This window comes from Medicago truncatula, chromosome 2 (assembly GCF_003473485.1).
Source record: "Medicago truncatula cultivar Jemalong A17 chromosome 2, MtrunA17r5.0-ANR, whole genome shotgun sequence".
NCBI classification, from domain to species: Eukaryota; Viridiplantae; Streptophyta; class Magnoliopsida; order Fabales; family Fabaceae; genus Medicago; species Medicago truncatula.
In genome coordinates this window covers 7287641-7358648 of record NC_053043.1, presented here as the reverse complement: position 1 = coordinate 7358648, position 71008 = coordinate 7287641, and the positions used below count along the sequence as shown (strand labels likewise).

The following is a 71008-nucleotide window of genomic DNA, read 5'->3' as shown; positions in this document are numbered from 1 at the left end:
GCAATTCCAACAGAATCAGAAACACAAAAGCAGACTCAAGTACAAAAACACATTCAAAGCATTACGGTAAAGCTACGTGCCTATTGCACAACTTCATGTATTAATACTTTCCCATTGCTCCACAGTCCATATTCATTATAATTTTCGCCGGAATAAAATACATTATGATTGTCATACACATCTTTTGTTGTTACGTTTCATGTCAATAATATGTGAAACAGGAGGCATATATTTTATCAAATTTTGAAGAAAAAGACAGAATCAGAACAAGCTACGTAGCATCACCAACAACATATTGGTACAGTTGATAAAATTCACTCATAGTAGCTGGTAGCTGGAGATCTATATATAATTTATGATTGATATATTATAGAAAGCAATATCACTTACAACAGTCAACGGGCATCTCCGCCATTGTGAGGCAGTCATAATATGCACTGCCGATAGCGATGCCAGAAATAAATAGCATAGCTTTTGCAGCAGCCTGATTTGCAGCAGCAATAACCGATTGAGGCGGAGTGAGCAAGCTCTGATAATCGCCCAATACCTGGAGACTTGAAACTAAATCATTACGACATTTTCCAGGAAACCTTTTCTCCTTCCACTGATCTGTAGGATCGCCGTCTTTTTCATCAATGGTTGTCTGTTCTTCCTCCTCATCCTCCTCAATAAAATTGGCAACAACAAGAGGTATGATACACAACAGCATGCATAATCGGGTTTCGAGATGGGGCATTGGGCCCTCAATAGGATCTCTTTCCTACAAATATAGTTAATATTAAATAAGTAAGCCATTGATGCAATCCTCTTAGCAACAAAGTGAATCGTAATGGAAAGGAATACTGGAAGTAATTTATTTTGTATTAACCCTAAATGGGGCTTTGGTAATCCATAGTTCGCCTGAATACCGACGGTAATTGATAGACTATATATTTAAAACAAAAACTTCACGAGAAAACACAAAGTTGAAGAAAAATAGTTTTACCCTCTGAACAAGCCGTAGACTTGCAAACCAAAGACCTAAAAAAGTGTCATACCAAGAGGTGCCATTTATTGCTCGGAGGGTCTTTATCAAACCTAAACAACAACAAAAAATGCATATCAGAAAAACCTAAATTAAAGTTAAAAGGACAAATCTAGCATTTCAGCTGGATTCCAATTTCCGTAGGTATTCTCAGTCTTACCACTAATTTCTTCAACAGCACTTGTTGCACTAACTTGATAGCCGTCCATGGTGTCCTCCAGCACCAGATCAAGAGGAATCCAAAGAGCAGAATGACTTGCACCATGACATAGTGACGCAGAAGAAGAAAGATATTCAAAAGCCATGACTTTACGGAACTTTTGCTGTGAATGTGTTTTGCATTCTTTAGACAGTACCATACAAGCATCTGAAGTCAAATGCAGAAGTGCCTCGGGACTTAGAGTCTTTGACTTTCTCAATGCTAAAGAATTTGTGCTTAGCAGCTGCAACCTTTGAACAAAACTTAGCCAATGTGCAGGCCTGATAAAATGGAAATGAAAATGGAAAATTGTGAATTATCATATGCTAAGTTCAATAGATAGGAAATTCTAGAATGAACGTGGAGGATAAATATAAAGATAACAAATACGTACAAATTTCGGCGAGCCAAGCAAAGAATCCTTGAAGATACTTTATCCTGCAAAAACTTCCCAATCATCTCAACAGCAATTAGCGTATTTATACTACGCAAATTCTCAATTTGTTCAGTATAATTGTTGCGTCCATCCAATTCCATTTCTTGATATAGCATAGCCCATCTAGACTTTTTTTCCTGTGTGAATTCTAGCAAACCTTCATCGTCCAACGATGCATCAAGCAACTGCCAGACAATTGAAAAAATAAATTCAACCACCACAATGCCAGGCTCACTTTGTGACATGCCAAATATTTTGGAAAGGTGGAGAACAGCATCTATAGATTTCATGTCCCTGTCCATTGCATAACCAAAAGAGTTAACAAGGAACCAAAGCGCGTCACTAAGATAAAATCACTTAATATTATCAATAGATCATGTTTGTCTCAATTAATCACTAAAAGAAATTGCAAAATCAACATTGAACAATAGAAGAGAGAAAAATCTCATACCAAAAACTTTTCATCTGCAATGTAATCTCAAATAAAAAATATCACAAAATACAGACATAAAAAAAGGGTGTCAGGTGTCGTACTATCCTCAAAATTATAAACTTCATTTAGCAATCGCATTCAGTCATAGAAAAATGCATTGAAGATGACCATGTGTCATTTGGATTGACTTATTTGACATAAACACTTGTGAGACTATTTGGATTAGCTTTTGGAAACAACTTATGATATGTCCATAAGTTGTTTTCATCTTATATCCATAAGCTCTCCCACATAGCTTATGAAAACAGTTTGACTTCATTTTTTCTTTTCTTATAAAAATAGCTTATACATAAACACTTAATTAAATTATTTATCCAAACAAGGCCAAAGTCATGACCATCAATTACAAAACAGATTTCAACAATCAATCATAAATGTAGTAAAAAAAAACATCACAGATTTTCAAAGAACATCATATAATTGAGATGCAAAAAAGTATTTATTTTTATAAATTACATAAATTTAACCTTACTTTTGATAATCTGGCCTGCTAATCTGCGATTTAAGTTCGAAAGTATGTTTTTTGACAAGTTCCAAATACAACCTATAAGCTGCAGGTTGAGCATGTCTACAAGGAATAACCCTGCAAAAAAAACAAAAAACAAATATATCAGCATAAAGTTAATAATCACAATATTTAAAAAATATGTAAATTAAACAAACCTGACAGAAAGAAGAGCAAGAAGAAGCATAGGAGGAACAATATTAAGGATCAATGCCTTCTCAAGAAACTTCCAAATAATAGGAACATTGTTGTCCCAACAAATGTAAGAAACCAAAAACTCAGCAAGTTCTGAAGAGGGTACAGATTTTCCTGATGAGTTCAAATTGGAATACATTTCAAGGGCCCAAGCCAAAGGATCACTACCCTTTTCTTGTGCTTCCTTTGTAACCTCTTCCATTGACCTACGCATAGAAATCTCCATGGTAAGGTTGTAGCAGAGGATCCAACTCTCCTTCAAAATCTTACCTGCAACAAGAACAAGAAGAACAATAACATGTGTTTGTGTTTGTAACTCTCACATGTATCTCTGTCACCACTTTGCCCTTGGTTTTGTGTGAATGAATGCAGGATTTATGTTATGTACTAGGATTTTGTTATTTAAGTCAAACACTTCAGGGGTATTTTTGGGATTTCATTCTGGTTATCGGTTTTTTTTACTTAATTAATCGGCCATCGGTTTTTCACAGAAGAATCGAGATTCTCTCCTTATCGGGTTTTTCTTTATCGTAAATTGAGTCAGATATTTATTTGCGAAATAGAGAGGATTTTGATCATCAACAAAAGTAAAAATGATGGCCGCGCTCGATAATCAGTATACGCTCTCATTAGACGACAATTGTTAAGTTACAATATTTCGCACAAATAACAAAATTACACAAAAAAAAAAAAAATACCATCAATTTTATCAAAATAATCTTATTAATTATTAGTGTGTTCTATTTATTATTTTGTTAACCCGCCATAATTAGAAAGTGTATTTCTAATCGCCGTGAGTTAAGCTCAGTTGGTAGGGATATTGCATATTATATGCAGGGGCCGAGTTCGAATCCCGGACACTCCACTTCTCTACAATTAAATTGTGTGAGCTCTATTATTATACCTAAAGAAATGATATTTATATAACAATTTTGCAACAACTTTTTGACAACTCTTTCTCATACTTCTTACTCTCTCTCTTTCTTTTTCTGTTTATATTATTTTGACCGGTAAGAAGAGAGGAAGTAAAGAGGAGAGTTATAACTTATAACATGAAATGAAAGTGATACACATAAATTTACTTTGTTTTTTTAAAAACAAGCATATGAATTGAATTGATGAACTCACACTTGATGGAGAATATTGTGTGCAAGTGTGAGTTATAGGACCAATAAACTTATTGTCTTAAGAGTGTGGCGTCTCATTCACTTGTGTGGTTTATGTTGGACATCTTTGTCTAAATTCGAACTTGAAACTTCCCAGTTGTGTTTGAATTTTAGATGATACTTTTTCTCGTTACTGTTATAAAGAAATATTCTGTGTTTAGATTCATTAAATAACTGATGTGTTCGATTTATAATGTATTCAAGATACATCATTTATATTCAATAAATCTAAAAAGAAAATATTTGCTTATAATAATGATTGAATGGAGTATTTGTCCTTTTTTATACAAAAGTATTTATCCATTTATCTACTGATAATAGTTTTTTTTTTTTACATAAACATAACTTGTACATTATACTACGGTCCTCCTAAGTGAATATTTCTTTGAATGTGATAAGTCTAGGCTAATGTTTCTTTAGAAAACGTGGTTTGCGATACTACAAGATCAGCTTATCAGGTGAGAATTACGCTCATTTATAAACACATATTCAAATATTTTTTATTTGATATGGAACTCTTTAATACTAATGTTGTATTGATTAAACTTTTAAATGAACTGGGTTTAACTTTTTCAATTATTATACGAGTCTATGTTTTCTATTCTTTAAGGGAAAATACATGTCTCTTTGTTTTTTCTGGAAGGAATTATACCTATACTTATCTACAGAAAAAATAGATTTTTTTCCTTCTAAATATTAAATTGAAAAATGGAAAAATATTAACGACTTTAGAAAAGGAAAAACAAAGAGAAAATTAAGGTAATAATTGTAAAGAAAATTGTTTGATACATTGAATGTTAAAAGAAATAATGATAGAGAAAATTTAGAATAAATTGTATTGTATAACAAGTATGAGTTAGAAGTTTACATTGCTTATAATCCAAAAGATCACTACCCTTTTTTTGTGCTTTCTATGTGACCTCTTACATTGACCTACGCATAGAAATATTCATGGTAAGGTTACAACAACAGAGAGGATTTGCTCAAATTATTTGTACATTAATTTTAAACCTTATTTTCTCTTTATCTCTCTTCCTATCATATCAATAATGTGTCACATTTATCATTTTACTCTCCTTTGTTTCTTTCTCTCTCTAGTGGTAGAATGATTTTGGATGTTGAACAATTGTTTTTCTAAAAAATGATAAATTTATTTGGCATTATGTGCAAAAAAGTTGTAAAGATATTTTGGATTGTAAAATTGACCGATAACTATTTGTAGGTTTGAAACTGCATCAATTGCCTCTCGATTGTGTGTCAAGTAAAAGCCAGGATTCATAGCTTCTTAAATTTATGGTAAAACATGACATTAGAACACGATTTTATGATTATCGTAGTTTTTAAACGTGGATCCAAACACATGCTAAGTTAATCACCGTCTTAGGCATCATTTTCCTAAAAATCATGGGATCATATATTAGATCTACTTCCTTGCCAAGCAATAGTTCCTTTTTTAGGAAATAAAACTATACACATGCTCCTTGCTAGTGGATTCATTTTAATGCAACAATACAAATATGAGGAGAATTTGGGTAGGATAAATTAGTCTTTTGACTTTTTCGTGACATATGGCCATGTTTTCATTTTTTATTTTTTTTTAGGAGATATGGCCATATTTTCATGTATATGTTGAAATCGAAGAGATAAGGTAACGTATAACTAGAATCCGTAATCTCAATACTTTAGACTTCAAGTCAAAGCAAAAATTTGTCGTATTTACTACTCGAGTTATCATCTATAATTACAACTTTATGGAAAATTAAGATTAAATTTTCTTAAATAAAGGTTATGAGTTTGATTAGCTATTGCAAGCTACTACTGTACTCATTTTTTAAACCTATTAATTAAATATAAATCGATGATGACGAGGACAACAGGAGCACGGCGGGTCCATTATTAATTTGTCAATGTTTTGGTTTGATTAGCTTATGCAACTGCTAATATCTAACTTAAATTTTGTGTAAAAAAAAATCTATTTTTTTTTTACTAAAAAAGAAATCTAATTAAATAAGTGTTAGTTTTAAAAGAACTTAATCTTACTAACAATGTCTTAGAATATAAGTTAATGAGTCAGAAATAAAAGTTTCATCTTAAAAGTTATGTAAAAAATGATAATTTATAAACTTTTAAAAAACACCTACACAACTTCTAACCTCAATAACACCTGGTAAGACAGTAAAGGAACTCTTTTAGCTTAACTAGAAATTATGAATTCGAATCCAGCTCTATGAATGCAGCAACACTAAATCTCGAGAGAATTTTAACATCTATTTCGAGGTCTTGTCCGATTTAAATAATGAATCTTTATAGTTTCACAATAAAAATTACACAATCTCTAATATAAAATTTATATTTTTAATTCATTAATACGCATTTAGAGAATTAGAGCACTTATTAACTTTTTTTTTTTTTTTAATAAAGAGGTTTTACATTTAGAACATTGATTTTGGTGTTGTGTAGTTGGCTTGGTATGACACTTTTTTAGTGCAACATTTCATGCTAGCATAATTATGGGTCAAAATGTGCGAGTGTTCGGAGGGACTAGACCTTATTAATGATAGGATATTCACTCAAACTGTTCTAATAATATTAGATCACATATTTGCAATGGAGGAAATAGTAAATACTCCCTTCGTCTCTTCATGTAAGCCCTCTTTGTTTTTTTCACATTTGTTAAGAAAAATTGTCAGTGTAATTAATATGTTTGTTTTGTGTGAATATATTATCAAATTGCCCTTTGTTTGTATGTGTATTAAATTTGACTATTAATATTTCAAGATAAGTTAGTAGTATTAATTAGGGGTATGTTTAAGAAAATAATAATAAATGCATCTAGTAATTTGAAAAGGGATTTACATTTAGAGATAAAAATAAAATCAAATTGGTGCTTAGATATATGGACGTAGAGAGTAAAATAGATAGTAGTGATACTTATAACACAACACTCAATGGTCTTTTTCTCTAGGTTTTCTCTTGTATTTTCTTTAGAGTAAATACGCAATTACCCCATGAAATTATAAGTTTCGTCAATTACCCCTCTGAAATTAACAAAACTTCAATTAACCCCTAAAATTTCACAATGTTAATCAATTTACCCCCTTCGTCAAATTTTTCTGTTAGTCAACATGACGTTTTTTCAAATATCACCCTGAAGTTTTGGACTTATGTGCAAAATGTCATCTGTACTTGAAAATTTATATTTTTTTTTTCTTATCATTAAAAGTGACTGCATTATCACTAAACTGTGGGTGTACTTTGCTATGCTGACTATCATATCATTATGCTCTAATACGCGGTTAATGTTTGATCGTTTTATGGAACATATATGGTCAAAACTTAGTTAATATGCTTCATAGTTCAGTGATAATGCAGTCACTTTTAAGAATAAGAAAAAAATATATAAATTTTCAAGTCCAGGGGGAATTTCGCACATAAGTGCAAAACTTCAGGGGGAATATTTGCAAAACGTCATGTTGACTAACAAAAAAATTTGACGGAGGGGTTAAATTGATTAACGTTGTGCAATTCCATTGGGGTAATTGACGAAACTTACAATTTTAGGAGGTTAATTGCCTATTTACTCATTTTCTTTATTAAGAAGGTGATGTTTGGTCAATTTTTTATTTGAAATCACTTATCTTTTCTCTCTCTCTCCGACTCTTTATTTTAAACTAAATAAATTATTTTCACATAGATCTCGGTGATTTTGTCAAGTACGACGTTGTTTGATTTTTCGACTTGTTGTGGTGTTCATTTGATTTTTGTTTAAAGATCAATTATTCAATATCAATGATTCAGACGTCAATGTTACAAATCCCGAGACAGATATTTTGACCGATCACTTTAATTTTATCATATTATTTATGAAAAATATTAACGAGTATCTCCAGAACATTTTTTAAACATATTGCAATTAATTTAAATGTCGTAATATAATCTATCAATTTATGATAAATTCTTGATCTCATTGCCACTTAACTCCTAAACTCCCTACCGTAGCTATGAAGTCATGCTTATCTCTCAAAAATATTGTGTTGTTAAATTGACTAAACCAACATTTTATTGATTTTTTAACTCCAATTCTATATTAATTAAATATTTCCTTTCTATTAGTATTTTTATTAAGGTTGAAATTTTCTTTGATAGAGGTCTCCAAACAAAAAGTGGTTAAGTTAGGTAGAGATGATGACTTGGTGGATGTATTTTCCCCACCATACAAGTGGGTCCAAAACATCAAGTGGTTGGCTTTGGGCAAAGATGAATGCGAAAGGTACCCTTTTCATCCCCCACTCTTCCATTGAGATAAAATAAAGCAAGTTAGAAAACTCATCAATATTCTACTTATGATCATTTGTAAGTTGAAAATATACTCTCTCATTTAATATGTTCTTCCCCGTTTCATTTTTCTCCTATTTTTTTAGCTTATGAAGGGGACATGTTAGTAGGTGAGGACTAGTGCCTTGATCAGTTAGCTGCGGCTTCATGGACCTTTATGGGACCACAAAGTCATGTGGTTCAAAACCTATCCAAACAAACTTTCTTAAAAGGCAAAAGCTGATTGTGTTTGTGTTTGTGTTTGTTGTTAAGTACATGCTATGACTTATGAAGAAAAGAATTTTGTCTCGTTACAAAATTAGTCCATTAGATAATGAAGGTGGATAGAGTTGATTTTAATTTAACTGCTTTTAGGTCATGTTAATCACGTTCAATTCGTCCTCATGAGCTTAACTCAGTTGATAGGGACAATACATAATTAGTATATACAAGGTTTGGAGTTCAAACCTCACCACCATCAAAAAATCACGTTCAATTCACTCTAACTTGTTTTAGTAAATTTTAATTTCTTGATTAACTTTCATTCTTCCTCCCCCTTATACACTTCTTGAAGTTATTTTGAACGTGGGACAATGAGAAAAGTTATTTTGTCTGACATCAATTTTTTTTTTTATCTCTTTTAATCAAATTAACACTTATTATGTGTATTTTTCTACGTTGTATCAAAAGTTGTTACATTTTGGTTGTTTAAATATTACTCTTTTTATATATAGGAGGTCTAGAGCTTAATCTTCGTTTAACAAATCCTTCTCTCCTAATAAATAAAATATTTATATTCTCAATCAATCATAATTATATCTAAAAGAATACAAATTATTGGTTGTGATTTGTTGATAGTGTGAAACTTTTTACACAAACAATGTATAAAAATTAAACTCTAAATTAATCATGAACAATGTTATTAAAATATCAAATTTCAATTCATGTCTATCCCTCTATAAATAAAAATGTTTATTAATAGATTAACGAGGGTTGAGTCTAATGAAAGAGGCAATGTTTCACAATGTGATGAACTAAAATTTGAATTTCGATGTCTAGAAGTCCTAACTCAACTGACAAAATGCCGAAATTGCAAGGTCGGATGTCGTGGCCCGGGTTCGAACCCGGGACCTCACAGTTGTGTGTAAATTTAATTTTAATGGATTACCACTTCATCTAAGACAAAAAAAAAAAATCGAATTTCGGTTAAAAGACACATCTACATTTGACTAATGTTCGACACGTTTGAATTGAATTTTCTCAATTAGCTGATGTCATATTCTCCGAGGTTAAAATATGGTTTTCATGGAATGTCATCTCAGGTGAAGTATCATATATAATTAAGTAAATGGGCAATTACCCTCCTGAAATTGGAAGTTTCGTCAATTATCCTCTGACATTAACAAAACTTCAATTACCGTCGTGAAATTGTACAACGTTAATCAATTTACCCCCTCCGTGAAATTCTTTTGTTAGTCAACATGACGTTTTACAAATATCTCCCTAAAGTTTTGCACTTATGTTCAAAATGCCCCCCAAACTTGAAAATTTATATATTTTTTTTTTATTATCCTTAATTCGAAAAATATTAAAGGCAAACAATTAACAGTTAACTTTAATACTTTAAACTCTATAATATTACAATCCAATATTACAATTAATATTTGGATCCTTTATTACAACATTCTACATTGTTCAAGCCTAAGCAGCAAGTTTCAAACTTGTGTTTTTGATGAGTAGACTGCTATGGATATTAACTCAGTAATGTCTCATAAAAAATCTATGATTGAAGAAGAAGATGGTTCACAAAGCACTAATGGACTAAGCAATGATTCAGCTTCAGCTTCTGCAATTACAAATTCTCCTACTCTATGCAGAAAAGGGCATGTTTATAACAACACAAGTTATGAACTTGAAGAAGAGTCTTTGATTAATTTCAAACGCAATGATGAATATTACAAGAACCTCATGCAAGGTAGTGAATCAATAGAAAAATCAAATGAAAAATCAGTAGGTGTTTTATCTGGCCTGGATATTGGTTTGGGAGAGAATTATAGTTGCTATAATCGATCTTATAAGGTGGAAATAAGTCAGGCCGTCCGACAGAGCCTATAACCTAGTTTATTTAAAGTTTAATTCGGTCCAGTTCGTTTAATAAAAAATTCATGCTCAAACTTTTATAAAACATATTTACTTAAATAGGTCAGACTAAGGTACCGTTTGGTCAGGCTTTTTTTCGGTCTAAAAGCTACTTTAAAACAAAGTTAAAATAAAGCTCTTTAAGAAAAAGGCTAAAGCTGTTTGGTTTCTTTATTTTTTTTTTAGTTCTAAAGTTATTTTTGAGTTAAAAGCTGTTTGGCAAAATATTGTACAAAACTTTGAATTTATTATTTTTTTGTGGTGTCCGGGATTCGAACCCAGGACCATGCATATATTTTTTTCTTTTCCAATTATACTATATAACAAATTTTGTTATAAGAATACCATAATTTTGGTGTAATTTAAAAAGATAAAAATTTATATTATATAATATTATATTTGTTACATTGTTGGTGTCATTGAAAAAGATATGTTTAGTTTTTTTAATAAGAAAAAGATATGCATAGTTTGTTACAATATAAATGTGTAATATATATATATATATATAAGTTTTTTTTTTTTACGCATCTATACTTGTACTTTTAATTAAAATCAAAATTTTATAAAAATAATTATTCGCATTACACAACATTAAAAAATTTATGCACATTTACGTAACAAAAAACATACATACGGACATAAAATATCACTTTAAACGCTAATGTGTGTGTGTATATTTGTGAGGTTGAAGAAAGGGAATAAAAATATTTGGTGTCATTCAATGACAGCATGAATAAAAATATTTGCGAGGTTGTGATAATTAAACGATATTGAAATTAAATATATAAGTGATAAAAAAGATAATAAAATTCCTTCAAAAATATATTATAAAATTAAATGGACCCTTCTCTAAAAAAAATAATTAAATGGACCCTCCTTCAAAAAAAAAATATATGGACCGGTTCAAAAAAATAAAATAAAATTAAATGGAAGAAAAAAAACAAATTGAAATATAATATTAAAAAATAAAAGAATATGTTGCCCGTGTGAGTTGAAGAGAGGTGTTTGTGAAATAAATTGCAGAGAAGTAGTTTTTTGAAGTAGCATTCAACAACTTTTGGTTAAAGCTCATTCCATTCAATTTTACGCATTCTAAAAAAGGTATTTTTTTTCGAAGGTACTTTATTGATATTGTGTTTGGCCTAGCTTCTCCTTAAAAATGTAGAAAAGCTGGAAAAAAAAAAGCCCGGCCAATAGGTACCTAAGACTTACAAAAAAAAGCCTATTAAACCCGTCATGCCGGCCTATTAAACTTTTTATATATAATATATCTTACATTATTGGTATTGCTGAAGTTATTTTTCTTCATAAACTCAAACCTTCATATGATTTGGTTTTTTAGTAGCAGGTATATTGATGTGATTAGAAATTCATAATATTTCGATATTTAGCAGCAGGCCTGTTAGTGTGTTTTATGTCTTCAGAAGTTTTGACCTATTTAGTGGTAGGTTTATAGGTCTTGCTAGATCTTAGTGTAAAATAGAATTTTAAATAGGTTTTCAGGCTTCACGAGACCTTTAAAAAGGTCAGGTCAAGCCACGAAAATAAACTTATAACAGGTAATATGACAGATTCATATCTATAATTTTTTATGCCGATCAAACTTAAACCTTATAAAATTCAACTCGACCTAACCTATTTCCACCTCTATTTGAGGGGGAAAAGATATTCGGGATGTGCAATAAAGAAACGGGCACGGACCATAATTTAATTTTCACAATTCCTAGTCCTCATTTTATTAAGAGGAACATAAAATAAATAGGTTATTATAAATCTTTGATTTTTTTTAAACTCCCTATGGACCTTATAGATGATTTCCGCAGGATGGTGCCTGACCATACAACAAAATCAAGACGGTAAAGGCCAAGCAAACATAATTGAGTTGCCCCTTCAATTTTTTTTTTTTTTTTTGAGTTGATGTAGATTGTGTTGTGTGCACTCACAATCAATTATGACGTATGTAGTCCGTCATATTTGGATCGTCTAATTAAAATTAAATGGTTTGAATTTCAAGTTTGTTATTTAAAAATTTAGACTATTGGATTGTTTGGACAATTAGAATGTAGTTGATTACCTACAATCAGATTGCACACAATTAGAATGTAGTTGAATAAGATGTAAAGAATTCTTATATGTGTACGTGGAAGCTAGTGGCAAACCCAAAGTGTTGACAAGGAAGTCGTTTGGACCAGTTGCTTTAGTGAAAAAAGCAAAATGATGAACCATAAGTGGATATTGTAAATTAGGAAAGTGGCTTGGATTGAGGAGTAAATTTAGGCAAGGGGTTATTGTTGAAAATGAAATTTAATACTCCTATACTGTCATTAGTGCAGCTTCGAACTGATCCCTCCTCGTGCCAGAGAGAGAGAGAGAGAGAGAGTGGTCCTTGAAGAATTGTTGAAGCAGTTAACTATAGTTGTATATGATTGATTAATTTAAAGTAGTTAATTATAGTTATGTCTAATATGTGGTTTGTCGAGTTTGGTATGATTATTACACGTCATTGTGTGTGAAGAGTGTTTTCATTCACATTGATAGAGTTAGTTACCTAAAATCAGGAAAGTTGATTGGTTTACCCAACTCGGGTAATTACAATTGCATATATATCAAAACTATAAACAAGAACCATTAAGCTCCTATAGGCTATTCACATTGGCAGAGTTACCTAATACTAATAGTTTTCTTTGTGTGCTAAAGCGTAATGCCCTTCACGTCTCCACGAAATGTTTAATGCTGCCAAACTCATTATGGGCAAACCTTGCTTCTTTTGTTAGTGTTTAATATTTAAAAAGGGTCTCGTTAACAAGTGTTTTTAAGGCATTTATTAAGGATTTTAAAATAGAAATAATTGGTTAATTTTATATGGAGAAAATTATTTTTTTTCAAATTTTAATGTGTTGAATGTATCAATACCAAGACAAAATTTCTGTTTTATGCTTCTTAACAAGTGTCCTAAGGGCTTATTGCTCTTGTTAGCATCTCCTTTGTAAAAATTCCAAAAGTAGTTACAGAAATGTTAACGAGTGTCGCCGGGACACTCTATAAGACTTTTAAATGATAACTTTTTATGAAAATATATGTAATCAATGCATTGGAAATAAAAATATTTGACTTTTTTTTTTATAAGATAGTTTCTTTTTTTAGAATCCTTAAAGAGTGTCCAGAGACACTCATTAACAAGACTCAAGTAGTTATAATAAAAATTTGATATTATTATCGCATGAGTTTAGTTTAATGGTGGGACATTGCATGATAGATGTAGAGACCGGGGTTCAAACTTTGGAGATCATGCTTCTCCGCATTTAAAATGTGTGGCTCCAAATTTATTAAACTTGTTTTTATGTGTCTCTTTTATAACACACCATCTATCTCAATCTTTTTAGATAAACAGATCCATCAATTTTAACCACATATTAGAAGATATACTATTTTTGGCATATATCAAAAATAAACCTAGGTCCACATTGCTAAATGAAGTTTTAAAGGAGTTTATAAGTTAAATTTTGTAAGGATGAATTATGATCAATATGAAAATTTAATATGATATCAAAAGCAATTGATTTAGACCACTCACTATATTATTCACTCATGCTGCATAATAGTATTAATTGAACAAAAGAAGACTTAACCCTAATATAAATTAATAAAAATCTAGTACATAAAAAATCATATTGCTTCCTTTCTAGTTCACCATCATTAAGATGAGAGACAGAGAGAAGTTGCATAAATAAATAAAAAGGTCTTGTTAACAAGTGTTTTAAGAATATTGTTTAGGGAACTAAAAAAAGAAATTTTATTTTGAAAATACAAGTTAAACATATATAAAATTCATAATTACACAATTTCCAATGTAAAAGTTATTGTATTATTTTTGAATGCTTAAACAATATCTTAAAAACAGTTGTTAGTATTTTCCATAAAAAAATTATACACACTCCACATGATAGGAGACTTTAATTATGCTAATAACTTACCCATCATGGTGTTGGATTATAGTCTAAAAAAATTATATGAACAAGTGGACTGATTGAAGGTATCAACTAGGATCAGCATGTGGAGACTTAAACATGTTGTGGCAACAATAGCAAACAAAAATTGATTGCCTCATTAGACATGTCCATAAAATAATGAAGCAGTAACAGAGCAATCATGATTGGAAGTATGCAAAGCTATTAAATAATTAAAGGAAATTTGTCTCAAGAAAATTGATTAATAGTAGTACAAATTGATAATTCAAAATAGTTTTATGTTTGGAATTTACCAACAGCATAAGAAAAATCTCCTAAAATACTATAAGCAACATGCAATACAATGAACACAAAGTAAGACCTAGGTAGTAAATTCCAATCAATCATTTTCAAGAATGAAGAAAAAATAGCACAACCTCATACCATGCAAAGAAATAACAATTTCCATCCAAAGTTAACAAGTGATGATGGCAAGGAGATAGCCAACTTCACTTTTTTTCTTATACAAGTAAAGATAAAAAAAGAAATGATAACGACGGTTACCAGAGCACTTTTTAAGAGTCTTTGATGGTAACTTTTTATAAAAAAAATTATGCGTTCAATGTATTATAAATTGAACTATTTAACTTTTTTAAAAATAATTTTTTAATTTAGAATGTTTAAACAGTATCCTAAATACACTCGTTAACAAAATCAAAATAAAATTATCAATCATATATACTCATACCAATAGCCTATTAGCAAATTTAATTAAAAAACAAAATAGCCTGTTAGCAAATGTTCCTTTATATTATTCACTTATAATAACATGAGTTGAGTTGAGTTTGTCACTGAGGTTGTCCATTGTGCCTTGGTTGGCCTAATGATCCCAAAATATAAACATAGTCTTTTATTTAAAATAAATGACATCTCAATCTCAACTCTAAATAAATACTAAAATATTTTATAGTGTAATGCTTTAATGAAGGGATTCATATGCAAGTTCCACAACACTAAATCTACGAAGTTGTGCTAGAGACAAATTCTAAGATAAAACATAGACTTGGAGTTGGATTCCTTTCTAACTTGAGGATTATTCATTAATACAATTTTTGAGAAGTCAACTGGGTTTTTTTTTTTTTTTTGGTAAATGGATGTAGATGAATTTGCAACACCCTAAATAGAATAAAATAAAAGCAAAGAGTATAAAGAACTAGAGGGACATGGTATGATATAGCAAAATATCTTAATTTTTTATTAGTTTTTGGACATAGGGCATATATAAAGTTAAAGATGTCATTTCTCTTTAAAATAATTTTCCATTAAAATTTTAAATCAAATGTTATGTTGCTTAGTTTCATAGCAGGTGGTTCATAGAGTCTAAGTTGTGACATGTGGGAATATGTTGGGGCATCTATTGGAAGTCAAAGATCCTAATTACGGTCGGTTAATGAATTTTTTTTAAACATTATGATAAATGAAATTTTGTAAAAAAATAGTTTTTTTTTTCAACAATTAAAATAAGAAATTTTCTAAGAAAAATGAAGCATTTCCTTTTCTAATGTCTATTAAAAGTTTCATATTTTATAAGATTATATATTTTAGTTGCAATATCCATAGGAATTCTGCTCGTCTCCCAACACATTTTGCTCGCGCCCAACTGAAATACCGAAAATAAGTGTTGGGAGCGAGCAATAAATGTTGGGTAAAAAGCATAATTCTTCCAATTTGTTGGTGCTTTGGGCCTTGGCGTTGCTCATGGATGGACAGTAGGATACAATGTTGAAGGAGGAACTCTTTAGGCCTCCCACATTGCTCACATGCCACCGAAAGATTCAAAAAATGCTCTTATATATAACCATTGGAAGCTGTGTTCATCAAACTCACAAAATTACCTCAAGTGCATCTTTCCCTTGTCCTATATATACTTTCGTTGAGATTTTGTTAAGGAAATCAGAGATTATGAGAAAAAAATGTTGTTCTCGATGTAACCATTCTCAAGAAGTTAATACGTATATGGGACAAGGGAAAGATGGACTTGAGGTATTTGCAAAATTTAAGGTGTTTTAGTTAATGTCAACTGCAAAAACTTATTGCTTAACAATTAAAACAAGATCGTATTCTCGGGAGATAACTTCTTAGACTCTCAAAACGTAATTCCTAAGAGCATTGGAACGCAACTTCCAATGGCGTATAGGAAAGATTATTGAAATTTTTGGGGGCATGTGAGCAATATGGGGGGGCCTAAAGAGCAATAAGAGACCCATTAAGAGATGTTGAATACCAAGCAGGTCAAGTGAATTTTACTAGGCCATTACTTTTTCCACCTTATAAGTTTTTCACATGCTCTATTCGGATTATAAAATCCGAAATATTTCAAAATATTTTTAAAAGTTTTATGAGATTTTTATGCGGTTCGAATTCTAAAATTCAAACTGCATAGCGCGCGTGAGAAGTTTGTAGAAAGAGAAAAGAAATATATAAGTCCACAAATGCACAAACTAAATAACAACCAAAGTAAAATGATTTCGAATTTAATTCAAATTAATCTGCACCATACAACTTTTCAGCCAAAAAAACGTGTGCACATCAAACTTTGGAATATGCGAGTCCATGGAATAGAATATTAGAATGGTACTTAAACATGTGAAGTAAGCGGTTAGGGTCACTTAAACATGTGGTTGGAAATTTGATAACTGAAATATATGTTTTTAAGCTCTAAAAACGTAAAAATTTATAATAAAAAAAATATTTTTTAAAAAGAAATTCTTATAATATTCTAAATATTTATTCAAAAAATTTATTAAAAATATAAAGTCTACACATGAATTGACTTAAAAGAAATGACTATAAGTGGTTATGAAAAACGTTTGGATTACTAAGAACTAAAGAATTTTTTTAAAAGAACAAAAATAAAAAATTGATATATTTATAAGAACAAAAAACATATTTAACCTTGATTTTTTTTCTTCCAAATGTGAGTATGAAGACAAGTACTGTACTATCCTAGTGAGATCCTATACTAATTGGTAATTGCAGATAATGAATACTCTAATTTTTTTATATCTATTGCGTAAATTTTGTTATTGTTGAACTAAGAGAAACTGTGTATCCATAAGATGATGCATTGTTTTGTGATTTGTGAATAATATTAACGACAAAGGTAAATAATAGCACTTAAAGAGTTTATGAAACTAAGTTTAAATAATTTATATTCGTCAAAAAAAAAAAGAGTTTAAATAATTTATAGATATGTCATAAACTCTCTTCAATATTATCACAAATATTTATGTCAATACATATGCTTTAAATCTGATTATGTTTACTCTCATGAGTAAGTTGGTTTTTTTTTAATGCTCAGAAGTAAGTTGTTACTTGTAATAGAAGTCATACATAAGAGAATTGCTGTTTCCACATGTTGTTTGGCTGTGCCACACGAGTAAAATACGAAAATGCTCATCGGCAGTTTGCTACCGAAGTTTTTAGGGAACCGGCGGCAGTTAACTGCCAAGGAAAATCTCGGTAGTTAACTGCCGAGGAAATCTGATTATGCAGACAGTGGGTCTGCATAATTGTAAAGCATTTCCAAGCCATTTTTTCGGCCAGTTTTTACCTGTAATTAAACCAGAGCATTTCCAAAGGCAAAATAATTTATACAAGATTGAAACTCGGACATAATGAAGATAAGTACAATATCTTTTACAATTGTTCATAATTAAATTAAACCTACATTTGGTTAAAATTAAACAAACGTTTGAAATTCATCAAAACATTACAAAGTGTCCATAATTAAACTACTCATTACACATCATTAAATTAAATCTCTACTTACATTCAACGCAATTACATATGGAACGAACATACATATATAATATATTATCTTCCACCATATTCCGAAACATAAATCCGACGTCGCCGTCGTCGCGAATAAGCAAAGGTATATAGCTTGTCGTTTTCCATGCGTATTCATCTCTATCTTCTCCTAGGTCTATGCATGGCATTTGACCAAACAAGTGACGTGTATATTGATTTTCACCAAGATGCTCAAAATAAGTGTTAAGTTGTGCCTTCAAATTGTCAAGAGAGTCCGTCAGCGTTATCATAACCTTAACCGTCTTTTTAAACGCGGAGTACCTAACCCGCCCTTCAATTTGTGCAACCTCAGACATGTCTCACTTGAAAAATTTTGTAACAAAAGAATCATATATTAGAACAAAATTAAATGGAATGTAATAACGAATAAATGAAATGCGTAAACATTAAAAAGCTATAAATAAGTATTGCATTATTTTCACCACATAAAAGTCATATTATCATATATATATATATATATATATATATATATATATATATATATCAATATAAATTACATAATGTTAGTTATATATTGGCCACCAAAAAATTGGCATTACAATTTCGACCCCAAAAAATACATCGACGTAATTTCTACCAAAAAAAAAGAACTAACACCGACAAAAAAACCACTCATTAAAGACCAAGTGATTGGAGAAGATCAAGTGACATAGAATCTTCCTCATCTTCCGCAATAACTTCAAATTGTTGTTTTGGTTTTTCGGGAGTGTCCAACAAAATAGGCGCCACTTTGTTTGACTCCTTTTGTGGTTTGGACGGTTTGTTTCCACTTTCAATAGCCATGAGCTTTCGGAACAACTCATGTCGATCCAAATACTCATCTTCCCAAGTCACCGCATCTTCTTTCTTGTGATTGTGCCACTCCGTAGATGATGGAGGTAGTGGACAACCATTCTTCAAGGAAATAAGCACAAAATGATTTGGAATTACCCCAAGGCACAAAATGGGAGTTTTTTGATTACCCGGCGGTGGTGGCCCTCTTAGTGGGAAAAACGATTCCGACTTTCCAACTTCAAGATTTGTCAACACCACCACACACATTTTGTAATAATTAGCAACAATGTGTCCCATGTCCGGAAAAGTCAACCACTTATCAACAAGATGTGCACAACTTTTTGTATTTGCGGGAGGATGTAATCCGTTTAAAATGTAGTTATAACGATCCTCACCCGCAAATACTTCAACATAATCATCTCTATGATCCATCAACTCTTGGATAAGATGTGTACGGATCATGAGATGATTTTTTTCGGTCAAGCCCATGAACTCGACTATAGCCCGGAATCCGCAATGTCCATCGCCGATAACATCCACCACTTTTTCAATAAATGGAAGCATGAAACATGGCATATAATCAATAGGACGCATAACCGGGATAGGCTTAGGCTTTGGATACCAAGTAGGTGGTGGAAGTGGGGAAAGTGATGTTTTACCAAGACGAGCACCTTTTTTCCTTTTATACAATGATGTTGTTGGTGATGGTGACGGTTGGCTATCCGGATTTTGGGAATTAACAACCTCCCAAGAAGAAGGGATCCGACTAGTCGATGTAATTTTTCCTTTAGACCTCGCAATGTCAACTTTTTTCTTTGCTCCCTTGGTTGGTACTTTTCGTGGTGGTGGAGACATCAAGGTGGTTTCAGGAAATGCCAACTGCCGCAAACCCTCTTTGACCTCAAGCTTCATTTGGAAAGGGAGTTTCTTTAGACGTTCTACAATAGCCTTCAACTCAACCTCGACACAAAAAGCTACTTCATTACTTTCTTCACCCATAGATAACCTAAGCCAATGGTGGTATATCTCATCCAATAAAATTGGCTTCTCTTGAAGGAGTTTAGTAGCAATTTCGCATGCACATGGTAGCCCGTAAGATGTCCTTTGAACACAACCACAAATGTCATTGTCCATGCACAATGTTTCCCTACAACGTGTCTCTTCCAAAGCAATGTTGTCCAAAGCATTTCTAGACACATGACCACCTAACCCCGAGTACAAAGTGACATCTTTGAATCTATGTTCCAACACGCTAACACTGTGACCAAAGGATGTTTGTATAGCAGTGAACTGAAGCAACAACATGTCATGTATTTTCTCCCAACAAGTACCCAAATCACCCACACTATTGTCCAAGTATTTCTTCAACAAAGCATGGGCCGATTCGACCTTGTTTGTGGTCCTGCAACCAAGATGCAACACATGGTCTGTCCATGCCCTCACAATTTTGTCCTTCACTTCATTCAAGGTGGTCATGGCATAATCTACAAAAATTGAGAAATCACTACATGAATCTTTGAACTCCACTAATGCATTTGCATATAACTGTTGAGTGGGCGATTCAACCATAGCTTTCCATGCCTTCATTATCTTCTTCACCACATCGCGATTGCTCACCTCTTTCCCATCCTTTTTAAAGCCCAAAGGATATTTACAATCTAAGACACACCTTTGTTTAACATTAGCTTGCACATGAAAGTAACAACTCATTGCATAACTTTCCGGAAAAACATGTGCAACCGCTTTCATCAAAGACATATCCCTATCGATAACAATCACCTTAGGCATATTCATCTTTGACGAAAGAAGTTTACGCAACATTTTTAAAACCCAAACAAAGTTTTCTTCTTTCTCATGTGTCATAAATCCAAACCCAACCGAATATGTCAAATCGGTTGAAGTCACCCCAACTACATCAAACATTGGCATCCTATACATGTTAATTTTGTACGTGGAGTCCATAACCAAAACCGTTGGAAAATTGTTTAACTACTTAATGGATGTTGGATGAGCCTAAAAAATATCTTCAATGGTATTACTTTCAAGTTGTGTTCTTGAGTAATAAGTATAGTTGTGCTCCTCCAACTTCGAGATTAGAAATTGCACACTTGCTTCACAATTGTCATGCAATGTGGTCTTTGGTTCTTCAAATGTATCAAAATATTTCTTGGAACCATCTTGCTCTTGGTCAAGTCACGTACAATCTTCTTGTCGTCCTCCTTTAATCTACCGGCAAGAATGTGTCCTTCTAAAGCCGGTTCCATGAGATGGTTGTGAACTCCATTAAGAATGTTCAATCCCCATTCCTTTGTTTGCTTACTTTGATATCCACTAATCATGAATAAGCAACCGCATTTTCTTGAGCCCGTTCTCGCATGCTTCGGTTTTTTTTTCGGAACTATGTGAGTTCCACTCCTTTCACACACTAGCCGGAACATTGGATTGATCAAGCTTGATCTTTGTGTGACAATTGTAAATCCCGCCTTATTTGTTTGTCGACGCACCCACTCAAGCAATTCATCTCTATTTTTCGACTTAACGTCGTCTGAAAAAAACTTAGCCGTGTCAACCTCGTGGGGTTGAAGTGGGAGTACACCGGAGCCGCCAACATACTTTGAAGCTTCAACATGGACGGAAGCTCCATCTATGTTTGTTTTCGCTTCAACATTGGGCGGTTTGACATCTCCGGAATTTTCGACAAAATTTTCTTTTGTCTCTCTCGGGACATCTTTCGCATTCTCTACCATTACTATAATTAAACAACACATAAATATGAATTAACAACTAAGTAATGTATAAACATCAATGCCATAATGAATTAAAACAAAAGAAACAATTATTTTATTTTTTTTGAAAATTTGGCAGTAGCTGCCATTTTTTCGTTGTGAAATTTTTCACCAAGAGTTCCTCGGCACCTTGCTACCGAGGTTTTCCTCGGCACTATACTACCGAGATTTTTCTCGGCAGTTAACTGCCGAGGATTCCCATGACAGGGTTCTACGTAACTCACGTAGATACCCATAAAATAATAAAAAAATCAATTGAATAAAAAGCACAATACCTGTTTTTTTACGTCAAATGTGTGTTGATACCTCCTATGCTTGATGATTGAATGATTTTGGATCAAGGATTGATGGAAAAAATATTGGATTTTTGGATTGGAATGGAGATGGAAAATGAAGTTGATGAAGAAAATAGTGTGTAGGGGGAGCAGGTGGCTGTTTCATCTGATGAAACATTTCCTCGGCAGTTAACTCCCGAGGATTTCCTCGGCAGTTAACTGCAGCGAGTTAACTGCCGAGGGGGTAAAATGGTATTTTACTGGTGTGGCACAGCCTTATCACATGTGGGAACAACAATTCTCCATACACAATTATCCAAGCTTATTATATATATATATATATATATATATATATATATATATATTTTGGTGTTATAATATATCTCTTTTTTTATAGTGGCCGGGGTTTGAATCTTTGATCTTGTATATATTATGCATTGTCCATATCAACTGAGCTAAGGTCACGATGACAATATATACCTCATTTAGATTCAAACAAAGTGTGCAATTATAATAAAATTTTAAGTAAGTTGTTAAGCTTATAATATATACCTCGTTTTTTTTTTTTTGTGTTATAATATATACCTCGTTTAGATTGAAAGAAAGTGTGCAGTTAAAATAAAATTTCATGATGCACCCAATGATGTTCTTATGTTTATTTTTCTAATGGAAGACGCTATTATTTTTCTAATTGAAAACATATTTGGTAACATTTCCGTCAACTCTTGCATCAATTCATCTATTATATCTAATTAGGCATGTCAAGTTCTCATTGTCTTGAAAATCCACCTAACCTGAACTCAGGTATCCATGGAGTTGGAACAGTCCTTGAACTTGGAGGACTTCAATCCTATGTCACTGGACCTTCTAATTCCAAATTGGCACTCATCCTAATTTCTGATATCTTTGGTAAAATTCAAAACCCTTCTTCAATTTCTTACCTTTCTACTTGTCCTATACTATATGATTGCTCTCAAATTCGTCTCAATTCTGATTCTGGTTTTTTTCTTCTTCCTTTACCCATAAAAAGGGAATAAGATCAAGATCCTTGATAAAGCTACAAACTATGCTTATGAGTTATGACTTATCACCTATGTGCATTTCACCTCCATCATCATTGATTTTATTTATCAAACAAATCACTCTTGTTTTTTATTTTATTTTTTTATTGAACCTCAGCCACTCTATTTGCGTCATTGCGTGTGAGTTTTAATGTTTATTTGTCATTTTGTTTGTGTACCAAAAAGAAATTACTAACTATCTTTTTTAAAAAAAAATTACCAACTTTTGTTTTTAATGTTTAAAGCTTTTTTAGACTTTTAGCCTCGAAAATATTGTTCATCAACACATTTGGTCTCTACATTCTTTTGCAGACTGGTTGCATGACTCACAAGACCTTCATATATAATATTGGAAATTAGTACTCTTTAAGCTTTTGAAATTGTTTCTCACACGTCGAAAATTATCTTAATACCTTCAACGAAAGTTAACTGTGGTCCACATATTGAAGATAATTTTAGACGCTTGAGAGCGATTTCAAAGAACAATGACCTATAAATTTTAAGGCTATTGGTTCCTTATGTGTTCTCTTTGGGATCATATTCACGCAATTGATTTGAGGAATTTAAGGGTTATTGATCTTAAATCCCAGTATTTCATATTATTTCAACTATAAATAATAATTAAATTAATAAAAATATGTGTTAAGAAATCATGAACATTTTAAGTCATTAAAATGCCCACGTGGACTTTGGTTTGCCACATGTTGAGATTTAAGACGAAAAATGTTCATAAAAAATATTTTGAGGACTGAAAATTAAAGAGCTATTTCATAGTAAATAAAACAATGCACCTTTCAAAAATATAAATTTAGTAAATAAAAATTGCAGTTATTCTGAATATATAATTTAATTAGAAGTTGTGTTTAACTCATTTCAGGGTACGAAGCACCAATGCTAAGGTAAATAATTTATTCACCATTGTAGCTCCTTTGAAAAATGTTAGATGATTTTGAGTTTTGGGGACGTTAATATATTTAATTGATAGATAAATAATTAAAATAAATTATTTTGATGAAAAAAATGATCGATTACGAGAGATAAAGTCACAAAACTTAAAGTTACCTAAGTAGAATCCGACACTTTCGTAAGTTACATAAATATAAATAGAACTGCACTATGAGGGTTAGTAATTTATTTATAGTCTTTGAATAATTTGTTTATGGACTTGACACATAACACTGATATCTTCAAACTTAAAGGATACTTGCTGATAAAGTATCAGCAACTGGATACTTGGTTGTTGTTCCTGATCTTCTATATGGTGACTACGCTGATATTGATAATCCGCAATTCGACCGATTTTCATGGAGAAAGGCTCATGGACCGGTCAGTTTCTTGATCACAAATGCAATTTTTTATTTTCTTTTTATACATATGATTTCACAGTTCATATCATAGCAATAACATTCATTTTGATGATCCTTATTACAGGACAAGGCATGTGAAGATACCAAGCCTTTAATTGCTGCTCTAAGGAGTAAAGGTGTTACATCAATAGGAGCTGCAGGTTTTTGTTGGGGAGGTGAATCATTTTTATGCTTTCACAACATCATTATAAATCACCAAAATGAAAAATTAAGTGATTGGACTTAAGTAGTTAATGAATCTTATTAAATGATGAATTGTTCCAAGGAACCCGAGTTCAAATCCAGACTGAAACAAAATTTTATCAGATTTCATACGGTTGAATTCCGGATTACCAGACTTTTTTTCCCTAAGAACCGGAGGGTTAAGAAAAACAAATACTTGAAATAAGGCATATGGAATAGTTTAATTTTTTAACATGTTAGCTTTGTTCCAGGGGTGGTGGCTGTTAAATTAGCAAGCTCTAGTAACAATATTCAGGCTGCAGTTATTCTACATCCTGGTGTAATCTCAGATAAAGAATTTCATGGTAATCTCGTGCTTTTCTGTTTTCTAGTTAAATAAATTATTATAGCAGTTATCCACTATTGTTTATTTACTTATAGTTATCAATAGCTCGATCGTAGTATTAAAATACAAGTTGCATACCGTAAACTCTAAGCTTAAAATAATAGAAAGGTATTGTACCTTTTTAGCCATAGCCCCGTAGGCACACTTAACTGAATTTCGTTATCAAATATTGTGTGTTGAAGCTTGTACTTTTCTAGCATCCACAAACTTTATTTTGTTTTTCTTCAGATGTGAAAGTCCCTATTGCTTTATTGGGAGCTGAAATTGATACTATTTTCCCACAAGAAAGGTTGAAGAAAACTGAAGAATTATTGTCTGCAAAAGCAAAGGTGAGAGAAACTATGGAAGAATTGTTTGTTGATTATCTTAATGAAATTTCCTTTCAAAACTTAAGACTTCAAGTTATGTATGCTATGACAGTTAGAAAGCATTGTGAAGTTGTACCCTGGTGTTAGTCATGGATGGACATTGAGATACAGTGTTGAAGATGAAGTTGCAGTTAAGAATGCAGAAGAGGCTCATCAGGACATGTTGAATTGGTTTATCAAGTATGTCAAGTGAATGTCAAAAATGATACATGTAATTGAAATTAAGTGAGTAAAAATATTATTGTTGTTTACTTGTGGTTAATAAGAGAATACAATGTGAAAAAGTGTTACATTTAGGTGTACTATTTGTTTATAGTAATTTATTAGTAAACTTGTCAACTTGGTGAATTGTTGATGTTTGTGAAATTGGCTCAGTGTTTCAATTATAATATTAATAAGTTTAGCTTTGTTTTCTTTTATAATTTGTTTTGAACCATCCCACTATAGGTGGTCCAAACTATACTTATCTTTTAAGGTGTCTATGTTTTATTTTCAGTTATGTTTCAACATATGCACATCTTTTTGAAGTTATACGGTGATGCTAATGAAGATCTTTTGATCTTTGGCATGCAAACAATGTTCTTTTTTAAGGATACATGCAAAGGAATGTGATTTGAAAAAGGTACATTTTGATACAATTGGAAGAAGCAAATCAAGAGAGAAAATTTTATACTTTGAAGACAAGTATCAAGAAACAAAAGTTATGATTCATAATTGAATGAAATATCATTTATTGAAATGCTAAAGACTAGTTAGCTCTAGAGTATTTTATTGAAGATTTTGGTTGTGATATACTTAGGCTGCGTTTGATTTGTTAAAAAATGAAGGACATGACAGAACAACTCTAGCTGTCTAGTGTTTGATTTGTAAAACTGTTTCAGGTACAGGACAAACTGGAGGCAAGGGACAGGACAAAAACTCATATTTTTGTCCCTCACCAAACCACAGCACAACTTTTTGTCTCACGTACAAGTTGTCTAAAATACCAAAATAACATTTTTGTCCCTCAAAAATTGTATAAAACAAAAAATTACTCAATGCCATAAAAAATTTGTCATGTACTATTCTGCCTTGTGTTGTACTGTTCTATCTTGTACTGTTCTGTCCAGTACTTGGTCTTTTTCTAGTTTGGCTTCAAATTTTATTTGAGCTCTTTTTGTTGTCTTTATTAGTAGATGTAATGTTTTTTCTTCTACGATAGTAGGTTGTAATGTTGTCTCCATGTGTTTTGTTTTTGTACAAGGAGAAACTTAAAAAAAAAAAAAAAAAATAGAGAAATGACATTTGTACAATCACTCTTTGACAACTTTTGTAACAATTTTCTCTCTCATACTTACATCATGTCTTTACTTTCTCTCTCTATTGCTTTGATTTTTATGTCAAGACCTCTTTTTCTTTATAAAATTATAGTTGTCCCAAAAATTGTTAATCAAATGGTTGTTCAAATAACACAACTCAAAAAAATAATAAACCACTAAATTAATCTCGGACTCTCTAACTACTATCAAACTAATATCTGACTATGTTAATATTTTAAATCAGTGTTTATTAAAAAAAATTAATTAGATCTTTATCTATATGTTTTTGTCACATGACAAAGGATTTAATTAAAAAAATATCAAATTCAAATTCATATAAACCCGATTAAGAATTAAAGAACTATTGAACTCATGTGACGCACATGCCATCAAAAAACATTGGTTTGCCCAAATATAAAGTCATGCATTGGTTTGCCCAAATATAAATAAAAAAGTTAGCAGAATATTTTTGCTCACGAGGTTCGGCAGTATTCCTGCACCCATTATTCGCCTCTCCTTATCTTCTACTCCATCCTCCCTTAATTTAGACATTCATTATCTTTTTCATATTTTTTAAGAAAAATTATTAATGTAATTAATGTGTTTGTTTAGTGTATTAATATTATTAAATTGTCATTCGTTTGTACGTGTATAAAATTTGACTTTTTATATTTTAAGATAAGTTAGCAAAATTAATTAAGGGTATATTTAGGAAAAAAAATAATTATGCTATTTTCATATGCTAAAACTGTTTCCGTGTAACAAATAGAAAGTGGCATTCAAGTCAATATATGGTTAGCAAAATAGGCTATGAGGTTTAAGAAAAACGCAATTTTCAGGCCTGGACAACCCGAAAACTTGCTAAATTACTACTAGTTGAAGCTGGTTATTGGGAAAAATCTAAGTCCCATATCGGATAGATAAGACTCTTGAGAATAGTTTATAAAGAGGATGCAATCCTCACCTTACAAGTCGGTTTTGTAAGGATGAGTTTAGGCCCCCAATTTCAACATGGTATCAGAGTTTGTCGAATTCAAGGGCCGCCTAAACCAAGAAGCTAGCAGTTCATGGTTGCGAATTTGCTACAATCACATTTGACATGAATTTCAATGCATTTTTTTTTTAAAATTTGATAGATTTAATCTCACCGTTCACTTACAAGAGACTTATTTAAAGTTGGAACAAAGCTTTGTGTGAATTAACCCATCAAAATTGGCGTTGAAGAAAATCAAACCTAAGACCTGAAAAACATACTTTAAAGTTTTAAATCAACGGAATCAGATCAATCCAAATAAGTTAATAATGCAAACTCACCCGACTCCTAATCACTACCGTTTCATAACGGTCCTCCATGGAAAAGGACGTTGATGTAACATCTAAAAAATTATAGGAACTAGAGTTGAGAATAGTTTATAAAGAGGATGCAATCCTCATCTTACAAATCGGTTTTGTAAGGATGAGTTTAGGCCCCCAATTTCAACATGGTATCAGAGCTTGTCGAATTCAAGGGCCGCCTAAACCATGAAGCTAGCAGTTCATGGTTGCAAATTTGCTACAATCACATTTGACATGAATTTCAATGCATTTTTTTTTTAATTTGATATTTGAGGATCGAATAATTTGATAGATTTAATCTCACCGTTCACTTACAAGAGACTTATTTAAAGTTGGAACAAAGCTTTGTGTGAATTAACCCATCAAAATTGGCGTTGAAGAAAATCAAACCTAAGACCTGAACAACATACTTTAAAGTTTTAAATCAACGGAATCAAATCAATCCAAATAAGTTAATAATGCAAACTCACCCGACTCCTAATCAGTACTGTTTCATAACGGTCCTCCATGGAAAAGGACGTTGATGTAACATCTAAAAAATTATAGGAACTAAAATTTGAAGGAAAATTTTAGAGGAAATTTTATATGGACTAAAGTTGAAGGAAATTTTTAGAGGAATTAAAATAAAAAAAATTGATATATTTATAATGACTAAAAACATATTTAACCCTAAGTTCTATTTATGTCGGAATATCCGATGATTCTAAGAATTGATTCACAATGGACTACTCATGAAGGTAGATATGTTTAACAATAATGTCAATATTTTTTTGAGCTTAGATTGTTTTTTCGTTAACTTATAACACATGTAATCCTTTTAATAAGAAATAATTCATTTTTTAGATTAAGTGAATAATTGACGTATTTGATCTTTAATATAAATTAGATAAATAATTTCATAAACTTGAAAAGTGAATTACTTTTTTTAAGAAAAAAATTAATTATTTCTTATGAAAAAAGACTGGATGGAGTAACATTATTCTGACGTTATTTCAATATTAATTGAATTTATAGTGTATCATTTATATCTTTATACTATTTAATTGTATAAATTAAAATAAATTTTATATTATTTTATAGGCTCAAACATGCTGTTTCTACAAAATTAAGATTTTTAACTTTAATCTCTATTAAATTTTAATGGTAATTTTAGTTCTCTATAATGTTCTTGCAAAAATAGCCCCAATTTTAAATTCTTTTTACAAAAGTAGGTAATTTAGTCTTCAAAACAGTCCTTATAAAATGCAAATAAACCCTAAAAGTATATAATTTTTTCCTTAAAAAAAATAGTATATAATTCTTTTAGGGCCTAAACTTGAATGATTGTGATTTTGTAAGGATTAAAAATATATTAAACCTTATTTTATATTTATCAATTAATTCAACTTGCATTTTTACTAAATACTTTAAATTCAACATATTAACTTGCTCCCTCCGTTCCTATATCTAAGTCTCCATCTGACTTTATTTTTATCCCTAAATATAAACCCTTTCAAATTACTAGATGTATTTATTATTATTTTCCTAAACATATCCCTAATTAATACTACTAATTTGTCTTGAAATATGAAAAGTCAAATTTAATACACAAACAATCAAAGGATAATTTGGTAATATTAATACACAAAACAGACACATTAATTACACCGACAGAAATGTGAAAAAAACAATGAGTGTCTATATTGAGGGACGAAGAGAGTATTATCTAACAATTAAATTCTCTTGAGATAAAGCTTTGCCATCAATCATGATTATACTTAACTCAAAGCATTGATCTTTGTAGCTGCGCACAAATAATACCTACTAAAAATATTAATTTATTTGTTATCTATGCTATAAATTCATCTATTTTTGGTTCAATTTGTAAGGTTGATCACTAATATGCTACAAGAACATGAGTTTAACTTCCCCCTCCAACTTAAAAACATCTTTGATAGATGATCATAAATTATCTTTGTCAAGACTGGACTTATCTAAAGTTTTTTTCAATATATACTATAAAAAAGCTGGTCTGTTCTCCACCATTTTTTCCCAAATAAAACATAGAATCTTTCAATTTCTTAAACTGTCTTAATTGGACAAATTTTCTTAAGTTGTTTAATAGTTTTGGATTACCTTCTCCTTTACTCGGTTTATTAGTATTAATTAATTATTGGTTAACAATTAACAACCACAAAGAGTTAAGGACCAATTATTGATAGTGGATGAGGCACACACAAACACATGCTCCATACTCTCTCTTCCATATAATACTATCTTATCAACATCATTTTCTATAATTAATGTAAAAAAAGCAACAAAAAAAAAACTTTGTCAAAAAGAATAAGAAAATTGAATGGCAAAGAATTAATAATAATAATATATTTTCGAAAATAATAATAACAATAATAAATTTTAGTCAAAAAAATAAATTAATATTCCAATATTGTACAAAAATAAAATAAAAAAGTAATTATTAAATTATTTTTCATATTCGGCACTTTATGTCTCTGTCTGTGTCTTAGCTCTGCATCTTCACCACAACCTTGTTCAACTTCAACTACGCGTTTTCTCTTAGATCCGATACTTGGTGTTTTTTTCACTTCACTACCAATTTTCAAGACGCATTTCCAGATTTCCTACGTTATTTTTTGTGGGTTTTCGATTGTAACATAGTTGTTGTAACCTAGTACGTGTTCCTGTCTTTTTTTCCTTATTTTTCAATCAAAACAGCTTTATTGTTCGTTTAACTTATATGGGTCGTGTTTTTTTTTTTTTTATTGAGTTATGTTCTATCTAGAATTTAAAGTTTTCATCTTTTGATTTTTTTTTCTTGTTGCGGATTTGGGTTTTTCTTTCATTTTGATTATACCCTTTTGAAGTGAGAGTTTGGTGATCTGGATTTGGGTTAAGAGATTATTTGGAGGGTTTTTATGCTTTGGTTGCAGAGATGAGTCATGATCAGAGAAAAAAGGTAAACTTTCTCAACTCTTATGTATTAGATTAATATTTGTTTTGAGAGTTTTGCATACGTAGGATATAGATATAATATTTAGTTTACTATTCATTATTGAAAGTTTGATCTTTTATATAATCTATCATGGGACTGTAAATCTAAACTCTTCCATGTTTCCTGGAACTGTTTTTTCTTTTACTTTTGTTCTCTGTTTTAGTTGTGGTTTGAACATGAACCTGTTTCTGGTTAAGAAAATATAACGTGTACGTATAATGCAGTGTTGTCAATCACGGAAGATAGTGGAAATTCTGCCACACTACAATGTTTTAGTGCCATATACCCGCTATTTGACAACTTTGTACTAAATAGCTTATCAAGTTATCTTGGAATAACAGTGATTTGTTTAAATTTTGTTATGCTATAACGCCACTATATAGCCGCTATTTGACAACACTGGCATAATGTAGTGTTGGTTTGTAGGAGATCTTGCAGACAGTTTTTCATTGCTGTTATTGGATTTAAAACCTCCTAAAGTGTACTTACTTTGTTAATGTAGGAGATAGAGAGCGATCAAAATCTGATTTACTATTTGGCATTTGTACATTAACTTTGTTGATACCAAATTACCAATCATTTAAAACATTCAAGCTACTTTTTAGCATCCCTTGTTCATGGTTAGATGCAAGCATCAAACTCTGATCTTTCAAAAGTTTAGTAAAAAAAGTAGTATCATTCTGTTTTGCTTCTCGTTACAATATGTATATATGTAGCAGATGATTTAGAATATTTGTGGCTTTAGGTTTGCTTAGTGTCTTTGTTTGTTAAATAGTGTGCTTTTCTATGTTTATGCAGTCATCTGTGGATGTAGATTTCTTTACCGAGTATGGTGAAGGGAGCAGATACAAAATAGAGGAAGTGATTGGTAAAGGAAGCTATGGTGTTGTTTGTTCAGCATATGATACACATACTGGAGAAAAGGTTGCTATAAAGAAAATCAATGACATATTTGAACATGTATCTGATGCCACTCGCATTCTTCGCGAGATTAAGCTTCTTAGACTTTTACGCCATCCGGATATTGTGGAGATCAAGCATATTTTGTTACCTCCTTCAAGAAGAGAATTCAAAGATATATATGTTGTATTTGAACTCATGGAATCTGATTTACATCAGGTCATCAAAGCAAATGATGATCTGACACCAGAGCATTACCAGTTTTTCCTCTATCAGCTTCTACGAGGCTTGAAGTATATACACACAGGTTACAATCATTTTCTTAGTTTGCTTGCCATGGTATATTTAGTTTTGTTATTGCATGAAACTAGTTGCTAAATTATACAATCACTGTTGCTGATCTTAAACATTGCATTGGTCTTGTAGCAAATGTTTTTCACCGAGATTTAAAGCCGAAAAACATTTTGGCGAATGCTGACTGCAAATTGAAGATTTGCGACTTTGGTCTTGCCCGAGTAGCTTTTAATGATACACCCACTGCTATATTCTGGACAGTATGAAGCTTTTCCCATGAACCTATCACCTAATATATAGCTCTGCTTTTCAGTTCATCTATATAAATTCCTTTTGTTTGCTAACAGGATTATGTTGCAACGAGGTGGTATAGAGCTCCCGAATTGTGTGGGTCCTTTTTCTCCAAGGTGCAATTTATGTTATGATTATTATTTATGATCCTTGATATATTTTTATTTGATACTTATCCTTGCTTGATATCCGAAAGTTTTGGTCCATGATTCGTCCCTTTTCACCCCCCACCTATTCTTGTCCTTTTGCTTATTTTCTCAAAACAAATATGCTGGGACTTGTGTGTTTTGTGCATTTTATGGATATCATAACACCAGGGATTGTCTTTTGGAAAAAAAAGTCCAATCAATTAATGTTAGGTCAAATCTCAACCAATGTGGAAATCTTAACACACACACACACCTCACACTTAGGATTGGACATTTGGAGTTTAGGATTGAACATTTGGAGGGTGACGTGAGTGGCCATTGCGGGCGGGTCTAATGATTCTTGGACAGATTCTGATACCATCTTAGAATTTGGGTTGAGCCTAACTCAACCCTACAAAACCAACTTGTAAGATGAGGAATGTCTTCCACATAGGAATAAAGGACTCATAATTTGATGTAGGTAAAAAGGGTTCTGGTAACATTAACCCAGCATCAATAGTTTAAGGATATAATAATACATTTCTAAGAGTTTTTACGATATACTTTCTTGGTTTGCACGTGGAAATGACATTGATGTCCAATCAGGGAATTTGAAAGGCTTTCTTTGTTTTTTAATGATATGTTTAAGTTATTTTCTTTGTATAATATTCTTAATATTAATTTTATACTACACATATTAATTCTATATTGCTGATTTATTTATTCAATTTCTTTTTCTCATGTTGAATTTGTCAAGTAGTAGTTTCACTTTTAATTGGTCTAAAGAATTTAGAATTTAATATCTTGCTCCAAAGTTCCATTTCATGCTGACTATGATTAATTTGCAACTAGATAGAAGTTTGAACAGTAAGAATACATCATTCGAAATCATTTTCTCTCATCTGATTTGCCATCTGCATGTGTATATGATAAGTACTCAATCTCACGTTCTGAATACTGGTCTATTTGTTTTTACTCTAAGGCATTTTGGTATTACTAGGGGGTACATGTGTAGGAGAACAGTACTTTCATCGAATTTGTGTTGTATTCTTATGACTTTTATGATTCTTTGGAACTCATCTACTTGCTTTTAGGCCACATTTTACTTTTAATTACAATGTAAAGCATCCAGAATCGGCTTTATGCTAGTATGTTTTTATGGTTTAACCATAAAAAGGAAATCAGTACCAATTTTTTTTGGTTCTTATGCTAATATGTTTTATGAAAAGTAGTTGGTAGTTGCTTGCTTATGCATATTACTTTTGAAATATTTCATTTTAGTACTATCGAATACAAATAGTAGGTTGATCATGTTTGTGTATATCTCATTGGTTTATATTCTGGACTTTGTAAATTTATATGATCTAAACTTTCTTATTTTACAGTATACACCAGCTATAGATATATGGAGCATCGGTTGCATTTTCGCAGAACTTTTAACTGGAAAACCTCTTTTCCCTGGGAAGAATGTTGTCCATCAGCTGGATATCATGACTGATTTTCTTGGAACACCATCCCCTGATGCCATTGCAAGGGTATGTTGTTCAGCTTTTTCTTCCTCATACCAATTTATTTATTTTAGTTTGTTACTTATTGGTGATATATATAAATTAATAGGTACGGAATGAGAAAGCTCGGAGATACTTGAGCAGCATGCGTAAGAAGAAGCCAGTTCCTTTCTCGCACAAATTTCCTAATGCAGATCCCCTTGCTCTTCGGCTGTTAGAAAGAATGCTGGCATTTGAGGCTAAGGATCGGCCTACTGCTGAAGAGGTTGAATCTCGACGCCCAACTATCTGTAGTTCACCCTCTTTTATAGTTATATTTGGTTAACAGGGTATCATATCATATGTATAATAATGTCAGGCCCTAGCAGATCCATATTTCAAAGGATTGGCCAAGGTTGAGAGAGAACCTTCTGCTCAGCCAGTTACTAAGATGGAATTTGAATTTGAGAGGCGGAGGATAACAAAGGAAGATGTACGAGAGCTTATATACCGAGAAATATTGGAATACCATCCAAAGATGTTAAAGGAGTTTCTAGAGGGAGCAGAGCCAACGGGTTTCATGTATCCAAGGTATTGTCTTAACATGTGCCCAAATTTTTGTTTCACATCTCAATTATTTTGCATTGGCTTAAGCACTTTATAAACTTATTTCATTATCTCTTTCACCTGATATTGTCACTTAACGGTTTGTAAATTTGTACAATTATTGGTCTTACAATTTGGACTCTTACATTTTTCTCTCTAAAACTCGGTATCTGGCCCAAGGACGGACTAATCCGAGGGGTCCAATCCCACTGTCCACTTTAGGGGGCCCATTTAAAGCCATTATGAACTAGCCCACCGAAATTGGCTCCGGGAGGAATCAAACTTGAGATCTTGAGAGGAGCACACTCCAAGGTCCCAATGTGGGTTGACTCTTTTAAAGATATTGTACCATATTTATTCACATTTAACTTAGAACACGAGTTAAGGCTAAAAAATAAAATTTATCAAAGGAAGTACAAAAAAGTCCCAATGTATACGACTAAAACAACCACTGTTGGCTTTTCTCTTATGGTAAAAGGCCACATGATATTCAAATGAATGCAAAAATTGAAGCATCTCTTGTAGGCATAATATTGTGATTGCTTATTGTCAGATATTTTTATCTTATGTTTTGTCGGTCCATCACAATAGGGTATTCTTATCCTTTTTTGCATATTTCTTTCTCTCTAAAACAAATTCTTCTTTTCTGGAAGAAAATATTTGGATTGTTAATCATGAACTATGCACATTTTCTGGTCTTTTCATTGGTATGTTTTGATTCCCCACCAATACATGTGGACCTTGAAGGTGATTGTAATTTTCCACACACTCAACTTTTTTTAATACATGTTCGCCATGTATCTCTTCATCTGATTTCTTTTTGAAAACTTTCCTGATTATACGATTATCGAAACATAATTTAACTTCAAATTCAATCGTTATGGTATTGCAAATTTGTGGTTTTCAAGCATTTTAATTTGGATAGATTTATTACAGTTTTATTTGTTTGTTTTTACCCCTAATTTATGTAGTGTGTAAGTTCAGCCTCTGATCTTGCCCCTTCTTTATTCCCCATCTATTTTGAACAGTGCTGTGGACCTTTTCAAGAAGCAATTTGCATATCTTGAGGAGCATTATGGCAAAGGAGGAACTGTTGCTCCACCTGAGAGGCAACACGCTTCTTCACTGCCGAGGTATCCTAATTTTGTTACTGTTTTTTTTTTTTTTAAAGTTTCTACTTTCTTCTTTGGCTGATGCCATTATTTTATCTTGACAAATGCCAATATAGAAGACACATTTATCTGCTTTGAAATTCCCCACTGTCTCTGCTGATTTGAGGATGTAAATGCAGAGCGTGTGTGTTGTATTCTGATAACACGATGCAGAATACGGCTGAGGTTGCTGATGATCTATCCAAATGTTGCATCAAAGAAGTTGAGAGACCACCTGTAGATAGGAGTAGCGATATTCATCCGATGACCCGGATTCCATTACAAGCTCCTCAAAATATGCAAGGTTTGATGACTAACTTTTGTATTTTACACAGGTTTTAGGAATTATAATGTTATTCTCATCCAATGTACATTTGTGGATTGCGTTCTTCAGGTCTTGCTGCAAGGCCTGGAAAAGTTGTTGGTTCTGCGATGCGTTACAACAACTGTGGGGTGGCAGTGACTGCAGAAACCGAACAGCGGAGGGTGGTTAGGAATCCACCCGTTTCATCTCAGTATGCTGCTTCGAGCTGTTCGTATCCCAGGAGAAATCCAAACTATAAAAGTGAAAGGGTAGAAGATGATGTGATTGAAGGTTCAAATGGGCTGCAGCCAAAACCTCAATACATAGCAAGAAAAGTTGCTGCTGCTCAAGGCGGAGCAGGTGGTCAGTGGTATTGATTTTTGACATGACATTGAATATATATATGTGGCCGAAAACTGCTTTGTGCCATGATGGTCTTGATACATGGATATCATGCGCTACACCTGATCTTGACCTTCCGAACTTCAAAAATTGAAGTGGCATAACCTTGAAAATGATCAACGTAAGGTAGAGCTTGATTAAGAGACTCACTTGTAAAAAACAAGTAACTAGAAGTGTGACCCGCCCGGTCCAGTTGATGATTTTCTTACACTCTACTCTAATTTGTTAAACTACAGAAGCACATTAGACCTGATAACTCATGAACTTGAAGCTAGAGCGTCTGCTTCAATGCAGAATTGAAGTTGTTACTTTATCTTGGGTACAATTATAAAGTTAATGTATTTTAAAAGAGATTGATTTGTCGTCAAAAAGTTACACCTTTTCTCTACGAGTAACTTATTTTGGTATTAACAAACAAGAGATCGAATAAGTGCGTAAATAATTCTAATTCGTTCAAGCCGTTTTACATATATATAAGCTTACTGAATTTCACAAGTGCACTATGATATGATATCTCCTTCCAAATATTCTATTTGGTCTGTGATTCACAACTGATAAGTGATATCCATACATACATAATATAACAGTTAAAACAGGTTTTGTTAAAACAATAAACTGTTAAGCAGGTATCTTTGATTGAAATGAATAATTCTCTGCAGTAGTCGGTATATTGGTAATGGTTGGATCAACATTGACCACTTAAGTAATGAAGAATTTTCTGAAAATCCATATACATAAAGTACCAAAATACCGACTAATGCATGATTCATGAGTGATTGAAAGTAAATACCAAAACAATAATAATACTGGTAGTATATTATAATTTGAATTACTAAAATTTTGACCAACCTTCATTCATCTTCAATCTTAATTACTTCTAACATGATTCGTAGGATTTTGAACTCTTCTCTCACCCTTCGTCCCATTCCCTCTCTCCCATCACCATTACCCAAACCAAAACCTAACAACTTCTCATTCCAAATTCTCAATTCTTTTTCTTCTTCCCGCATGGGTGATGCTCGAAGACCCTCTGCAGTCCCAATCCCCTCTCTCGAAAACTCCAACCGCTCCGAACTCCTCCGTGCTCTAGAATCTTCCATCGGAACCTCCTTCTCCTCTTCCCCCTTCCTCCCTAACCCTAACCCTCTCATCCTCGTCATCTCCGGTCCTAGCGGCGTCGGCAAAGACGCTCTCATCTCAAACCTCCGCTCTTCCCGTCCTAACATCCACTTCGTCGTCACCGCCACCACTCGTCCTCCTCGTCCCACCGAAACTCACGGCATAGACTATCTCTTCCTCTCTAAACAAGAATTCATCCATTCCATCGAAAAGGATGAATTTCTCGAATACGCTCTTGTTTACGGCGATTATAAAGGCGTACCGAAGAGTCAGATTAGGGAGTTTATGGCGAAGGGATGTGATGTTGTTTTGAGAGTTGATATTCAAGGTGCGGAGACATTGAGGAAGGTTTTGGGGAAATCGGCGGTTTTTGTGTTTTTGATGGCGGAGAGTGAAATGGCGATGGTGGAGAGGTTGGTGGATCGGAATACTGAGACGAAGGAGAGTTTGCTTGTTAGGATTGCGACTGCAAAAGAGGAGATGAAGCATGTTAGGAATTTTGATTATGTTGTGGTCAATGCTAAGGGTAAGCTTGAGAATGCTGTGAAATTGTTGGAGTCTATTATTGATGCTGAGAAAGCTAAGGTCTGTCAAAGGACTCTCAATTTATAGATTCATTCATAGATGAATAGATGATATTTATTTGTTTTGGTAATACACTCCTCGGATTATCACCGGTGGTAGTGTCCGTGTTTCTGTTAGTGCTTCATAGGTAATACATTGTTTGTGCTTATTTTTCCAATCAGTTGTTTATTTCATTTGTTTATTTGGGTAGGATATCTTTGTGTTATTGAAACCAAAATGAATTTAGTTGATCAGAACATTCAGCTAAACTGACACGCTCTGATGATATACTTCATGTAATCTTTCTAATGAACTTTGTAATACCCAATAGATTAATTTGATGAATTTGAGTTTACTTGATATAATTTATCATGGCTTAGTTAAAGGTGGAAAAGAGGGTTGTGAATTATTCAATAGAGATCCTAGTAACTCCTATATAAGTTCTGTTATTCATTTCTTTAAGTTAGTTTGTTTCAACCGCTATCAAGCATTTTCCTGAATTGATCACTGCTCATTTTGAGTTTTTTTAGTTCAGTAATCATAGAGGATTTCGGCTTAAGGTTCAAGCCATAATTTTTTTCCTTTGTTTTGATGTATATTTCATTCAATGTCTATTTGTGGTGGAAAAGATTAGTATTTTTCATGAAATTTATAAGCTTAAATTGTTGTTATCATCATTGTACTACAAGATTTATCATGTTTTCATCATAAGTTTCACTATGCAGTGGTTATTTGGTGAAATTTTTGGCCATTAAAGTTAGGAAATTGGGGATGAACTTCATTGAAATTCAAGGTTATTAGAGAGAAGGAGGGGTTGGATTGCAAACTTTACTCTAGCATGTGCTATTCTCTTATTTGAAAATTGAAACGCCTAATCTCATTCTTCTGAAGGGATTGTGATTTGTGTGAATATTCTACTCTGCAAAGGGATTGTGATTTGTGTGAATTTCTACTCTGCAATTTGATTGGGGTTTCTATATCCTGCAGGCTGCAGATCTATGCGTAGAATTCCTTTCTATTTCCCTTCTCTTAATAGCCAGAAAAACTTAGAAGAGCAAGGGGATCGGGTGATTTTGTTAAAGAATAAAATTAAAATTTCTATATCATAGCCGAGTGTTATAGCGTTTATTTATTGAAAGTCCGGCCTTAGGGAGCTGAATGTTATAGCATTGATTAGAAAATTAACTATAGAGATTGTAAATATATAAGTGGGAGTTGTGGACTGGAGAATATCGGTTGGAGTAGGTGACTATGTGAATATTGCTTAATAATTTTTGGTTTACCATTGGTCGTCCAAAGCACGCCCAGTGCTTACAGATAGTTGCTGTGGATTCAATGGTTGTTTGGTTTCTCTCAATACCAATCCATACACACTGTAAGCCATAGGTTTAGTAGTTAACTTGGCCTTCTGCAAATGTTTTATAACTATAAACTCAGATATCCACATTAGATTTACAACAGGCCTGATCTTTTTCTGGACTAGCTGTGACAGTTGTTTTGTAATACTGTCAACTTATTAAAATGTTAACTGTTTATATCTAAACCAATTGAGATATCTGGTTCTGACAAATCCAATTGAGATATCTCTGTTTCTGATAAATCCAATTGAGATATCTTGTTTAACAAGAGTTTGGTAAATTTATAACAGTTACCTTGTGAATTATTACACTTAGGTTTTAAAATTAGATATTAAACCTGACTGTCATTCATAGTTTGAATTTATGCCGACAGTCAGCTGTTGTATGTTGCAACAGTTCTTAAGTATTGCACAAGTATAATTTGGTTCCTCATCGGAAATTATTTAGTGTTTTTCAATATTTATTAAATCTAAATAAAATTGATGGCTACTTAGTGGGACTATTTGGTCCGAAAACGAGGTAGGCTAAAAATTTATTTGGTCTGAAAGAGAAATGGTTGAATATGAAAGAGTTGGATTTTGTGGTCATTTTAATTTGTCTTGTATCACTTATTAATTCTAAAGAATGACACTTGGGGTAACAATTTTTTACCAAACTTTTTTAACTCGGTTGAACTTCATATTACTAGGCCTCTTTCCCTAGAAACCGGATGGTTAACATAAAAAAAGTAAGAATGTAGATATCTGAGCTATTGCAAGAAAGGGCTTATATTTTTCTTTATTTCTTCAATATTTTTCTGGGGTGAATTTTAGTGCTGAAAATTACATATGCAAAGTAAAACCAGTTTTTCATCAAAAGAAAAATAAGTACTATTATTAATTCTATCTCTGATCATCAGAGATGATTCCATAAGAAAAGGAAGCTGATTTCAATTTCTTCTGTGTTTGAGAGATATAAAAACAACTGTTTGCGATCAAATAATTTTTAATAATCTGTTCTGTGCTTATTCATATTAAGTAGTTTTCGTTTTGTTTAAAACGTATCTGATATACAGTGCTTTAAATCTTACGTAAATTTTAATTATTTTTTTATGAAATCAAGATTGTATTTTACTTTACATGAGTTATCCGTAAATTAAAACAAAATGAAAATTGAAATAGACCAAATGAAGTATGATTTTATAAACACATGCAAAAAAAAAACACTCGGTTGAGTTTTACGTGTACGCGTAAACTAAAAAGCATGTACCACAAGCAACATGACATGCGTGGAACCTGAAGCATGAAGATGTGATTAATGTGAGGTCCTTATTTTCTCCTTTTGCTTTATTCCATAGCCTTAATCTTAATATTCTGTCTTTCATTCATTTTTCTCATGTTGCCTACGCTTTCTGGGACCCAGAAACGAAAATGAAAGAAGCATTGACAATGACAGAGACCCCAATTTATTAACGTACACCTTATAATTTTGCTCATAGGAGTCATTGAGTCAATATAGAGCTATCTCTGTCTTTCCCTTTTCAGGAATAATAGTATCGATTATGAACCGTACTATTTTGCTAATGACTAATTAATTGTTATTTCATTGTTAAGTGATCAAAATGAATGGCCATGACCACCTGGCTATGTTCCAAATGATTAATGCCTTGTATTGATCGAAATTAAGGCTCTATGTTATAGATGACTACAACAAATATTCACATTTTTTTATTGAATAAAATCATGGACAGCACGCATGAGCAACGTAATAAGCCATAAGCTATGGCATCAGCAGCTCATTTTTCATAAATTATTTTTTGTATCATATCATATGATTCACAGCCCAATCGTGCACTCCAAGCGACAAAGAGTTTCTCCATAAGAAACATCATTTTAACAAAATATATATGGTGAAACTAATAATAGAAATTGTGATCTTTGGGCGTAATCTTCTTTTTAATTTCACATGCTTCATCATTTGCTAAGCTTAATGTACTTTAACCAAAAATCATTTTAACAATTTTTTAATTAATTCTGTCAAAAAAATACTCTTCAATCAATTCCTTGGTAATGTTCTTAATTCTATTGTTATTCAGAAATTAACTAACTAGTGCTATTGTCCTTGAATAAAAATAAAAATACAAACAAATAAAGCGTTCAATATATTAAGACTTGCAATATGTGGTTTTAATGATTTTTATGCATGTATGACTAAATTTAGATCTCTTAAGCAATATATCATATTTGTCGATGAAAAAATGTATTTGGAAAGGAAGATTCCACTAAATATGATCAATCAAGTTCTCATGTAAAGATTAGTCTTCGACAAAATCAACATATACTTTATGTCAATAAAGTGACTAAAAGAGTAAAAGAGGGAAATGGTTAACAAACAAAATATTTGTCTTGTAACTACTTTGGAGATAAAAGATCCTCCAATCCAATAATACACAAGTGTTGTGTTGCATATGAGAAATCCACTTGAGCATTAATCTAGCCATTAATAGATAAAGACGACAAGCTACTGACTTACATACTCTACCTTTTTGGAAGCTAACAAGAAACTTTCTAGAAAAAGAAAGCAATTAAGCTTCACAAGTCAAGAAGAGATAGTGAAAGAAGTTAACCCTTTCCCCAAGTTACTAAAATTGCTAGCAAAGCATAACCAATTAATATGCCACATAATAAGCGTGCCCTCTAAGCTCTCCATTCTAATTCTTTCAATTCTATTTTTCTACTTATAAATAAAAAACCTATCTTCATTAAATTTCCACAAACACTCACCCTTTGTCTTTTTTCATAGATAGTACCACAAACATTTACATTGAGTTTCAAACAACATATATAATATCATCATCATCATGGATCATAAGATTTGTGTAGATGGAGAAGGAGGAGGAAGCATTCATCTAGAAGTTGGTGAACTTAGGAGGCTAAGCGAGACAACGAGCAAATGCGCCACAATGTTTGAGCCTCGTCGTGGCCTTAGCAGTCTAGAGAAGAGAGATAGTGGTGAAGGTGATAAAGAAGATTCTAATGAGTCTTCAACAACAGTTAGAGCACCGGAAAAGAAACTTACTCTCTTTGCTCTGCGCCTTGCCGTGCTTGAAAAAGCAGCAACTGGTTTGGGAACTCTTGGTTTTATATGGGCGACTGTTGTCCTTCTCGGTGGTTTCGCCATTACCTTAGACAAAACAGACTTTTGGTTCATCACAATCATACTCTTGATTGAAGGGACACGGATTTTCAGCAGGAGTCATGAGCTTGAGTGGCAGCACCAAGCCACATGGTCTATTACTGAGTCAGGAATGCATAGTTTTCGGATGCTGAGATCAAGTTCAAATTCCATTCTTCAAAGTATAAAGAATCTTTGCAGACCTATTAATGCCGCCGTAAAGAAGCACAGAAAAGACACCGTGGAGGCTAATGTCATTGTACCGAGGTTTTTGGATAACAGAATCACAAGGACAACGACTAGGACGTGGATTAGTTCAGACGTTCCACTTTTACCATATGCTAAATGGTTTTTCATTTCAGGGCATATCAGCAAGGTTCTGTATTGGCTTCAGCTTCTTTCTGCAACAGCTTGCGTGGTTCTGTCTTCGACAAAGCTCATCAGGCATAATTATGGAGTGATTGCCAAGGGAGATACCGATAAGAGGAACCGCGAATCTGCTCTCGACATCTTTTATGCATTGGCTCTTGCAGAAGCTTTGTTGTTCTTAACAGAGAAGGCTTATTGGGAGTGGAAATTAAGCTACTGTGAACTATTGGATGAGGTTAACAAAGAGTGTGAGTTAGGACCGTCAGGGATGGTTTCTATCAGGAGATTCTTTTATGATGCTTATTCAAGGTGTGTCAATGGGAGTATCTTTGATGGATTGAAAATGGATATGGTGTCTTTTGCTATGGATCTTTTGGCCTCAAACTCACCTGATGAGAAGCTCATTGGAGCGAGAATTCTTCGACAATTTGCTAACAGTGAGAGGTTTTCAGACGATACACTTCAAAAGATTGGAATTTCTATATCTTTGGTGGAGAGACTAGTTGAGATGTTGAATTGGACAGACCACAAGGAGGAAGAAATTAGGATGTCTGCTGCGGAGATTTTATCAAAACTAGCAGGCAAGAAGCAGAACTCTCTACGCATAGCCGGGATACCGGGAGCTATGGAATCAATATCGTCTCTTCTACAAACTAACAGGAATTGTATGCATGCTGCTGATGAAGTTGCAGAAAAGAAACTCATATTTGATCACCCGAATTACGGGTTCTGGACATTTAACCATTTAGGACTACTCATTCTGAAAAAGCTCGCACACGATCACGACAATTGTGGAAAGATTGGAAATACAAGAGGCCTACTTCCAAAGATCGTAGATTTCACACATGCAGAAGAAAGCCTGCTGAAGAATGAAAATGTTACTCCCTCACAAATTCTAACAGTGAAGAGATCCCTGCAGCTGGTGAAAATGCTGGCTAGCACAACAGGAACATATGGAAAACATCTTAGAAAAGAGATTTCTGAGGTAGTTTTCACAATCAGCAATATCAGAGATATTTTAAGACATGGTGAGAAACACCCCTTGTTACAGAAACTGAGCATAGAAATTTTAACAAGTCTTGCATTGGAAGATGAGGCATCAGAAAGGATTGGAGGTACAGGTGGAGTGCTTAAAGAATTGTTCAACATATTTTTCAGACAAAACATTCCTGAAAACCAGAAAGATGTAACAACTGTTGCTGGTGAGGCCTTATCAATGCTGGCATTAGAAAGCAAGAGCAACTGTCATCGGATTTTGAAGTTGAGAGTGCTCGAAAGGCTTATTGAAGCATTGAAAGTACCACTGATTCGTGTCAGTGCCGCTAGAATTCTAAGAAATTTATGCAACTACAGTGGATCAGAATGCTTCAACCAGTTAAAGGGAGTTACAGCAGCAGCTCCAACAGTAAGTGTTATTTTCAATTTTTATTAATTAAACAATTACAAGTTTTATCAACCAAGTCCAAGCATGTGAGATTCGTAAAGTTATGTAAGCTTTAAGCTGTTTTCATAAGCTATCTAGGATAGCTTATGAAAACTATCTGAAAATGGCCTATGGACATTTTAGAAGCTCTTCACAATTTCATAGGCTCTATCAAATGGTCTTTCAAGAGCTTATGTCCATAGATATGCTAAAATAAGTCGATTCAAATAGACCCTATCAAATAGACCCTATGTTTCTATTCTATTCAGCAAAATGTCTACCGATGATTAAAAAAAATCATCTTTGACCATTCCTCAACCTTGCAGATACTTCAGGCAATCATGTCACAAGAGAATAAGCTACAAGAAGTGATGGTTGGACTAGCAGCAAATGTTTTCACATTCATGGCTTCTTCTGAATCAAGAACTGTGTTTAAAGAAGCTGGAATCACTGAGGTTGAATTGGCTAAAAAATTAGTCCAGATTCTAAAGAAACATCAATATCCAGCAACAAAGGTTCCAAGGATAAGGAGGTTTGTGATTGAGCTGGCTATTTGGATGATGATAGACAAAGAAGAAAACATAAGTAATTTTAAGGATCTTCAAATGGAAGAGGTGTTGGAGGGTGTATTAGAGACCACATCAGAGCTTGAAAGCTTTAACGTTTTCTCTGGTACTGTCGGTCTAAATCGGCACAGTCTAACAATTCACTCACTGGTTGAGACAGCATTGATGTTGCTGGAAGACAAGTAAAATAATCAAAGAGTACATTATTGCAAGATCAATAATCCATGTTGATGCAAAGCAATCACTGTAATAATCTAATTGTGCTGTACATATGTGTGTGAAACTTTCAGGGCTGAAAAAATAGCCTGACTCAGTAATTTATTCTTTAATTTTTTTTCGTTCTAATTCAATATTATTATTTGAATTAAATTATCCATAGTTTCCATTTATAAATACATAGCTTCCAGCGTTGAAATTCAAAATATACTATCAATTTGACATTTTTTGCTTATACTATGATCAAGGCAACAAATGAAATTATTCTAACATCGCACCAAAGAAAATTTGGCATTATTAACTGAATCTAAGAGAATTTAACCCTTATCCAAATATCTAAATCTACTATTATAATTCTCAGACAGATAAAACAAACATATTCAAATGGAACCGACACATCAAGTGTCAAAAATAGTCGAATTATAGATTCCTCTCTGCATGCTGGTCTCAATCCCTATTCGCGACTTAATTACAAATTACTGGACAAAAACTTTGTGGACTCAAGATCACGATTCTAGGAAAGCACTTTGGAGACAACTCCTTGTCCAACTGTCCGGCCTCCTTCTCTAAAAGCAAATTTTTGTCCTGTTAATAATTAAATGATTGTTATATGATTATATTGTGGATTGTGGTCGCACCCAAAAAATGTTGGACATATGACATCAAAATAAATAAAAACTAAAAAAACAAACACAATGCATAGACAGTTCCAACTTTCTCATACGACACCAATTTTAATTTGATTGATAGATGAGATAACGTAGAACTTTTTCCGTAAGCATTCTGTGATCCATCATAGATAATGCTTACTTACCTTGTTCAAGAGGAAAAGGTAACATCAGCTCAAAAGTTGCAGTCACATTATCACCAGGCATAACCATCTTGACATCGTCAGGTAATTGAACCTTTCCGGTAATGTCTGCAGTCTTCAGGTAAAATTGAGGCATATAGTTAGAGAAAAATGCAGTATGACGGCCACCTTCATCTTTTGAGAGGACATAAATTTCTGCTTCAAACTTCTTATATGTTTTCAATGTACCAGGCTTGGCGATAACCTATAATTTTCATCAAAAGAAGGTTTTAAAAAAGGAGAAGGAAAAATTGGTTCATTTTCATAAAATGAAATGGTAAATTGCATTTTGAATCAGAATCAGTTTCACTCACCATTCCCCTCTGCACATCACCACGCTTAAGACCTCGTAGAAGAAGTCCTACATTATCACCACCCTAAAAATGGACACATAATAATTATCCACTAGTCCAAATAGCGAGGAAAAAAAAAAAGTAGAGGATAGTAAAGGTTATATGATTTTACTGACTTCTCCTTTATCCATAGTTTTCTTAAATGTTTCCACACTAGTTACAGTAGTCTTCAAAGGTTCACCCTGCACATAAAAGCCTGATAAATACAAATACATAAACCATAAAGCAAAAAACTATAAGACATTTAATTTTATGTGTACCTGTTTCAATCCTAGTATCTCAACCTCTTCACCAACTTTGATAGTACCTTGTTCAACACGACCAGTGGCAACAGTTCCACGCCCCTTCACATGAACCATAGATAGTGGATGGAACATCAGGAAGTTCACAACATATGTGGAGGAGTAAATACAGAACAGAATGTAGCATGGCATCATGAATGAGAATAATTTTGTTCAAGGTATGATATTTCTACTTACCTGAATAGAGAAAATATCTTCTATTGGCATTAAAAAAGGTTTGTCAAGCTGTCGCACGGGTTCAGAAATGTATTCGTCCACAGCATCCATTAGTTCCAAGATAGCTTTCTTTCCAAGTTCATAATTAGTCCCTTGCAAGGCATGCAGAGCTGAACCTCTCACAATTGGAATCTCATCTCCAGGAAATTTGTAGAAAGTAAGTAGTTCTGCAAAAAAAGTTGTTTGCAAAATGATGCACATACATTAGCAAAAAGTTTTAAATTTTTTTCTTCTCATTCAAATAAAAGTAAGACTACGAGGTGACAAGTTTATACCGCGAAGCTCCATTTCAACAAGTTCAAGTAAATCTGGATCATCAACAACATCTACTTTATTTAGAAAGCAGACCAGTGATGGCACACCAACCTTCAAAGAGAAATTTATGGTCTTATGGTTTTGGTAAGTTTATAAGAACTTGCTCTTACAAATTAACAAAAAATGAACTAGGAACCTGACGAGCAAGGAGTATATGCTCCTTTGTTTGAGGCATTGGGCCATCTGCAGCAGAAACCACAAGAATTCCACCATCCATTTGTGCAGCTCCAGTTATCATGTTCTGTAATTTCACCGTACAAACTAAAAATAAGGACAAGACTCACGAGCATTAATTAAGCACAAATTAAATCGTACAATCTCCAAAGTAATGTAATGCATTATCACTATAGAAGAAAAGATGCATAATTTACAATGCAAAATCAAAACTAATAATCCATCTCAAACTATGGCACTATACGCCTGATCATCAAGGTTGTTACCTTGACATAGTCTGCATGCCCTGGGCAATCAACATGGGCATAATGCCTCTTTTCTGTCTCATACTCAACATGAGCCTGCAAGAACAATCAGCAAGATAAGTCTTATGATAATCTCAAGAGAAAGTTTATGAAATCTCCACTAGGAGATTATTACAAAATGCATGATTTGAGTATGAATTTAAAAAATAATAAAAATAGAGAAAAGGAACCAAGTCTTACTGTAGCAATAGTAATTCCTCTCGCCTTTTCCTCGGGAGCCTTGTCGATGTCATCAAAAGCAATGGCCTTGGCTTTACCTTCACCAGCTAGTACCTGTTCCACAAAATCAATCAAGTATTGTGGAGCACAAAAACCTAAACTGAGTCACACAAATTTAATGCCAAAACCTTTGTAATTGCAGCAGTTAGTGTGGTTTTTCCATGATCCACATGACCAATAGTGCCAACATTAACATGGGGCTTTCTACAAAAGAAAAACAATAGAAAGGAAACAATTTGTCACTTAAATAGCTAGCATCTTCCATACCCTATGATCACCGACGCAAAACAATGAAAACGATACAAACATATTGGCACTTGTAATAATTTAATAAAATTGATCGGATGTAGACCCATGGGTGGAAGCATGGTTTTAAATTGCGGTCCGCATCTGCAACCGCAATTTAAAACCATATGTCAAACACTAAACATGCATTCAATTTAAAGTGTCACTGCTATATAATAAAACATAAATAAAATAAACCTAATTTGTTAATGTGTACGATAATTGCATGCATGCAAGTTATATAAGCATATCAATGACAAGTAACGTAGGTAATAAGAAATGAAGTAAGGGTTTTAATATTATTATTATTACGTCCGTTCGAAGGTGGCCGTGGCCATGGATCTCTGGAGAGAAGCAAGAGAAGATGCATTGTTGTTAATGGAAGAAGTGGCATGAGATATGAAATTGAAAGATAGAAGAAGGGGTTTTCTGAAGAATGCAAGAGAAGCCATTGAAATTGAAACCCTAGAAATGAAAAGAAAAAAAAAATGGAACAAAACAAAGAGAGAGAGATCTAAACAAATCGATGTTTGAGTGAGTGTGTGAGCAGTCCTAGGTTGTTGGTTCCAGATTTGGTTGGTGCTGTGTTTAAGTGACACGTCATGACCTGAATCCTCAAAATCAGGTTAATTATTACTGAGAATGAGATACTATCTTCTCACTCACGTTACACATTCAGCATTCATGTAATTGGATCATTTTGATTTGTTGCGTGAGCCCAAAGAAATTCATTTTAGCTTGTGAACCGACCTGCCTAACTTGCCCCCTTAAAACAATTTGATGGCTGCTAAATAGACCCTTAAAATTGTTCACATTTCTAAAAAAAAAAATTGATCGGGAGGGAGTTACACGGCCGCATCAAAGTTCACATACAAACTAACCTGATTGGAAGTTATGACTTAATGGATTGAGCAATTTGAAGGGTCTATTGAGCAATCATCAACCGATTCAACTTCAGCCAACTACCCCTAGCCAAAAGTACTATATATCTTGCATGTTAATTTGTGTCCGTATGAGGTTAGGATAACAATTTTGATACTTAAAAGTGATAAATAGACGGGAATAAGTGATAAAAAAAAAATTAAAAGTTTTAATTGTGTTGGAAAATAAGACGAACTATTAGGAAGAAAAAAAGAAGAAAGAAAATAAGACGAATCGTAGGAGAAACTGAGTTTGACTCTTGGTAAAAACAATTATTAAACAAATTTTACTCATCGACTCAACAAAACTCTAAATTAATAAGAATAATTTTCTCTATGAACCCGAAGGTTAACACCTAAAAAAGATGTACACGTAAGTTTTATTGCAAACTTACTTTGAAAATAAAAACATACAAACACAATCACTTTATTTCAAAATTAATTATAATCATAAAGATTATTATCGCATTTCCAACAATACACAAGCTTTTTTTTTTCACTTTGATTTTGTCACATTATTTGAAATGTTTGCTAACAACATGCATTTTCCAAGTAAAATGACTAATAATTTACAAGAGGTTTACATATGATTTTAATCTCTACAATTATGAAGTTTTTTGGCTTTATTCCTGTAGGATTTTTTGTTTGGATTTATTCTCTGCAAATTCAAAAATTGGTTGCTTTTAACCCAAAGCATCAGCTTATTGTACTGCGTGATGTGATTTTATTGGGCCACATACGACGTCAAGAACTAAAAGCAACGGTTTTTAAATTTGCATGGTTGAATCTAAACAAAAAATCTTTCAGAGACTATAATCTTCATATATAAACCTTTACAATATTATGAATTATTTGCCAGGTAAAATGTGGCAATATTACATGGAAGGTAAAATGAGGCAAAATTTAACAACTGCATCCTAGAAAGGCCAAGAAAACAACATGCATAAGCCTGAGGCAATAAATTGAGAAATCCATAAACCTTTGCTTGTATGGTTGTAAAAACACAACAATCCTCTCTTACAGTCAAAGAACATTAACTGATCTTTTAAATGATAATTCACTCCTGCTAAACTTAGAAACAAAAATAATGTATATCATCCTATATTGATAAATAAGACTCAACTATTTTCTGTTTGTGACTGTTTCTAAGAAAGTTGAAATCCAATTGATGCTTTAAGCCATTCCTGACATGCCTTCCTGTATGTCAATCTCTGATGAACATTTTGAGCTAGTAGGACAATCACTATGTGAAGTGTCCAATGATGATGGCGATGATGCCGCATTTGACTCAGCTTTCAACGGCTCACAGACATTAATTGCTGAAGCAGTGATTGTGCTGATGAATGCATGCTGTGTTTGACTAAAGAGGATTCTGTATTCTTGGGTATGAAAATCTTGTGTGAAGAAGCATGTGAGTCATCTTTATTGTTTGGAAATCTCGTGAAGAAGCATGTAAGTCATCTTTATCTGCTGTTTCTAACTGCAGATTTTATATTTCAGTTTTTAGAGATTCGATATGTAATAACGTCACATAGTTATTCTTTTTCTCCTATCTTTATATTCTGTTTTAATGTGCATCTGTTTTTAATCTTTAGGTCATTGTCCGTGAAGGACTGAAGTAGTATGACGATTTATTTGTTAGTGCTGAAGTTTCAAAACTTGGTTTATTTATTTGTTTTTGACATCAAAATTTCATACATAACGAGAGAATTACAAAGTGTACTTAACCCACAAATTGGAAAAAAAACATATCCAAAAGATTAAAAGTAAAAACTATGGTAACTAGTCTACAACAGATAAAAAAACCATAACAAAAATGTTGATATGCAGCAAACTTTGAACAAGAAGTGTTTATTGCACAGGAACAATTGAATACGAAGCATTTAAACACAAAAGTTTAAACAAGTTAATGTTTTAGTAGCTCACTAGTTTAAACAAGAGGGTTTAAATAAAAAAATCCATATTCTGCCTACAAGCTACTTACTCGATCCATATTCTACTTCATCCGTGCTTTATGTATTCTCAAGCTACTTCTCAAGGAAACAACATTATAGTATTGTACTTACTGTCAAATGCACAAATTTTGAAGTGTTCTCTACTACTTTGAAATATACTAACCAAAGATGTGACAGAAGCAATATTGTTAGATTGATTCCGCAATGAAAACATGCAGAGCATAGAAAAAGAGGCAAGACAACAAATAAAACCCATAGATTGGCAACATAACACACAGCTTTGTAACAAAATAGTTGAATAGAATACACGAGACTCTAATCCATATCATACCATGCTCTCCAAATTTAGCAAACAAGAATAAAACGCATGGTCCCGAAAAAATTCAAACATATGAATCTCCTAAACAGTAAAAGAAGCTAAACAAATCAAGAACGATAGTATGTCAAATACAAAAAAATAAATACTATCTTAAACATACTAGAAAGATTTCTCTTGGATTGTGAGTTCTTGTTAAAGTGCATTCATGCATTGCCATCAAATTTTAAATCCGGTCTCATGGCAAAACTTATGCTTCACAGATTCTTCACCACCTTTTGTATTCTCCACCATCCTTTTTTTGCAAAACCCAACATCTATAACTTCTATTCTTGAGTAGACTTGGTTCTGGTTTCAAATGAAAAAATTAACATCAATAAGAGTATGAACTTGCCCACAATCTCAGACAAAAAGACCAGTTTCATTTTATCAAAAAAGTAAAACATCAAGTAATCGAGAAAATAGGAAGCCAATCCTTTTATGTTAGAATCTTTAAAATCAAGACGCACGTATTGCACAAACGGAAAACCGAATCAATTACCAATAAAAAGGAAAATAGGAACCAAAAAGGTTAGTGAGACAAGTACCGTCTGGTCAGCTCTTTAAGAAAAAAGCTAAAGCTGTTTGGTTTCTTTATTTTTTGTTAGTTCTAAAGTTATTTTTGAGTTAAAAGCTGTTTGGCAAAATATTGTACAAAACTTTGAATTTATTATTTTTTGGTGGTGTCTGGGGTTCGAACCCGGGACCTTGCATATATTTATGCATTGTCTATAAATAAAAAAACTTTGAATTCATTATGAATTAACATAATAAATAAAAAAATGTCTAAAATATTTTTTGAAGAGAAAAAATGTTTAAAATATAAAAGATATATTTTTACCAATACTATATTTACTCAATGACGTTTATTTTGTGTAACATGAATACAAATTTGTATCATCATATAAACGACTTGTTAAATATTTGAATAGGAGAAATAATTTAAGGAGGCTCAAATAATAACATAAATAATATCAAAGTAGTTTGGAAAATTAAAAACAATAATCATCTTTTTTTTATTTAAAAAAAGACATAAATCATTACAAACTCAAACATTTCTACTCTCCATCAACGCAACTCCTATTTGATTTCTAACTTTATTCATGTAGCCTCCATCTTGCACTCTTTCTGGATTATATGAACTGATTTCTTCATTTATATTGCTTTCTTCGTCATGCTCAATCATATATTCAGAGATAACATCACATTTATTAAACTCTTCATCTTCAACTCCACACATTCGAATAAAGTTGTGGAGTGCTGTTGTTGCAACTATGATCTTTTGTTGTTTGATTAGTGAAAATGGTCGCATATCACATAAGATATGCCACCTTTTTTTCCAAACTTCAATTGTTCTTTCAATGACATTTCTCAATGAAGAATGTGCATGGTTGAACACTTCATGGATACCTTCTGCTTGACTACCATCTCTAAAATCAGGAACGTGATATCTTTCACCTTTGTATGGTGAAAGGTACCCTTTCATGTTTGGATATCTAGGATCAACCAAATAATATTTTCCTAAAAAATATATAATTTATTGTTAGTTTATGTGTAAACTTAAATTTAAAGATACACGTGTTTTGAAATTTATTATAAAATGAAATTATGCGTACCTTCAGAAGGATGTGGGAACACACTTTTCATTTCTTCAATCACAGATGAAAGAATACGAGTGTCATGTGCAGTACCGGGCCAACCAACAACAACAAAAGTGAATAACATGTCTAAGTTGCACACTAACATGACATTTTGTGTTGGAAATCATTTTCTACCAATATAACGAATTTGATCTTTAGTAGGAACAATGGCTGGAATATGTGTTCCATCTATTGCACCAATGCACCCTTCAAAATGAGGCCAATACCTACGATCATTTTTTATCTTAGAGGGAGTTTCTGCGAAGTTAAAATCCGGAGGCCTTACAATTTCCTTTGCTAATAAACATAAACTTTCCAAAACTTCCCCAAACTTTCTACTCACAGTCTCTCCTGATTTTCCGAATTTATTCTGAACATTTCGATTAGTTTCACTATGTGCGCAAGTCCAAAGGAACATAACAAGTGCCTCCAATGATGTCATTTCTTTAGATGGATGTAACCATCTTTTACTCACCAATAAATTTTCAAGTTTCAATATGGCATGAGATTCCATCCTAAACATGTTATAACTTTCACCCCTAGTGTTAAGAGTTTCTCGAACCCAAGTCCATCCACGAGAATAAAGAAATCTATTACCTTGCTTTATTAAGTACTTCATGTGATAATCATAAGCGATTGCTGCTGCAGCATAGCATATCTTATAAAACCCGCATTTTTTTTTTTTTACTTTTCTCTAATGCTTATTGATTTGATTAGAAGGCATCTGTAAGATAATTTTATAACAAGAAAAGACATGTGAATATGTAATCATTGAATTAGTTCAAATGCATAAACATAAATCTCAATGCAAAATTCTCAGCCAAATGCTCAATAACAAATACCAAATAAGAAAGGATAATATAGAATATAGAATTTAATTGAATCTTAACTAAAAGCAAATAGAAAATAAAAAGTTGAATCTAAACTTAAAATTAGATAGTTTTTATTGTCACTCATATTTGTCTCATTGATACTTGTATAGAATCCAGTCTACCAAAGCATCCATAGAATCTTTTAAGGACATCAGTAAGATTCTATTATCTTCATCTTTAAGCATCACCAAAGTATAACTAAATTGTCGATTATTCAAATGTCCTTCCTCCTTCGCACTTTTCAATATTGTAACACAATCAGGAATTGAATATTGTCCAAGAACATTAGATGTTGCTGCAATTTCGGCCTTCTCAATTTCATTATGACATTCTGATGCTTGAACTAATCGCTCAAATGTGTTTCTCATAGTTGTTGCAGTCCCAACCTTGGTCTTACCCTTTGTAACTTTCTCACCCATATCTGGTGAAACCTTTCTTTTCTTTCTTGATTTGTTACTTTCCATAGGGATAATATCATCCTCTTCTGATTCAATAAGTTCTAGTGACACATCACCAAAGCATAACTAAATTGTCGATTATTCAAATGTCCTTCCTCCTTCGCACTTTTCAATATTGTAACACAATCAGGAATTGAATATTGTCCAAGAACATTAGATGTTGCTGCAATTTCGGCCTTCTCAATTTCATTATGACATTCTGATGCTTGAACTAATCGCTCAAATGTGTTTCTCATAGTTGTTGCAGTCCCAACCTTGGTCTTACCCTTTGTAACTTTCTCACCCATATCTGGTGAAACCTTTTTTTTCTTTCTTGATTTGTTACTTTCCATAGGGATAATATCATCCTCTTCTGATTCAATAAGTTCTAGTGACACATCATCAATAGCATTTTTTCCACTAGATTCATGTGGCATCCCTAAAGCTGGTGTCCGTTGGCATTGACTTGTTGTCACAATCTCTCCAAATATAAATTTCAATTCCTCACGAAATTTCAATCCTTGACTTTGAAATTTTGCATATTTCACATTCTCCTGCATTGCCAATAAAGGAGATTTAGACAAACCCTTCTTTTACTCAATGTTCACCAAATAAAATTAAAATATTCATAATACTCACCTTAATTTTTGCGTCCCACCAAGCAGGATCAGCATCAATATTTCCTATTTCGGTATTCCATCCTAGCCCTATTTCTTTACCAATTAATTGTTTCCAGGTAGTCCAATATGTTCTCAAATTATCCATTCTATTTTTCAATTGTTTTTTAGTATAGTTTTTACTAGCATTTTTATTGAATTCGTCACGTATTTCTTCCCATTTCTTATTCTTAAAAGCAATTCTCGGTTTCCCACATTTTCGAATCTCATCCATACAAATGTCAAGTAATACTTTGGTATAAAATGGGTTGTTCCACTTTGCTTTTTCTAAATTTTCAGATTTAGAAGAAATATTTTCTTTGGTAGTCATAGCTGCATTTATATATAGATAATAGAGTAAGCGGATTAAAAAATAAAACATGCATGGAACAATCTAATTATTATACAATACAATAATATACATCTAATAGGTATCAACTATGAGCAATTGAAAAAAGAATGTTATAAAATAAATAGTTAAATTAACAAAACAATGAAAAGAAAGAACCTGATTGATTTTGGCAAGAGGATATTTGCAAGGTGCCTCAGTGAAAAGAATTGTGGAGCTGCAGAATATATCTATAATATGTATATGAGTGTATATATAATGAGAATAATTGATTTTTTTTTCTTCCAATTATACTCTATAACAAATTTTGTTATAAGAATATCATATTTTTAGTGTTGGTCAAAAAGATAAGAATTTATATTATATAATATTATATTTGTTACATTGCTGGTGTCATTGAAAAAGATATCTTTAGTTTTTTTAATAAGAAAAAGATATGCATAGTTTGTTACCATACAAATGTGTAAATTATATATAAGTATAATTTTTTTAGGCAACTACACTTGTACTTTTAATTAAAATCAAAATTTTATAAAAATGATTATACGCATTACACAACACTAACAAAAATTATACGCATTAGCATAACAAAAAAAAAACAGAAAGATGAACATAAAGTATTACTCTAAACGCTAACATATGTGTGTATTTCCATGGTTGAAGAAAGGGAATAAAAATATTCGGTGTCATTCATTGACAGCGTGAATACAAATATTTGCGAGGTTGTGATGATCAAAATATATTGAAATTAATATATAAGTGATAAAAAGATAATAAAATTCCTTAAAAAAATAGATAATAAACTTAAATGGAACCTCATTAAAAAATTAAATGGACCGGTTAAATAAAATAAAATAAAATAAAATGGAAGAAAAAACATATTGAAAAAATAAAACAAAAGGTTGCCGGCGGGAGTTGAAGGGAGGTGCTTGTGAAATAAATTAGGGAGAAATAGTTTTTTGAAGTAGCATTCAATAACTTTTGGTTAAAGCTCATTCCATTCAATTTTATGCATTCTAAAAAAAGTACTTTTTTTCGAAGATACTTTATTGATATTGTGTTTGGCCTAACTTCTCCTTAAAAACGTAGAAAAACTGAAGAAAAAAAAAAGTCGGGGCAAACAGTAACTAAAACTTATCAACTAATTAATATTTTATCAAACATGTATAACAAAACAGATGCAAATGAGTTAAACAATATTATCAACATATTGTCACACATGTAAATGGAGACCGAGGGAAGCAAAAATCAAACCAGAAAAATATTGTTTTAACAAGTTGAATACACATTTACCTTAATCAATGTCGAATATCAACCTTTGCCGATGGTGCATTTTGAAGCAAAAAGTCCACTACTTCCTTGGGTACTATGGAATCCGATGAACCCGTCTCTATCTTCAGTGATTTCAAGTTATACAAGGAAGGGAACTCAAGGTTCAATAAATCCGGAACTGAGGAGAGATGCTAATCAATGATAGACAACCTTGAATCAGGATCAACTTAAGGTAAATCAATTTTTTATATAAATTGGAACTAAAAAGCAAGTATTTTACATAGAAAAGTTGTATTAAAAAGTAAAAACTGAAATTTCAACCAGAAGGGATCAGAACTTTAAAGCGATGCTGCTGAAATTTTCTCAAAAGAAACATTTTGTAAAATACCTTAAGAGTGTGTTTGGATGGGGAAATGTTTTGAGAGAATGTAATGTTTTGAAGGAATTTAAATACCTTGAGGTAAATTTCATTGTTTGGATAATAGTTTGAAGAATTTTCAAAATGATGGAAATTTATGAAGTATTTTGTTCAAGTTAAATGTAGAAAATTTCAAATGACACCTAAAAATTAAGAATTTCAAAATTCTTCATTGTCATATTTTTTTCAAATTTTACATTTTGGTCCTCAAACTTACCAAAATTTTCAATTTGACCCCAATAAATTTATAAAAAATTGCAAATTGACCCCTCAAATTTTCCAAAAATTATAATTTGGCCCCTCAAAAAATTTGAAATTTACTAATTGACCCCTAATTTCATTTTTCAAATTTGGCCCCAAAAATGATGACAATAAATTTTTTTTATTACTCCATCCAAACAATAATATTTAAGAATGAAAGCAATTTAATTGAATCATTTGAATTCTTCAAAATTTCTTAAATACTCCATCCAAACACACTCTTAGAACCAAAGGAGTATCTAAACAAACCATCAATGATTCAATATTAGCAAGCTCAATCAGCCAGCTGAATAGAACCAAAGGAGTATCCGCCAAATTCAGCTCCCTTCTTCCATGAATGATGATATTTACATGTTTGATGGAAGGGAGATTGCACGTGCTCCCACACAATTTCTGAAGAGAAGCACCACAATAAACAACAAAATTAGAAAGACTTGGAGTGGATAATTCAAATTTGAAACCAACACAAAGATTTAGTATTGTTAAATAGGTGAGTGTGGCACTTGATATGGAAAGTTTTTGTTCATTACTAACAATACAACTTTCAAGGACCAAACTAATTAATTTGTTTAATGCTAATAAGTAGTTAGTAATTAGTTTCCTACTTTCCTGCCAAGTCACATTAGTGGAATAGGTCATTAATTAGTTTCCTACTTTCCTGCCAGTAACGTTAGTGGAATAGGTTGGTAGTTCCACTCCTTATTATTAGCATTCAGTTTCTCAATTCTTTGCTGTATATATTCGTGTAATTGTTTACCACATTAATCAATGAATTATCAATTTAAGTCCATTCTCTATATGGTATCCAGAGCTTTAGGTTGAATTTTTTTTTTTCAACCACATTCACTCCCATGGCTGGCAATATCCCCAACCTACTGGCCCTAGCCAATTCATCATCTTCCCAGATCAATTTTCAACTTCCTCCAATCAAAATCACTCTTGACAATGAAAATCACTGTCTTTGGAGCACCACTGTCATCTCTGCTCTCGAAACCTTTGATCTTGAGCCTCATTTGCTGGCACCAAATCCACCGCCACAGACTCGCTCCATTGCTTCTGACGATGGAAATATCACCCAAGAACCCAACCCTGACTATCTCGCCTGGAAGCGTCGCGATAAGTTGGTTCTGCTGTGGTTAAAATCAACTCTCTCCGAGAGGGCACTCGCCATCGTTGCTCGTAGCACCAGCTCCCACATGGCCTGGACAGCACTCGACAAAACTTTCCAGGCACAGACTCGTGCTCAGCGGATGTCCCTGAAATTGCAATTACAATCCCTACCTAAGGGGTCTCTCTCTATCATGGAGTACATCGAGCGAAAACGCTCAATTGCTGACTCCCTCGCTGCAAACCTGCACCCTGTTTCCGATGAGGACCTAATCGGTCACATCCTCTCTGGGCTAGATAGCTCTTACGGCGCCTTCGCCACTGCATTCATGATCCACTGTGATGATGCTTCTGTTGACGATCTCGTGGGCAAATTGCTTCAGGAGGAAGCACGACTCGCTCAAGAACTGGCTCGCCAATCCACAATCGCTCCCCTGGCTCCTTCATCTCCAGCACCAATCTCTTCTGCCCACGTCGCCAGTCGGCAATCTGGCCGTTCATACAATACCAACAATTACGGTGGCGCCTATTCTCGCGGTGATTCCCGGAACGACTCCAGAGGTGACACTCGTACAGCAAACGGTGGTGAGTTCCGCCGTCGCCGTCCCCAGTGCCAATTATGTGGGCGTCCAGGTCACGAGGCTGTGGATTGTTGGCAACGTGATAATCAGATTGATTTTCCCTCACGCAAGCCCAACCCACGCAATACATCAAAGCAGGCTCATTATGCTTCTCAGGCTCCGTCTTCAAGTGCCATCGATCCTTCTTGGTATTTCGACACCGGTGCCACTGATCATGCTTCTCCAGATTTTCAGAAGCTGACCATCTCTGATGACTACAAAGGCAATGACAAGCTGCAAGTGGGCAATGGTAACCTTTTATCTATTTCTCACATTGGCAATTCTACTTTACATAATTTGCGCTTGCCTAATGTTCTCATTGTTCCTAAACTCACAAAAAGCCTTCTCAGTGTATCCAAATTTACAAAGGATAATCAGGTTTATATAGAATTTTGGCCTTCTCATTGCCTTGTCAAAACTTTTCAGGGTCAAACCATTCTTCGAGGGGGCATTAACAACGGCCTCTACTGCATTAACTCCATCCAAAATAAAGCTCGACCAACCCTGGCTCTCACCGGCGTCCGTACGTCTGTCCACGGCTGGCACCAGCGGCTTGCTCATCCTCATGAACCTCTCTTGCGTCGTCTTATTTCCTCTTTTAATTTACCAATTTCTTCAAATAAATTTCCCAATGTCTGTGACTCTTGTCAACTTGGAAAGAGTCATCGATTTCCTTTAGCATCATCGCATATTGCGTCGTCTACTCCTTTTGAACTGATTTACTCTGATGTATGGGGTCCATCTCCCAAATTTTCAATCAATGGAAATCGGTATTTCGTTTTGTTTATTGATGATTGCACCAAATATGTGTGGATTTATTTTCTATCGCACAAATCACAGGTTTTCACTACTTTTGTGCAATTTCGTACTATGATTGAAACACAATTTAATGCAAAAATCAAACATCTTCAATCCGATTGGGGGGGTGAATTTCGAAATGTCTCTATTTTTTTAAAACAACACGGTATTTCTCACCGTATTTCATGTCCATACACGCAAGAGCAAAACGGGGCGGTTGAACGACGCAATCGTATTATCATTGAAAAAGGCCTCACTCTTTTGGCTCAATCATCTTTACCTCACGAATTTTGGGAACATGCTTTCAAAACTGCAACTTATCTCCACAATAGAACCATTACTCCCACCTTACACTACCATTCTCCATATCAACAATTATATCACAAAGATCCAAATTATGGTTTTCTAAAAACTTTTGGATGTCTTTGTTATCCTTTTCTTCGTCCATATAACAACCACAAAATTGATTTTCGTTCTCTTCCATGTGTGTTTATTGGTTACAGTACTTCTCACAAAGGATATCTTTGTTTTCATAAACCTACTGAGCGTATATATATTGCAAGGCATGTTGTTTTTAATGAGAGTATATTCCCATATTCTATTTCTTCACATAATTCGGCGCCTATCTTATCTACTCCTACTTCTCCAGAATTAGATTCTAATTTGTTAGAGCAAGCTGCTGAGCTGTACACACCTTCGGCCACATTCCAACCTGCACCTACAATTCAGCCTACCATTCAGCCCTCACTCACAATTCATCCCACTTCTCATTCATCACCTCATTTCCCTTCTCCGCCGGCCCCACAACAACATCACCCATTTGTTCCTTCACACTACAGACCAGCCGAATCTTCCACTCACCCCATGACCACACGCGCCCAAACCGGCAAACTCAAACCAAAAATCCTAGCTGCCACTCTTAAACCTGAACCTGATCCTCGTACATACAAACAAGCCCTCAAACATAAACATTGGCAAGATGCCATGACTGTAGAATATAATGCCCTTGTGAAAAATGGTACTTGGTCTCTTGTTCCTTGTCCTACTAATGTTAATGTTGTGGGTTGTAAGTGGATTTACAGGACAAAGCGCAAATCCGACGGGAGTATCGAGCGTCACAAGGCTCGTTTGGTGGCACAAGGTTTTAGTCAGCAAGCAGGTAAAGACTTCTTTGAGACGTTCAGCCCAGTGGTTAAGCCAACAACTATTCGACTTGTCTTGTCCATTGCCTTATCCAACCAATGGTGTCTTCGGCAATTGGACATCAACAATGCATTCTTGAATGGTGAGCTCTCTGAGGTTGTCTATATGCGTCAACCAAAGGGTTTTGAGGATTCTCATCATCCTAATCATGTCTGTCAATTGCGGAAGGCTCTTTACGGGCTCAAACAAGCACCCAGAGCTTGGTTTACCAAGCTTAAGCATTATCTTATCACGCAGGGCTTTCGGGCTTGTCAATCCGACACGTCCCTATTTGTTCATCATTCTGCTGCTGCTACCATCTACATCCTTGTATATGTAGACGATCTGATCATTACCGGCACGGATTCAAGTTTGATTGATAACTTCATCATTAACCTTAACAAGGTGTTTGCTTTAAAGGATCAGGGAGAATTGCATTATTTCCTCGGTCTTCAAATCACACGCACCAGTTCTGGGGTACAACTCACTCAAGAAGGTTATGTTAGAGATATTCTGGAGTCCACCAACATGTCTGCTGCTGCTCCTATAACAACACCTGCTGACCCACATCATCGTCTAGTCAAAGCGGGTGAACCATTCGATGATCCAGCCTTATACAGACGCACAGTCGGTTCTCTCCAGTACGCCACAATCACCCGACCTGATATTACGTATGCGGTGAATCGCGTTTGTCAATTTATGCACTCACCGACACTTGATCATTGGCGTGCTGTCAAAAGAATACTTCGCTATCTTGCTGGAACTCTGTCACACTCTCTCCACTTCAGTCCAACTCAAGCAACTTCTTTTTTAGCATATTCCGACGCCGGTTGGATCTCGGATTCCGACGACAGCCGCTCTCAGTTTGGATATGCAATCTTCCATGGATCTAATCTCATCAGCTGGACTTCCCGCAAACAGAAAGTTGTTGCTCGCTCAAGCACTGAGGCGGAATATCGATCCCTGGCATACACCGCCGCCGAACTGCTTTGGCTCAATCTTCTTGCTTCTGAGCTTCATGTGCCTATTACTGGTCCTCCGTTGCTTCTCTGCGACAATGTTGGTGCAATTTTCTTGACCAAGAACCCAGTTATCAGCACACGGTCCAAGCATATTGCGCTAGATTTTCACTTCATTCGTGACCAGGTTGATTCCGGTACTCTGAAAATTGGTCACGTATCATCCGTTGATCAGCTAGCCGATATATTCACCAAACCACTTTCCAAAGATAGAGTTTCTTTTCTTCGTTCCAAGCTTCGAGTTCTTCAGAATCATCAGCTTGCTGGGGGGTAATAAGTAGTTAGTAATTAGTTTCCTACTTTCCTGCCAAGTCACATTAGTGGAATAGGTCATTAATTAGTTTCCTACTTTCCTGCCAGTAACGTTAGTGGAATAGGTTGGTAGTTCCACTCCTTATTATTAGCATTCAGTTTCTCAATTCTTTGCTGTATATATTCGTGTAATTGTTTACCACATTAATCAATGAATTATCAATTTAAGTCCATTCTCTATAAATGCCGAAAAGGGGTTGGCACAACCATCGTTGCTAACACAGAAGGTAAACTTGTGAAGTTACAGGTCTGTAATTGCTGGAAAATTAAGAGAATTAGGAAATAATGCCCCCGTTCCAGGAGAAAGTTGAAGAGATGTTAAAGTATGTTTCAAAATTTGTAATCGCTGGACATTATGTGAAAAAGCATGTTTCAAAATTCTTTTGAGTATGAGAGAGGACTCATGGTACCATGACGGGTGTGCAATGCGATTGTGTCATTGCGATGAGTCAAAATGTTAGAGACAAATTTGGTGAAATCCTTGCGATACCTAAAGTGTAGAGAATTTAATTTAAGAATGGAAAGAGATTTCCAGAGATTCTTTCAAGTTGTGGAGAGTATACAAGTTTGTACTGCTTCTTTTGGGTCCAAAAAGGAGAGTATGTGAAGAAGAACAGACTCGGGTAAATCGCTGAGTCTGTCTTGTTTATGGTTATGCCTTCTTCTCTTCATATTGGTTATCTCAAAGTGATGTTGGATTGAAACTCTTGGTTACGCTTCATCTGTTTTTGAATAAATTTAGAGTTAAACGTCATTTTTTACCAGTAATAAACTTTTACATTTCCCAAATTAAACACACCAATTAATACGCAGGACTTTTCCTTTTTCCTATACCACTTTCAATCTAGTAAATGACACAAAACTTGGTTACTGCCTAAAATCCCATTAAGACCATTCACCTTCCTCTACGAATTCCAACAAGTTAAATTGTTCAGAGTTCAAACTCCCTTTTTGTTTTTCCCCTTGAATTACCAATTCCACTACTACTCTTGCATTTACTACCAAAGTATTGATCAATTGACATATTAACCAATCTACTACTCCACAGTTCACATGCAGTCCCATTCATGGTGTTAGAAATTCAACATTCAAAATTATTTTCTATTTATAATGTTTTTTCGTTGTACTGGTCAAGACCAATTTCTGGACTTATACGTCTCTTAACAAGATACACAGCTTAATTTCTGGACTTATTCAAGGCCACGCATGACAATAAGGATTAAAAGCAACAATATTTGATTGAATTTGTAGGATTGAATCTAAACAAAAAAACTTAGAGACTAAAACAAACAAAAAAAATCACTATAATTGCAGCGACTAAAATCTTCCCAATAATTATGAATAGGCAATATTATTTACATGGAAGAGGAGGGTTGGGTAGCTCAAATGGTTTGATTTGAGCTAAGGAATAAGGAGTTCGAGATCTTGGGTTAAAACCCGGATGAAGGAGTAAATATTAGTCTAATTACTAACATATACATACATGGAAGGAAAAATGAGGCAAAATTTAACAAATGCATCCGAGAAAAGCTAAAAAAACATCATGCATGAACATAAGCCTGAGGCAATAAATTGAGAAATCCATAAACCTTTGTTGTATGAGTGTAAAATCACAACAATCCTCTCTTACAGTCAAAGAACATTAACTGATCTGTAAAATAATAATTCACACCTGCTAAACTTACACACAAAAACTCGTTTCTTTTGTCAAGCATTTTACAAACTACAAACTTTTTCCTATATAGTGACAAAAACAATGTATAACCTCCTATATCGATAAATAAGACTTAACTATTTTAGCTGTTTGTGACTGTTTCTAAGAAAGTTGAAATCCCATCGACGCATTAAGCCATTCATGACATGCCCTGCTGGATTCCTAGTGACAGTTAACGTGGCTTTTGTTTTATGTGATATGTCAATCTCTGATGAACATTTTGAGCTAGCAGAACTATCACTATGTGAAGAACATGTATTGCCGGATGAAGTGTCCAGTGACGATGGTGATGAGGCTGCATTTGACTCAGCTTTCGATGGCTCACAGACATTAAATGCTGCATTAGTGATTTTTGCTGCTGAATGCGCACTGTGTTTGACTAAAGACGATTCTGTCTCCATAGGTTTGGAAATCTCGTGTGAAGAAGCATGTGAGTCATCTTTATCCGATGGTTCTAACAGCGATTGTTCTACCTGCAGATATTGTATTTCGGGTTCTTTTAGAGATTCTATCAATGCTTCCATCAACATCTGAATATAATATGGAGAAGAGAATAAAAACAACAATTCATCTTTTATTGTATAATAATATCATGCATTCAAAACTTCAAACTATGTGTATGATAGCCAACAAGTAGACTTACTCTTTGTTCTTCCTCTGCATTAGATGGAATGCCGGTAAGGTCATCAAGATGATATTCCACATACTGATCATCATCCAACGTGGCAGGAACGCGAGGATCATATAGATTACCATTTGATAGTTCAAAGCTAAGCATTGTTGACGATGATGAGGAAAAATCATCACATTTCTCTTCCTGTTGAACAAGAATATCATTCAAAATTAGTGAAATCTAGTTCCTAAGTTTGATCTCCTAACCTACTCCCTTCATATCATGCCTTTGATTAAACTTATTATTTATAAATTTACTATTTCACTAATAATAGTTTTTACTAACTCAATGGCCTGTTTGCATGCTATTATTCTGAAATTAGTTAAGAGCAAATAAATACAAACCTCCATCCTGCTCATTGGTCTTTTTAAATGGACTTGCTTAACGGCGTCCACGGTACTTCTCGATGGTTCTGCAACCACCAAAGAAACAATTAAGAGATTTCCACAAATAAGGTCACTATATGCAGATCCTCATGGATAAAAAATGCTGACAAAACAGTTGACGACACTAGGTATTTGAGCAATACCTTTGTTTTCAGATGACGGTTCATTTTCATAGCCTAATTCATGCACAGATCGCCAAATGTCCTGAGTATAAACACTAGGCTTCAAAATAATGTTGTGGAATGGAATTTTGTATTTTGACTAAAATGGAACTGAAGAGCTGCATGAATGGTGAATTTACCTTACCAAAGTAATCATTAGTAAAGTCAAAAAAAGATTCCCCGAGCTCATCCTCTGGAGGTTGAAGAACATTGTTAAAAAAGATGTTTATGGAATCAAAATAAAACTGAGGACGTGGCGAGTTGTGGTCTCCGTCAAATTTTATTATGTTTCTATCTCCCTACAAGCATAAACAGCCACAAAATAAAAAGCAGATGAAGCCGTATGAAAGCAGAAATCATGCTCTAAAGTAGCCGAGATTCACCATAAAGACTTGTTATTTTAAATCAGTTTATCAGTTAAATATACACCACCAAAAAATAGTTTATCAGTTAAATATGAAAAATAAAAGGAATAAATAGCTCTTAGAGACATATATACCTTGTAAGCCTCGAGTATGCGATCTGAGTGTTGAGGACGTATGAAATCATCATCAATGCCATGCCCTAGTAGAGCAGGAACATAGCAAGATTTGGCTGCCTGCAATGCAAACAAATAATGAATGAATACATGAAGGTTTTAAACGTGTGAAAGCCAACATACAGATTTATTCCTTCTCAACATGGATTTTATGCATCAAAATTCTTGAAATTTTTCTTTTTCATTAAACTAACTTCTATAGGAAAAAAATCAAAAGGAAAAAGTAACCTTAATGGTGTTCAAGTCCGTTATATCAAATTTTGCCTTCTTCTGGATTGTTCTCCGCATGTATTGAATTGCATACTTCACCTGTAACGTGGGAAATAAAATTACGGAGCAATAGTTCCATGTGTTCATGGTCTTCAACAAAAATTTAAGCAATTGTGCTTAATTTCTTGTGCATATTATTCATTTAATGATAAATAGGGAGATCATAGGGAAATGAAGATAAACTCTAATAAGATAAACAAGGTCTGTAAAATCAGATGACAGCCAAGTGTTTAAGGTTTTTAAAAAATGCATAATGCCTAAACATATTTATATGTTGCTTGCAAACTACAGATATTCACCAGATCCTAGCATAAATTTGTAATTATTTCTCGAGTGTAGCCTGCAGCATATCGCACAATAACTATATATTTTAAAATAAATAAATATCAAAGAAATGCTATAAAAATTTCCAGCCGGAATGAATAGGGACGTTCATTAGTATTATAACAAAACCTCCTTTCAATCAAACTTTCTGGTCATAATAAGTGTAATAGATCCATTAATAGGCCTGACGGGCAAAGATAGTTTCATTGACGCCATTGTAAAGATGCATTAAAATATTCAATGAGAAGATATATTAAAATTTATATAGAGATGCATTTAATGAAGGTATTCACATTTACATCCAAAACTAGAGTGCACTTACAGTGAATTTGGGCAGACGGAATCTGTATGTATCTACAAGTTCCATCATCAAATCAACCAAATCAGAGAAGGGACTGTCTAAAACCATCCCTGCAATTGAAGGATCCTCAGCACCATACATAAGGCTGCAAGGAACAACATCATCATCAGCAAGAACTAAAGCCATATGCATTTTAAATTGATTTTAAGATTCAAAAGCGCGTGAGTAGTACACTGCTGATGAGAAGAATGAGTTTATTTGTTGGGAATGGTCAGAAGGGTTTAAAATCACACATGAAAATGAGATTGTTTACACAACAAAAACAAGCAAGCATACATGATGGATAACTTGATTAGTCCATTGAAAAAGTGAATAACGAAAACTAACCTAGTCACAGCGCCCATTGAGCGTCCCCATAAGCCAATGAGGGATACATTTTCATCTGTCCGCAGATAGTTAACCACAGCCCTAAGGTCGTCTTTCTGAAAACAGCAAAGAATGTTAAACGAATTTCGTAATAAAAAACGGCAAAGAATGCAAACTCCCAGCAGAGTACAAACTCAAACATTTCTTTTCTACTGTGATATAAGCAATTTCTAAAAATAAGGATTACATTTCTTTTCTACTGTGACATGATGAGTTTTATTCTGTCAATGTAGTATTCCTGTTAATATGTTATCAAGATTAATATGGGCCACTTGGTAACGGTATTCTTTCAAACATTCGCTGAGCAGGTACTTACTTCATTCCAACCAAGAGTGACATGTTCCCCTCCTGAAATTCCAGATCCTGAGAAATCCAAAGCAAAAACTGTAATATTTGAAGGAAGTAAAACCATAGCAGCTTCACTGGCATCTACCCTGCATCCACTGTCAAAAACATTGCACAAAGTAAGCACAACCTTATAAAACTGTAATCAATGAAGCATCAACAAACAAGTGGATATTTTACAACAAAGAAATGTATCTCAAATAAAATTCAGAAATGTACAATAGAACTCGTTGAAGCGTCAACTTGTATGCTGACCAGAAAAGAAAAGAAAAAGGCATATTGTCCGAGAGTCACCTGTTTCCGTGGCAGTATATCACGCACGGTAGCGGCTTTCCATCAGGACTGACTATAGGCATGTAATGACTGCATTGAAGAACATCACCACGGTCGTTTTTTATCTGCAAAATATTAAATATTACATGACAGCCTGATTATTCACTTCATCAACAAGAACTCTCCAATTACATTGAAATATAGAACTAGAGCATCACATACATGAGTATATTGTTGACACTTTAGTTATTAACTATGAAATAAGACATTTTTCTTGAAGCATTTCCATTGATCCAATTCTTTTAATGACATAATTATAAATTTATTGTTTAACCATGCATACCTCGACATCCTTCCGTTGAAACCATTTCCCTTTCAGCATGAACTCATTATCCAATAGATCACTTTTTGGATCATATTCAGCTCTGCATGCCATAACAGTAACAATCATATTATCACAAAAGTGAGAATTGTAGATAACAGAAGTCGATGCTAGTTCATCTTATGTTTGACTATAAGTGGAAGAAATTTGCTGTGCATATAAGTTTTTATAATCTCAGATTCACAGTACTATGAAAAGTAAGAGTTAGATAACAGAAAGTAAAAGTTTTAGAGGTACTGAAAAATAGATCTAAAATTTCAAACTAAACAAAGTTAACACAATGTAATAGCACACTCCACCAAAACAAAGATAGTTTCATAATTCATATGGTGATGCAAAGGAAGTGAAAACATTGATTATACAGCTATACAGCCTATAGCAAATAAAAAGAATAGTGTGATTCATAATTATAAACCAAGATTCAATTGTGCCCAGTTGAATTGAAGTTTACAAAAAGACTAAAAACCAAAACTTTATAATCCATCAAATTCAAACTGAACTAGAAGAAGCATAAGCAGAAACCCATCTGAGAATTTAAAGAGAAAAACAGGAAATATGAACACCCAACACAATAAAAAAAAAAATAAAAAAAAATGTTGAAAAAGTTACACCTCCATTAGAGCAAGATGATATGAAATCAATACCTTGGTGGACGAATGATGAACTTAACAAGTTGTTCCATGTTTTGAAATAATCAAAGATGATAAATTTCAGGTGTTGAAGACTTTAAGCAAATGTTTATCAATGTGATGTCATAATGTATTTGCACTTGTTACAAGGTAAAGAGAAATTAGGAGAGAGAAATTCCAAGTGACAACTGGGAGACAAAAAAGAAGAATTAAAGAATAGAAAACAGAAAGAAAAAGGGAATGGACCAACCAACCTCTTATTGTCTTCTGTTTCCTTCCAATTACTATGTTTATGTTTCTTTTCTTTTGTTGGAAAAAACAATCAAACAAAATCAAAATAAAACATTAAAATGTTGTTGTTTTTGTCAACCTGGCTGCCACTGCCACAAACCAAAATTCCAAGCAAGTACAGATTGTGTTTAACCTACTTGGTGGCATACCTATGCTAGCTGGTGACTGAATGGAAGGTTTCATTAATTTTAGTTTCAAATTCAACAATGTGCATTGCAATGGTATTTCAAATTATTCAGACTAATCATTACTCGTGCAATCCAGCATATGGAAATTCTATCTCTCACTCTTTTTGAATTTTTTTATACTAAGACTCATATAGTCATATTCAATGATAGCTAGCAACAGTGAACAATTATAGTTGGGTCCTACTACGTACTTTGAAAATTTATTTGTCAACTTAGGAAATATCGACTTAATACCAAAGAGTTTGCACTGATTAATACACTTTTGTACTTATAGGTTTTGTTGATTAAATCACGGGACTAAAAAAGTTGATGACAATCCTCTCAAAAAATAAATTTGATGATAATATTAAAAATATATATAATTGATATTGATTTATAAGTTTATATTTCATTTGTAAATTTGATGACAACAAAGTGTTTATTTTTTGTTTTTCAAAGAATAAGTGCTTGATTATTTGTTGCATGAGTATCATGGATCGGTTAAATGTACCGCTGTTTCATTTTTTAGGGCATGTACCATTATTTTATGTTATTTAATGGCTCCATGCTACAAAGCATTCCTCGATTTTTCTATTTTGTTTCAAATTATATAATTTGAATCATGTCAATATAAAAGTCTTGTCCAACCTCCTTTTCTCCCTTCTTCAGTTACATATTTTGTCACAAAATACTCTCAACCCCCACCCCACCCCATTCAAAATATGAACCTTGCTACATTATGTAATTTTTTTTTATGTCAAGTTGTACAAGTACAACGCTTTTAAGACCTTTCACAACACTAAACAAAAGGTTAGTTCACATTTTTTCAAACATATGGTTGTTTATTTGGTTTTTTTTTGTGCAGGTTATTTTTTTAGCGATCATTATTCTAACACACAACACACACATGTTATACTCTTTAAGGAAATACGTTGAGTTTCGAAGAAAATTGACGATTTGAAGACAAACACTCATCCGGTTATACATGAAATGCCAAAGTTTAAAGATTTGAACGGCGGATTCCGAAGTTGGGTTTTGGATTTATGAGTCTCTAATTTGGGTTTTATGTATCTCCACATGAGTCTTTGACTTGTCATTGAGTAATTCATTTTCTTTGAATCTCGACTTCTTTCCTCAGCGACTAATGCGAATGTGACGTGTGTTGTAATAATTATTGTTCATCTAAATAGAATATATAAATATAAAAAAAAAGGCAACCTGGTGCACTAAAACTCTCGCATACGCAGTGTCCGAGAAGGGATCTCACCATTTTTTGTGTATTGTACGCAGCCTTACCCTGTATTTTACACAAGAGACTGTTTCCAAGACTTGAACCCATGACCTTTCAGTCACATGACAACAACTTTACCAGTTGTGCCAAAGTTACCCCTCTATAGAGAATATATAAATATAAAGGATAAAAATTGTAACATGGCTATTAAAGAAACCCTAGATATGAGTTAGACTTTTATTTGAAAAGACATAAATTGGGT

The 71008-nt window shown here is 33.2% G+C and overlaps 7 protein-coding genes across 13 annotated transcripts in view; 4 read left to right on the top strand and 3 right to left on the bottom strand.

The window, feature by feature from the left end:
• Window positions 1-3223, bottom strand: part of LOC11440359 (mediator of RNA polymerase II transcription subunit 33A) — an 8141-nt gene extending 4918 nt beyond the window's left edge. Inside the window, exons 1-6 of the mRNA XM_003594054.4 lie at window positions 2816-3223; window positions 2625-2735; window positions 1618-1953; window positions 1185-1504; window positions 986-1077; window positions 391-760 (exon numbers count right to left, since the gene is read on the bottom strand). Coding sequence (XP_003594102.2) covers window positions 391-760; window positions 986-1077; window positions 1185-1504; window positions 1618-1953; window positions 2625-2735; window positions 2816-3078 — 1492 coding nt within the window. The 5' untranslated portion in view covers window positions 3079-3223. The remainder of the gene's footprint in view (window positions 1-390; window positions 761-985; window positions 1078-1184; window positions 1505-1617; window positions 1954-2624; window positions 2736-2815) is intronic.
• A 19557-nt stretch (window positions 3224-22780) lies between these two features.
• On the top strand, window positions 22781-25989 carry LOC11446877 (endo-1,3;1,4-beta-D-glucanase). 2 transcript variants are annotated; one of them, XM_013607257.3, is made up of 8 exons: window positions 22781-22832; window positions 22931-23035; window positions 24065-24086; window positions 24387-24513; window positions 24619-24709; window positions 24989-25081; window positions 25351-25451; window positions 25543-25989. In XM_013607257.3, the coding sequence occupies exons 1-8, from the start codon at window positions 22793-22795 to the stop codon at window positions 25681-25683; spliced, it is 720 nt and encodes a 239-aa protein (XP_013462711.2). In that variant the 5' UTR covers window positions 22781-22792; the 3' UTR covers window positions 25684-25989. The 2 variants fall into 2 exon arrangements, with proteins under 2 accessions (XP_013462711.2, XP_003594098.2); XM_003594050.4 differs by lacking the exon at window positions 22781-22832 and having other exon boundaries at window positions 22850-23035.
• A 4607-nt stretch (window positions 25990-30596) lies between these two features.
• LOC11446876 (mitogen-activated protein kinase 16) lies at window positions 30597-37123 on the top strand. Of its 3 annotated transcripts, XM_024775850.2 has the most exons (11): window positions 30598-30791; window positions 30985-31076; window positions 31911-32319; window positions 32439-32566; window positions 32654-32713; window positions 34111-34260; window positions 34343-34498; window positions 34592-34803; window positions 35847-35951; window positions 36110-36273; window positions 36364-37123. In XM_024775850.2, the coding sequence occupies exons 2-11, from the start codon at window positions 31053-31055 to the stop codon at window positions 36648-36650; spliced, it is 1695 nt and encodes a 564-aa protein (XP_024631618.1). In that variant the 5' UTR covers window positions 30598-30791; window positions 30985-31052; the 3' UTR covers window positions 36651-37123. The 3 variants fall into 3 exon arrangements, with proteins under 3 accessions (XP_024631619.1, XP_024631618.1, XP_003594097.1); XM_003594049.4 differs by having other exon boundaries at window positions 30598-31076; XM_024775851.2 differs by lacking the exon at window positions 36364-37123 and having other exon boundaries at window positions 30597-31076; window positions 36047-36184.
• Window positions 37124-37487: 364 nt separating this feature from the next.
• Window positions 37488-38723, top strand: LOC25486064 (guanylate kinase 3, chloroplastic). The gene has a single exon (XM_024775852.2). The coding sequence runs from the start codon at window positions 37558-37560 to the stop codon at window positions 38404-38406; it is 849 nt and encodes a 282-aa protein (XP_024631620.1). The 5' UTR covers window positions 37488-37557; the 3' UTR covers window positions 38407-38723.
• Window positions 38724-42324: 3601 nt separating this feature from the next.
• On the top strand, window positions 42325-45544 carry LOC11443877 (uncharacterized). The gene is made up of 2 exons (XM_003594048.4): window positions 42325-44643; window positions 44988-45544. The coding sequence occupies exons 1-2, from the start codon at window positions 42556-42558 to the stop codon at window positions 45411-45413; spliced, it is 2514 nt and encodes an 837-aa protein (XP_003594096.1). The 5' UTR covers window positions 42325-42555; the 3' UTR covers window positions 45414-45544.
• A 215-nt stretch (window positions 45545-45759) lies between these two features.
• LOC11443876 (elongation factor Tu, mitochondrial) lies at window positions 45760-49016 on the bottom strand. The gene is made up of 12 exons (XM_003594047.4): window positions 48775-49016; window positions 48306-48381; window positions 48139-48231; window positions 47920-47994; window positions 47616-47720; window positions 47440-47530; window positions 47126-47331; window positions 46907-46990; window positions 46763-46828; window positions 46608-46670; window positions 46258-46498; window positions 45760-46028 (listed from the first exon to the last, which is right to left on the bottom strand). Exons 1-12 carry the CDS (start codon window positions 48912-48914, stop codon window positions 45958-45960), a joined length of 1311 nt encoding a protein of 436 aa, XP_003594095.2. The 5' UTR covers window positions 48915-49016; the 3' UTR covers window positions 45760-45957.
• A 15185-nt stretch (window positions 49017-64201) lies between these two features.
• On the bottom strand, window positions 64202-69549 carry LOC11441877 (uncharacterized). Of its 4 annotated transcripts, XM_024776228.2 has the most exons (14): window positions 69312-69549; window positions 69073-69196; window positions 68390-68471; window positions 68068-68171; window positions 67745-67871; window positions 67390-67484; window positions 67024-67147; window positions 66336-66416; window positions 66069-66167; window positions 65710-65868; window positions 65552-65612; window positions 65367-65434; window positions 64993-65166; window positions 64202-64879 (listed from the first exon to the last, which is right to left on the bottom strand). In XM_024776228.2, the coding sequence occupies exons 2-14, from the start codon at window positions 69108-69110 to the stop codon at window positions 64427-64429; spliced, it is 1665 nt and encodes a 554-aa protein (XP_024631996.1). In that variant the 5' UTR covers window positions 69111-69196; window positions 69312-69549; the 3' UTR covers window positions 64202-64426. The 4 variants fall into 4 exon arrangements, with proteins under 4 accessions (XP_024631996.1, XP_039686249.1, XP_024631995.1 ...); XM_039830315.1 differs by lacking the exon at window positions 69073-69196 and having other exon boundaries at window positions 69312-69545; XM_024776227.2 differs by lacking the exon at window positions 69312-69549 and having other exon boundaries at window positions 69073-69290.
• Window positions 69550-71008: the final 1459 nt, after the last annotated feature.

Bases quoted from the DNA above. Each gene is read 5' to 3' on its own strand.
- LOC11443877 (XM_003594048.4), top strand. From the start codon at position 42,556: ATGGATCATAAGATTTGTGTAGATGGAGAAGGAGGAGGAAGCATTCAT. The intron at 44,644-44,987 runs GTAAGTGTTATT...TCAACCTTGCAG, and splicing joins TTACAGCAGCAGCTCCAACA to ATACTTCAGGCAATCATGTC.
- LOC25486064 (XM_024775852.2), top strand. From the start codon at position 37,558: ATGATTCGTAGGATTTTGAACTCTTCTCTCACCCTTCGTCCCATTCCC.
- LOC11446877 (XM_003594050.4), top strand. From the start codon at position 22,885: ATGTCAAGTTCTCATTGTCTTGAAAATCCACCTAACCTGAACTCAGGT. The intron at 24,087-24,386 runs GTAAATAATTTA...TCAAACTTAAAG, and splicing joins TACGAAGCACCAATGCTAAG to GATACTTGCTGATAAAGTAT. The intron at 24,710-24,988 runs GTGAATCATTTT...GCTTTGTTCCAG, and splicing joins TGCAGGTTTTTGTTGGGGAG to GGGTGGTGGCTGTTAAATTA.
- LOC11446876 (XM_024775850.2), top strand. From the start codon at position 31,053: ATGAGTCATGATCAGAGAAAAAAG. The intron at 31,077-31,910 runs GTAAACTTTCTC...ATGTTTATGCAG, and splicing joins GTCATGATCAGAGAAAAAAG to TCATCTGTGGATGTAGATTT. The intron at 35,952-36,109 runs GTATCCTAATTT...ATGTAAATGCAG, and splicing joins CACGCTTCTTCACTGCCGAG to AGCGTGTGTGTTGTATTCTG.
- LOC11443876 (XM_003594047.4), bottom strand. From the start codon at position 48,914: ATGGCTTCTCTTGCATTCTTCAGAAAACCCCTTCTTCTATCTTTCAAT. The intron at 48,382-48,774 runs GTAATAATAATA...TTTCTTTTGTAG, and splicing joins ACGGCCACCTTCGAACGGAC to AAAGCCCCATGTTAATGTTG. The intron at 46,671-46,762 runs GTCAGTAAAATC...GTCCATTTTTAG, and splicing joins AAACTATGGATAAAGGAGAA to GGTGGTGATAATGTAGGACT.
- LOC11441877 (XM_024776228.2), bottom strand. From the start codon at position 69,110: ATGGAACAACTTGTTAAGTTCATCATTCGTCCACCAAG. The intron at 67,872-68,067 runs GTGACTCTCGGA...TGTTTTTGACAG, and splicing joins ATATACTGCCACGGAAACAG to TGGATGCAGGGTAGATGCCA. The intron at 66,168-66,335 runs GTTACTTTTTCC...TTTGCATTGCAG, and splicing joins CGGACTTGAACACCATTAAG to GCAGCCAAATCTTGCTATGT.